This window comes from Pan paniscus, chromosome 10, assembly GCF_029289425.2.
Source record: "Pan paniscus chromosome 10, NHGRI_mPanPan1-v2.0_pri, whole genome shotgun sequence".
In the NCBI taxonomy this organism is placed as follows: Eukaryota; Metazoa; Chordata; class Mammalia; order Primates; family Hominidae; genus Pan; species Pan paniscus.
This window is the reverse complement of record NC_073259.2, coordinates 136864857-136935269: the sequence shown is the minus strand read 5'-3', so window position 1 is coordinate 136935269 and position 70413 is coordinate 136864857. Positions and strand designations below refer to the sequence as shown.

Here is a 70413-nt window from a genome sequence, read left to right as displayed (position 1 = left end):
TAAAGAAATTATCCCAGGCCAGGTGCGGTGGCTCACGCCTGTAATCCCAGCACTTTGGAAGGCCGAGGCGAGTGAATCGCCTGAGGTCAGGAGTTCAAGACCAGCCTGACCAACATGGTGAAACCCCGTCTCTATTTACTAAAAAAATACCAAATTAGCTGGGTGCGGTGGCACATGCCTGTAATCCCAGCTACTTGGGAGGCTGAGGCAGGAGAATCACTTGAATCCAGGAGGCAGAGGTTGCAGTGAGCCGAGATCACGCCACTGCACTCCAGCCTGGGCAACAAGAGCAAAACTCCATTTCAAAAAATAAATAAATAAATTATCCAAACTACCTTGTTTGATTGTAAGTCACAAAGCCCCCATTCCAGAGCGGGTCTGCCTTGTACCAGAAGGAAAGAAGGCTGCACAGAGGGGCCAAGATGAATCCAGACAGACTCGCCTTGCTGGGCCTCCCTAAGCAGTCTATCGGTGTTCGATCAGACCCTTTTCATCCCATCCTATTCCCATGTGGCTGTCCGTACCTTGTTGAACCTAAGCATAAACTGGCCAGTCTCTCGTGTCTCTGGGTCTTCATTCTGAAGGCTCCCATGTCATGTAAAACTATGACCAACACAGGTGTGTGCCGTGTCTCCTATGAGTCTGTCTTTGCTCAGCTGGTTTTCAGTGAACCCTCAGAGGGGGAAAGGGAAGCTCTTCCTTGGACCCTACGCCCTCTGGAACTAGGTCGGCTCTATTCAGAGTCCTCTCTCTGTCATCACCCTACACTTCTCTGTCATAGCACTGATCGTATCACAATCAGACAAATGTTTGGGTAATTACGTGCTTGTGTCTGTCTTCCATGCTAGAATGCTAGACTTGTCTTCCAAGTGACAATGCTTAGCATCGAGCTGATGTGCGCAAGCTCTCTATGGTTGAGCGGCTGCCTCCTGAGGACAGGGACTGCTGACGCCGGCTCTGTGTGTAGCGCCTACACAGCACTGTGCCCATGGGAGACGCTCAAAAAATATCTGCTGAATGAAGATATTAACAACTTTCTTTTTTGTGTGATACAGGGTCTCATTCTGTTGCCGCCCAGGCTGGAGTGCAGTGGTGCCATCATGGCTCATCGCAGCCTCAACTTCCCTGGGCTCAAGTGATCCTCCTGCCTCAGCCTTCTGAGTAGCTGGGACCACTATGCTCAGCTAATTTGTGTATGTTTTGTAGAGATGGGGTTTCACCATGTAGCCCAGGCTGGTCTCAAACTTCGGAACTCAAGCAATCTGCCTGCCTCAGCCTCCCAAAGTGTTGGGATTACAAGAGTGAGCCACAGCGCCCAGCAACAACTTTCAATGGCTATCTTTGTGGGTTTTTTTTGTGTGTGTGTGACACAGAGTCTCACTCTGTCACCCAGGCTGGACTGCAGTGGCGCAATCTTGGCTCATTGCAGCCTCCACCTCCCAGGCTCAAGCAGTTCTCCTGTGTCAGCCTCCTGAGTAGCTGAGATTACAGGCATGCACCATTATGCCCAGCTAATTTTTGTATTTTTAGTAGAGACAGGGTTTCACCATGTTAGCCAGGCTGGTCTCAAACTCCTGACCTCAAGTGACCTGCCTGCCTCAGCCTCCCAAAATGCTGGGATCAAAGGCGTGAGCCACCGCGGCTGGCCTCAATGGCTATCTTTGAACGTGGAAAAATTAGTAACAAGATCTTCAAAAAACAAACAAAACAAAGGAAGGTAGAAAAAATAAAATAGCCTCCTTGTCTGAACTTCATCTGCATTCACACTTTCCTTTGACTCCTCAAAAGAAAATCTAGAAAACCTGAAAACTTTTCCTCATACTTTTTTTTTTCTTCCCAAATGCTTGACACAGAGAATTCAGAATGATGCGGCCAGAAAGTAGCCGGGCCTGGAAGGGAAAGTACTGCCTTGGATGCAAAGGATGTTTGCATTTCTTCCTTCGCTTTCTCTCCTTTCTGGTCCGCGTCCTGTAGTGCTCCAATCTGCCCCCATTATCTAAAATGCTTCCCATTCCGACAAACACACCTTTGCACTCTCCGTTCCAGATGGAAAAACACAACAAACACACAGTCACCACCCCGCTGCACCAAGTCCAGCTATGAGTGTGACAACATTTGCCATCATTCTGATGTCAACACACTCCTGGCTGGACTGAACTGCCCCTTGGGCTTCCCTGCTCTGGGCCGAGGAAGATCAAATGCTCTATTTTGTTCTCTTTCCAAGACCATCTTCACGCATTTCCCCAGTACCCTTGGCAGCTCTGCAGACAATACCCTAGGCATGCAACTCAGTTATCTAGTGGATATCTGATATCAAGATGTAGAGCACGGGTCAGAAGGCCTTTCCTGGAAGCAGACAGAGAGGAAATACCTTTGGGTTTGTGGGTCAGAGGGCCTCTGTTCTAACTACTCCATTCTGCCCCTGAGAAGCAAAAGCAGAAATGTGAACAACACGTAAGCGTATAATAGTATAGCTGGGGCCACTACAACTTTATTTACAAAACTGGCAGGGAGGCTGCGTTTCACCCCGGGCAGGCAGCAGTTTGTCGCCCTGGTTTTAGAAGATGATGTCAGTGTTTCCAAGGACTAGCCTCCTGTTTTAGCATAACAGGGGGCACCCTTTGAAACAACTCCACAACTTACTCTCGGCGTGAATATTTCTTACATCCACTCCTTGTGCAGTTTATCCCCCTCCACAGGTGACATGAACTTGGTTCTCTAGGTGTCAGACTCTATTTTTTCACTTACCAGAGCTGCTTTTAATTTTGAACTTCACCGTTAGAAACTGACCTAGACCAATTTCCCCGGTTCCGTGAGGACGGCCTGGCTCTCCTGGCAAATGTTCATTCTCAGGGGATCAGAGGGGGGTGGGGACCCTTCTGACCTCTTCCTTCCAACCTCACCACTGGGTGTGCCCTACAATGAGAGGAACTCTCACTCCAGATTCAGCCACGCACACACAAAACGGTCTATTCTGCTGGGCTGCAGAACTCTCTGTGTTCTCCAAGCACCCTGCCCGAAGGATCGAGTCCACACTGGACCATACTGGCAGCCACACTAGCCAATCTAGTTAAGCCAGATGACAGAGGGTTATGGCAGGGATGCAAGACCAAATAGAGCTGGCAACCCCTCAAGGGCTGCCCAGCAGGTGAGGGCTCCCTGACTTCTTGGTCAAAAGCCTGTGTCGTCTTCCCAGTGAACCACATATCTTAGACACCACTAATTTCTTTTTGTTGAGACGGAGTCTCACTCTGTCACCCAGGCTGGAGTGCAGTGGTACAATCTCGGCTCACTGCAACCTCTGCCACCTGGGTTCAAGCGATTCTCCTGCCTCAGCCTCCCGAGTAGCTGGGACTACAGGTGCCAGCCAACACGCCTGGCTAATTTTTGTATTTTCAGTAGAGATGGGGTTTTACCATGTTGGCCAGGCTGGTCTTGAACTCCTGACCTCAGGTGATCTGCCCACCTCGGCCTCCCAAAGTGTTGGGATTACAGGCGTGAGCCACCGCGCCCAGCCTAATTTCTGAAATGCTTTATGCTAATGAACAAATCTTCTGATGTGGGTTGCTAATGTTACATTGCTTAGGAGACATCTCTAGAGTGTAGGTGCCACATTAGGGTATTCAGAATACTCGCTAGCAGCTCACAGGTTATACTTAAAGGAAACTTACACACCCTGAACACTTTATACTGAAGAATATTTAACGTGACACACAGACAATACAACATCAATTCTCAAGTTATTGATCCCCCAGATTTTTTGCCCAAGAAACACATTATTCCATTCTATCACCTACATCTTCTAAAAAACTACTAGACAGCAGAAGCTTTAGATTTTCCTGTCTTTTTTTCCCAGTATTTTCCCTCTATCATGAAGGAAATCACGGGTTTTTCTCTCCTTCATTCCCCACACTCAACTGCCAAGGCCTGTTCATTTTACTTCTTAAATATGCCAAACCCAAATGCATACATGATTTTCAACTACACACAAATCTCATGGCCTTTCATGGTGCAATCCTGTTTTTTGGCACAAAACTGAAGGTGTCGCGTGGCCCCGTCTCCCTCTCCAGCCACATCTCCTGACCCCACCCTGTTTTTGGCACAAAACTGAAGGTGTCGCGTGGCCCCGTCTCCCTCTCCAGCCACATCTCCTGACCCCACCTAGAGAAGGGTTCATCAGCAAAGCCCTGTTCACAGGTGTCGCGTGGCCCCGTCTCCCTCTCCAGCCACATCTCCTGACCCCACCCTGTTTTTGGCACAAAACTGAAGGTGTCGCGTGGCCCCGTCTCCCTCTCCAGCCACACCTCCTGACCCCACCTAGAGAAGGGTTCATCAGCAAAGCCCTGTTCACAGGTGGGGCGGGGTCACTCTTGGGGAGGGGCTGTCCTGTGCACTACAGGGTGTGGAGCGGCGTCCCACTCAATGCCAGTAGCCCCCAACACTAGTGGTGACAGCGAAGTATGTCTCCAGACCTTGCCCAACGACCCTGGGGGCAAAATGGCTCCCCCTCCTCGGCACATCCTCTGTGCCCCATGCTCCTCCGGAGGGAGAGTCGCTGATCTACAGGATTCTGTGCTGTGAAGGCTGCGTGACTCTCAGTTCTGGAAGAGATGGTCTCTTCCCATCCCATTGGTTGACGCTCTGCCTAAGACGCCTCCCCCTCCGTTCTCCCACCTTGCTAACTAAGGCCCATTATGCTGATTAATAGCTCACAACTGTTGTTGATGAAAAGAGTCAAACTCTGTAAAATATTAAGAGATTTATTCTGAGCCAAATATGAGTGACCATGGCCTGTGACCAGCCCTCAGGAGGTCCTGAGAACATATGCCCAAGGAGGTCGAGGTACAGCTTGGTTTTACACATTTTAGGGAGGCATGAGACATCAATCAAATACATTTAAGAAATACATTGGTTTGGTTCAGAAAGGCAGGACAACTCAAAGCATGGGGGTTGTGGGGAGGAAGGGCGGTTCCAAGCTATAGGTCAATTTAAACATTTTCTGGCTGACAATTGGTTGAGGCTTGTCTTAAGACCTGGGATCCATAGAAAGGAAATGTTCAAGTTAAGATAAAAGACTGTGGAGACCAACGTTCCTTTGAAGTCTTACGGTGGCTGCCCTTAGAAACAACAAATGACAAATTTTTCCTCTTCAGATCTTTAAAAGGTGCTAGACTTTTAGTTAATCTCTTCAGGATTGGGAGGGCATGGAAGAAAAAGATCTAGCTATGTTAATGGAGATTTTTTTTTTTTTTTTTTTTTTGAGACTGAGTCCCCCTCTGTTGCCCAGGCTGGAGTGCAATGGTGTGATCTCAGCTCACTGCAACCTCTGCTTCCTGGGTTCAAGCAATTCTCCTTCCTCAGCCACCCAAGTAGCTGGGATTACAGGTGTGTGCCACCACATCCAGCTAATTTTTGTATTTTTAGTAGAGACGGGGTTTCACCATGTTGGCCAGGATGGTCTCCAATGCCTGACCTCAAGTGATCCACCTGCCTTGGCCTCCCAAAGTGTTGTGATTACAGACGTGAGCCACCAGGCCCAGCAGAGATTCTTTACAGATGCAGATTTTCCTCCCACAAAGGATGGCTCTGCAGGGCCATTTCAAGATATGGCACAGAAGCATGTTTTGGGGTTAAATATTTGGTTTTTTTTCTTGTCTCATAATGTTATGCCAGAGTCAGACTGGAAGGTAAGTCATGATATACAGTGTCAAATAAAACCCATCTGATGGGATTTTATGGTTTGTAGGGCATGATTCCCAGACCCCTTAGACAGGAATTTGGGCAAGATAAAAAAATCAGAGCTTAGTCCTCACTATGTTCCAGACACTGCTTTAAAAACGCTGAAAGTGTATTAACTCTTTTAATTCCATTCACAACCCATATTGGCATCCTCATTATGAAAAAGAACACTGAGCCACAAAGCAAACTTGGTCTGGACCTTGCCATTTTTCAGCAGGGAATGGGCTTGGAAGGCACGAGAAGGCTTTCCCTGACCTCTGATCTGGGATCGGTCCCCACCTATATGTCCCCAGAGGATTCTGTGCTTCCCAGGCCAATACATTCATGAGGATTTAGCACCATTACTTATAGATGGGGTGTTGATTTACAATGACCAACTTGTGTAAGAATAGAACCCCTTCTTTTTTTCTTTAAATTCGGTCTTACCTAATTCTGACCTCCTATTCTGCCAGGCTGATGGGAACTCCAGATTTACGTATTTGGGGAACTCCTTCACCAAGTGTCCAGGGTCAGTTGAGGGTGGTCTCCGGGGTCTTTGGCAGAGATTTTGGAGGAGAACATCCAGTCCTCACTGCTCACTGCTGATTAGCCCACAGGGACTCTCAGTCACCAAGGGAACCTCCCTCCCCGCCCGTCCAGGACACCAGCATCATTTCCTCAAGGAGCCTAAGCTTTCACAAGGCAGAAGATGTCTTCAAGCAACTTCTGCTTTTTTCTTTTTCTTCCCCCAGCAATCCTTCCTGAGGTGAAGGACAACAAACGCCTGGTCTGAATAAACATCAAAGCATGAATTGCAGCCTTTATTCTGCTTCTGCACAGCCGGGAAAAGAAAGAACAAAGTGACTAAATGGCCCTCCACTCCAGTTTAGCTGAAGTCAACCTTCTGTATAAACCCTGCCTGCCTCCTTCCCCTTTGTAGCCCCAAGGCCTAGCAAGACAGGCAATTTCAAAAGTGCACCACCAACAGAATGATGGGGGAGTGAATCTCAGGACGGCAGCTAACACAGTTACTTTTTCTATTAATTCACCTCTGAGTTGGGACAAAAGTAACGTGAGCTTGTGGGTGGGTGTGAGTTTGGGCCCTTGGAAGATGTGGGTTTACAGCTCGTTAGGAGCAAAATATTAAATAACAGGTAGTATTTCCTTTTTGCCTGAAGCTTCTAACTCTGTGCCCGTTCAGGTTCTTCGGTCACTCAACATTGTTTTTGATTTTCTTTTCTTTTTTTGAAACGGAGTCTTGCTCTGTCTCCCAGGCTGTTGTGCAGTGGCGCCATCTTGGCTCATGCAACCTCCGCCTTGCAGGTTCAAGCGATTCTTGAGCCTCTGCCTCCCGAGAAGCTGGGATTACAGGTCTGTGCCACCACAGCTGGCTAATTTTTTTATTTTTAGCAGAGATGGGGTTTCACCATCTTTTTTTGTTTTCTTGTTTTTTTTAGTGGTAATTACTTCTTAAGCACAAAGTGTTTTCCCCACCACATGTACAAGCCAGATTTGGCCTCTCTCTCTGACTCATTTGCTAGGACTGGCCCCAAACTCTCTATAGTCCAGTGACCCTGGCTGCCTTTCTGCTTCTCACACAGCTCAGGACCTGTGTTCTCACCATTATTCCTTCCTGGGACCATCCCTCCAGATCTCAGTGACAGCCTCTTTTCGGTCTTAGCTTCAGTGTCATCTCCTGAGACAGCCTCCCGGACCACATTCTCTAAAGCATCTCAGCCATCATCATGCCTCTCAATCACTTTATCTAGTTTTGTCAGAGGCGTTTGAACCAGAGTAACTCAGTCTTGAATAAGGGCTGGGTAAATGAGGTTAAGACCTACTGGGCTGCAATCGCAGATGGTTAAGGCATTCTAAGTCACAGAATGAGATAGGAGGTCGGCACAAGATACAAGGTGATAAAGACCTTGCTGATAAAACAGGGTGCAGTAAAGAAGCCAGCCAAGACCGACCAAAACCAAGATGGCAACGAGAGCGACCTCTGGCTGTCCTCACTGCTACACTCCCATCGGCACCATGACAGTTTACAAATGCATGGAAATGCCAGGAAGTTACCCTATATGGTCTGGAAAAGGGAGGAGTGAATAATCCACTCCTTGTTTAGCATATCATCAAGAAATAACCATAAAAATGGGCAACCAAGGCCAGGCGAAGTTGCTCATGCCTGTAATCCTAGCACTTTGGGAGGCCAAGACCAAAGGATCACCTGAGGTCAGGAGTTCGAGACCAGCCTGGCCAACATGCGGAAACCCTGTCTCTACTAAAAATACAAAAATCAGCTGGGTGTGGTGGCAGGCGCCTGTAATCCCAGCTACTCCAGAAGCTAAGGCAGGAGAATCGCTGGAACCCGGGGGGCGGAGGTTGCAGTGAGCTGAGACCCCGCCATTGCACTCCAGCCTGGGCGAAAGAATGAAGCTCTGTCTCAAAAAAAAAAAAAAAAAAAAAAAGGCAACCAGCAGCCCTAGGGGCTTCTCTGTCTATGGAGTAGCCATTCTTTTATTTTTTTACTTTCTTAATAAACTTGCTTTCACTTTAAGGACTCGCCCTGAATTCTTTCTTGTGCAAGATCCAAGAACCCTTTATCGGGTTCTGGATCAGGACCTCTTTCCGTTAACAGTTTTGTTTTATTTTTTAGAGTTTTGATCTGCCACCCAGGCTGGAATTCAGTGGTGCAATGTCACTTTGCTGCAGCCTCAACCTCCTGGGCTCAAGTGATCCTCCCGCCTCAGCCTCCTGAGTAGCTGGGACCACAGGCATGCACACACCACACCAGCTAATTTTTAAATTATTTTTTTGTAGAGATGAGGGTTTCACCATGTTGCCCATGCTGGTCTTTAACCCCTGGGCTCAAGCAATCCTCCCATCTCAGCCTCCCAAAGTGCTGGGATTACAGGCTTGAGCCGCCATGACTGCCTGCCCTAGGTTTTTTGTTTTTTTGTTGTTGTTGTTTTGTTTTGTTTTTTGTTTGTTTGTTTTTAGATGGAGTCTGGCTCTGTCGCCCAGGCTAGAGTACAGTGGAGTGATCCCGGATCAATTGGCTCACTGCAACCGCTGCCTCCCAGGTTCAAGCGATTCTCCTGCCTCAGCCTCCTAGTTTTGCTTTCTTAATAGCACTAATCCCTATGTGAAATCACCTCCTTCATTCCTCTCCCATACTGGGATGCTGGTTCATCCAACAGAGCCAGGAACACAAAGGGCTCCTCACTGCTAAACCCAAGCGGAGCATCACTGACCTATTTAATAGAAACCTGCGCCATGAAACCTGAGTGTAAATTTTCCAGCAAATTTCAGAAAACTGATGGATCCTCTCTGGGTCATTTCTGCTTATGATCTTTAGGAGAAATTAGCTGAAAGGGACATGAAAGTGTTGGTGGAGTCTCAATTGCTCATTTTAATGATGAGGAGGCCGGGCACAGTGGCTCATACCTGTAAACCCAGCACTGTGGGAGGCCGAGGCAGGCGGATCACCTGAGGGCAGGAGTTCGAGACCAACCTGGCCAACATGGTGAAACCCTGTCTCTATTAAAAATACAAAAATCAGCCGGGCGTGGTGGTGCACACCTGTAATCCCAACTACTTGGGAGGCTGAGGCAGGAGAATGCTTGAATCCGGGAGGCGGAGGTTGCAGTGAGCCCAGATCGCGCCACTGCACTCCAGCCTGGGTGACACAGCGAGACTCTATTTCAAAAAAATAAATTGATGAGGAAACAGGCCCACAGAAGGGAAGTAAATCGGGAAATTTCATGAAGCAAGTCCGCTTTTACACACACACACACACACACACACACACACACACACACACACACACACGGCTTCTGTTAAGCTGCAGGCTCTAATCCTGGCACTTCCCAGGCTTCGCCTCAAGGAATATGTTTATCCGGCTAATACAGGCCGAGCGCCCGCTGTGCGGCTGGGAGGCGGCGGGATTAACGCGGCAGCCCCTCCCCGGGCCCCCGCCGGGCTTGCGTTCCAGCGACCAGAACACAGACCAACAAGTAAACAAATAAGACAAAGGCAGAAAAAGATGAGTGTGAAGGAGCTAACCAGCCAGGAAGACGAGAATAGAGAGGGCAGAGGGGAGGTGGGAAAGGGACTTCGGGGACAGGACCCCGGACGCCGGCACACAGCCGAGACCCGATCCGCGAGGGCAGGGCTGGCACCGCGGTCCCCGGCCTGGAAACGCGCCCCCGCCGGGAGCTCCGCGGACCCCGCTGCGCATCCCTGCGGATCCCGCTCCCATCCTGCTTCTGCAGCGAGGCCTTCCCGGGCCCCTCCACGAGAGGCTCCGGGCCTGTTCACCTGCTCAGTCCCCTCCGGAGAGCGCGAGGCCAATGCGCCGGCCGCACGGAGACCCGGGGACACGCGCGCCACGCAGAAGGCACCGACCCCCGCGCGCCCGGCAGGCGGCACCGGCCCATCCGTTTGTGCGCGCGGCTCGGGACGGCCCCGGCGCGGCTGGAGGGGGCCTGGCTGAGCGCCCCGCGTCCCCGAGTCCCGCGTCCCCGCCCCCCGGCCCCCGGCCCCCGGCCCCCGGCCCCGGCTTCGTAGGCCCCGGCGCCCTGCACCTACCGAACGCGCTGGGCCGTGACCGCGTTGCCGGTGTGTGGCCGCAGCACCGCCAGGAACAGGAGCCGCATGCCGCCGCCGCCGCCCGGGCCATCGACCGGCCCCGCCGCCGCCGACCAGGCCCCGGGGCCGGCGCAGACGCGGACGGCGGGGGGAGCCGGGGCGGCTGGGTCTGTCCCGCCCGCCCCTCCGGGAGGCCGCGCCCGCCCCTCCCCGAGGCCGCGCCCGAGCTCGCAGGTTCCGGCGCCAGGCGGGGAGGGGGACGGGAACCGGGGGTCTCGGGCGACGCGAGCCCTGGGTGCGGGGTGGCGCGGGTGTGCCCCGTGGGGTCCATCACCAGGGTAGCCGCGGTCCGTTCCCACCTGGACCAGGACCAGCGGCGACCACAGTCCCTCCCAAGAGGACTAGGACCAGCAGTGACCACGTTCCCTTCCACAGGGAACAGGCAGCGGTGACCACAGACCATTCTCACGGGGACCAGGACCAGCGGTGACCACGGTACCTCCCACGGGGACCAGGACCAGCGGTGACCACAGTCCCTTCCCACAGTGACCAGGACCAGGGGTGGCCTTGGTCCTTTCCCACAGGGAACAGGAGCAGGGGTGGCCATGGTCCGCTCCCATGGAAACCAGTGATGGCTTCCATGGGCTTCACTGGGAAATCAGGGCTTCACGGAGCACCGGGTTGGCTGCAGGTCTGTGCCCACCGAGACCAGCAGAGACCTCGGGTTCCGTCCCACAGGGTGCTGCAGAGAGGGGCTCTCAGCCTCATTTTCCATGACAACCTGAGTGGGGCCTTGGTCCGCACGAAGCCCAGGATTCCTTTCTAGTCCCATTCCAGGGAACGTGGCATGATCAGTCCCAAATTCCTTCCCAGGCTAGACTACCCTAAAACTAACCCGAGGACGGGAACATGGGGACTGTGTGAGGAGACAGTAGAAACCCATTTCAGGGCCGCACCTGTCGGCTGAGAAAGATGTTGGAGAGGGGAACCTGGGCTTCATCAGGGTGCATGGGCTGCACCTGGTCTGGATCTCCAAAATAGGATACCTTGAGTGAGAGAAATAGGGAACTGAAGGAGGCCTCTGGCAAAATGCCATCTGTGGATTTAAACAAGCACCCCCCAAAACAGCTGTTAAGTGTTTACAAAGATGCACATGTATTTACAGATGTGCAACATTCTAGTGGGTGCCCAATATTTTCATTTACCTTCAAACTGGATTTTCTGTCATCCCCTAAATACCTTCCAGCCTCAAAAAGGGAAAGTGGGAATGAAGAAAGCCATGACATGGGATAACCACCGTCAGTGGCAGGTCTCCGGCCTCCCTATGCAGCATGGTGACCCCCAGGCTTATCAAGATATAAAAGTCCATCCTGGAGGGCACATTCGGCTCCGCAGGCTTCTCCCAGGTAGACCCACCACTCTGTCTCTCAGTGTGGCATGGAGTAGGGAAGAGTTTTATATTATTGTAGAACAATCAAAATCCTGTCCTCCTCTCACTCTCAAAAAAACACCCAGGATTTTGCTCTTCTTCCTGGTATTTCAGCTTCCCAGGCACCAGGCAGGCAGGCCACATCCTTTTTAAAGGACCAAAGTGATCTGAAAATATTATCATTCTGCTAAACAACTTAATACTTTCCAACAGAATTACACAAGGAAACAGGAAAGGGGACAAGTTGCACAGAGCTGTCACAACCCCCTTCTAATGACATTTTAGAAAAAGGGTTTTGACCCCGGGCACGGCGGCTGACTCCTATAATTCCAGCACTTTGGGAGGCCGAGGTGGGTGGATCACTTGAGGCCAGGAGTTCAAGACCAGTCTGGCCAACATGGCAAAACCCCGTCTCTACCAAAAATAGAAAAATAGATGGGCATGGTGGTACAAGCCTGTAGTCCTAGGTACTTGGGAGGCTGAGGCATGAGAATCATTTGAACCCAGGTGGCGGAGGTTGCAGTGAGCCACGATCATGCCACTGCGCTCCAGCCTAGGCAGTAAAGCAAGACTCAGTGTTAAATAAATAAATAAGTTTTGAGTGGACTCCTGATATATTTGCTATACACCAAGAAGAGGCAATAAAACGCAGTGTCTGGTGTGGTGTACAGAAGTAGAGGGGGGCACTTGCCCATGATCTTCCCCTATTTCACCTTGCCCATGGGATATTAAAAGCTAAATGTGAACAGATACATTTCTGATTTTACAAAGGCGACTTCAGCATGAGCCCAGAAAGGAACCTCCCTAAGGAGAGTTGAACTGGCAGCCCTGTGGGCTCAATATCATCCTTAGATGTATTTAGGCTACACTGTGTTTTTCATAAAAGCTGAGCTATTATTTTTTGTTTGTTTTGAGACAGTGTCACTCTGTCATCCAGGCTGGGGGTGCCATGGTGTGATTATGGATCACTGCAGCTTCCGCCTCCTGGGCTCAGGTGATCCTCCCATCTCAGCCTCCCAAAAAAGTAGCTGGAACCATAGATGTGCACCACCATGCTGGGCTAATTTTTTGTAGAAGTGGGGTCTCACTGTGTTGTCCAGGCTGGTCTTGAGCTCGTGGGCTCAAGCAGTCAACTCACCTCGGCCTCCCAGAGTACTGGAATTACAGGCGTGAGCCACTATACCTGGCCAAGCCACCATTTTTTAATTGGGAGCTTTCATATAGAAGTTGGAATTTCTGATATCTGTTGAAAAATGAGAGCTCTGATTAAATGAAGCCACCATCCTGTGGCTGACTGAAGCTGGGAAGCGGCTGCCTGCTTTAGATGAAATCTGAATGTGCCATTTCACACAGTGCTTGAAGGCTCACTTCAATTCCTTGACAACCTCGATCTGTATTCTTGTGTTTAGAAAAAATTTGAAGTTTATTTTTACGTAAATTAAGTTCAGAAGAAGGTGGCCCAAGCCTAATATAGTGGCTGTACCATCACCAGGAACCCAGACTTTCCTCTGTCTACTCCATCATGCTAGTGTTTAGCTTCTAGTCTCAAGATCACCTTATCAAGGAATTGATAAGGAAGTAGGACTGCTACAGCTCCACCCATCACATCAACATTCCAGGCAGCAGGAAGGAAGGAAAGGCAAAAGTGGTGCACTCCAGATGGTGTATTTTTTTTTTTAAGTGTCTTCCTAAAAATGCAAACAGCCCTATGCCTTTATTGTGTTGGCCGTGTGGCCATTTCTTGCATCCAAGGAGGCTAAGACATGCAGTCTATTAACTGGGTACACTGCCACCTAAATACAATCATGTTACTAAAGAAAAGTGGCAGAATAGGTTTGCAGTAAGTCACCTCTGCCATAGCAATCTAAATTAATAGATTAAAAGAGGAAATGGCAGAGGCATTTGAATCAGAGCAACTCCCTCTTGAATAGGGGCTGGGTAAAATGAGGCTGAGACCCACTGGGCTGCCTCCCAGGAGGTTAAGGCATTCTAAGTGACAGGATGAGATAGGAGGTCGGTACAAGATACAGGCCACAAAGACCTTGCTGATAAAACAGTTTGCAGTAAAGAAGCGGGCCAAAACCCACCAAAACCAAGATGGCAATGAAAGTGACCTCTGGTTGTCCTCAACTGCTACACTCTCACTAGAGCCATGACAGTTTAGGAATGCCATGGCAACGTCAGGAAGTTACCCTATATGGTCTAAACAGGGGAGGCATGAATAATCCACCCCTTGTTTAGCATATCATCAAGAAATCACCATAAAAATGGGCAACCAGCAGCCCTCGGGCTGCTCTGTCTATGGAATAGCCATTCTTTATTCCTTTACTTTCTTAATAAACTTGCTTTCCCTTTACTCTATGGACTCGCCCTGAATTCTTTCTTGTGTAAGATCCAAGAACCTTCTCTTGGGGTCTGCAATAGGACCCCTTTCCGGTAACAGAAATACATATGACCCTCTCAATGGGTGGAATAAGAACATTCAGTAGGATTCAACACTCATTCTTGATGATACAAAAGAAGTAATAAAAGTAAGAAGAAAGAAAGGAACAAGGGAAGGAAGGAGGGACTGGGAGGGAGGCAGGGATGAAGGAAGGAAGGAAGGAAGGAAGGAAGGAATTCAGTAATATAAGAAACTATGAAGAACTTTAAAAACTCTGTTTTTTAAAATCTTGCAGGTAAAAATTGCCTGACTCTGTGATTATCTCTTTTCTAGTCTCTCTACAGCTTATGAGTGGTTGAACCAGATTCAGAACTGCTCTCCAGAGGACTTTTGGAAATTTGGGGATGGAGAAGGAAATTTGTTGTCAGAATGATTAAGGAATGTCATCAATATTTCACAACTAGGCCCAGAAGTTTTAACACCTTGCAACGTATGGGACATCCCTGCCTAAAGAAAAAATGCTTTTCCCCAAATGCCAGTAGATACCTGTATTAGTCAGGGTTCTCCAAGGAAACAGAACTAAAGGGAAATTCATATTCGTAAATGGAGATTTATTATGAGGCATCGGCTCATGTAATCATGAAGGCTGAGAAGTACCCTGATCTGCTGTCTGCCATACGGAGAACCAGGAAAGCTGGTGGTGTAATTCAGTTCCAGTCTGAAGGCCTGAGCAATGGTGTAAATCCCAGTTTGAGGGAGGAGAGGGAATGGTGGGGGTGGTTGCTGAGAAGATGACATGAAATGTGCCAGCTCAAGCAGTGAGGCAGTGGGGAAAATGGAGGGGGGGTGGGGAAGGGGGGGGCAAATTCCTCTTTCCTCCTCCTTTTTTTTTTGAGACAGGGTCTTACTCTGTCCCCCAGGTTGGAGTGCAGTGGTGGGATCTCGGCTCACTGCAAACTCCGCCTCCTGGGTTCAAGCAATTCTCTTGCCTCAGCCTCCTGAGTAGCTGGGATAACAGGCACACACCACTATACCCAGATAATTTTTGCATTTTTAGTAGACACAGGGCTTCGCCATTTTGGCCAGGGCAGTCTCGAACTCCTGACCTCAAGTGATCCGCAGGCCCTCCTCGCCTCCCAAGTGCTGGGATTACAGGCGTGAGCCACCGCGCCCAGCCTCCACCTTTTTCGCTCTACTTAGACCTTCAACGGATTGGATGAAGCCCAGCCACACCGGGGAGGGCACTTGCTCAACTCAGTTCACTGACGCAAATCTCATCTGGAAACACCCACCCAGGTCCACCTTGAAACTACGTCCAATGTGGGCCCCTGATATGGGTTTGGATCTGTGTCCTCACCCAAATCTCATGTGAAATCGTAGCCCCCAGTGTTGGAGGTGGGGCCTGGTGGGAGGTGGCTGGACCATGGGGGTGGATTTCTCATGAATGGTTTAGTGCCATCCCCTTCGTTCTGTCTTCATGAGAGTAAGCAAGTTCTCACCAGCTCTGGTAGTTTACAAGTGTGGACTCGCCGCACTCGCTTGCTCCTGCTCCCACCATGTGAGACGCCTCACTGCCCGTCTTCCTTCTGTCATGATTGGAAGCTTCCTGAGGCCTCCCCAGAAGCAGAAGCTGCAGTGCTTCCTGTAAAGCCTGCAGAATCGCAAGCCAATTCAACCTCTTTTCTTTAAAAACTACCCAGTCTTAGGTATTTTTTTTCTTTTCTATTTTTTTTTCCCTTTTGAGACAAGATCTCACTCAGATGCCCAGGCTGGAATGCAGTGGTACAATCTCAGCTCACTGCAACCTCCACCTGCTGGGTTCAAGCGATTCTCCTGCCTCAGCGTCCTGAGTAGTTGTGCCACCAGGCCCTGCTAATTTTTGTATTTTTAGTAGAGATCACAGTTCACTGTGTTGGCCAGGCTGGTCTCGAACCCCTGACCTCAGGTGATCTGCCCGCCTCAGCCTCCCAAAGTGCTGAGATTACAGGCGTGAGCCACGGCACACGGCTTTCAGGTATTTCTGGTTTTTTTGTTTGTTTGTTTGTTTGTTTTTGAGACGAGGTCTCGTTTTGTCACACAGTCTGGAATGCAGTGGTGTGATCTCGGCTCACTGCAGCCTCCGCCTCCCAGGTACAAGTGATTCTCCTGCCTCAGCCTCCCAAGTAGCTGGGATTACAGGCATGCACCACCACACCCAGCTAATTTAGTATTTTTAGTAGAGACGGGATTTTTTTTTTTTTTTTTTTTTTTTTTTTGAGACGGAGTCTCACTCTGTCGCCCAGGCTGGACTGCAGTGGCGCGATCTCGGCTCACTGCAAGCTCTGCCTCCCAGGTTCACACCATTCTCCTGCCTCAGCCTCCGGAGCAGCTGGGACTACAGGCGCCCGCCACCACGCCCGGCTCATTTTTTGTATTTTTAGTAGAGACGGGGTTTCGCCGTGTTAGCCAGGATGCTCTCGATCTCCTGACCTCGTGATCCGCCCATCTCAGCCTCCCAAAGTGCTGGGACTACAGGCACCCGCCACCACGTCTGGCTATTTTTTAAATATTTTCAGTACAGACGGGGTTTCACCATGTTAGCCAGGATGTCTCAATCTCCTGACCTCGTGATCCATCCACCTCGGCCTTCCAGAGTGCTTGGATTACAGGCGTGAGCCACTGTGTCCGGCCACTTTTTTGTTTTCTAAAATGGAAGTAGTTCTCCACCGCTGGGCATGGCCTCCTTCTTCTCCACACTGACCTTTCCCTTGCTCAAGGCTTCCTGGGGCTGCAAAGCAAAGAACCACGAACTTCTCCGTGGCCTAAGCCACGGAAGCTCTGGAGGACAGATGTCTGGGCTCACAGTGTCACAGAGTGGCCCTTCCTCCGGCTCCGGAGGACAGACGTCCGGGCTCACGGTGTCACAGTGTGGCCCTTCCTCCGGCTCCGGAGGACAGACGTCCGGGCTCACGGTGTCACAGAGTGGCCCTTCCTCCGGCTCCGGAGGACAGACGTCCGGGCTCACGGTGTCAGCAGAGTGGCCCTTCCTCCGGCTCCGGAGGACAGACGTCCGGGCTCGCGGTGTCACAGTGTGGCCCTTCCTCCGGCTCCGGAGGACAGACGTCCGGGCTCGCGGTGTCACAGTGTGGCCCTTCCTCCGGCTCCGGAGGACAGACGTCCGGGCTCGCGGTGTCACAGTGTGGCCCTTCCTCCGGCTCCGGAGGACAGACGTCCGGGCTCGCGGTGTCACAGAGTGGCCCTTCCTCCGGCTCCGGAGGACAGACGTCCGGGCTCGCGGTGTCACAGAGTGGCCCTTCCTCCGGCTCCGGAGGACAGACGTCCGGGCTCGCGGTGTCACAGAGTGGCCCTTCCTCCGAGGACAGACGTCCGGGCTCGCGGTGTCACAGTGTGGCCCTTCCTCCGGCTCCGGAGGACAGATGTCTGGGATCACGGTGTCAGCAGAGTGGCCCTTCCTCCGGCTCCGGAGGACAGACGTCCGGGCTCGCAGTGTCACAGAGTGGCCCTTCCTCCGGCTCTGGAGGACAAATGTCTGGGATCACGGTGTCAGCAGAGTGGCCCTTCCTCCGGCTCTGGAGGACAGACGTCTGGGATCACGGTGTCAGCAGAGTGGCCCTTCTCCGGCTCTGGAGGACAGATGTCCGGGATCACGGTGTCAGCAGAGTGGCCCTTCTCCGGCTCTGGAGGACAGACGTCTGGGATCGCGGTGTCACAGAGTGGCCCTTCCTCCCGCTCTGGAAGACAGACATCTGGGATCACGGTGTCAGCAGAGTGGCCCTTCCTCTGGCTCTGGAGGACAGACGTCTGGGATCACGGTGTCAGTAGAGGGGCCCTTCCTCTGGAGCCTCTAGTGGGGAACCTGTTAGTTGCATCTTTCGGCTTCTGGTGGCTGGTGTTTCTTTTTTCATCTTTTTTTTTTTTTAATTTAATTAGAGACAGGGTCTGCCTGTGTAGCCCAGGCTGGTCTCAAACTCCTGGCCTCAAGCAGTCCTCCTGCTCTGTCCTCACAAAGTGCTGTGGTTACAAGCGTGAGTCATGGGGCCCAGCCTGTTGGTGTTTCCTGACTTGTGGCCCCATCACTGCAGTCTCTGCCTTCGGGGTCACATGGCCTCCTCCTCTGCTGGAGCATCCCCTCCCGTAATTTTCTTTTTTTTTTTTTTGTTTTTTGTTTTTGAGATGGAGCCTCGCTCTGTCACCCAGGCTGGAATGCTGTGGTGGGATCTTGGCTCACTGCAACCTCCACCTCCAGGGTTCAAGCAATTCTCGTGCCTCAGCCCCCCAAGTAGCTGGGACTACCAGTGAGCACCACTACACCTGGCTAATTTTTGTATCTTTAGTAGAGATGAGGTTTCACCATGTTGGCCAGGCTGGTCTCAAACTCCTAACCTTAGGTGATCTGCTTGCTTCAGCCTCTCAAAATGCTGGGATTACAGGCGTGGGCCACCACGCCCAGCCTCCTGTAAGTTTATTGTAAAGGCACTCATCATGTGATTTCGGGCATGCTGGGCAATCTAGGATGATTTCCTCATCTTAAGATCCCTATTTTAGTTACAACAAAAATCACTTTTTCTCATAATGTCACTGTTGTGGTTTGAATGATGGTGTCCTCTCTAAAACTGATGCTGAAACTGAATCCTCAATGCAACAGCATTAAGAGGTGGGGCCTTTAGGAGGTGATTAGGCTATTAGAGCTCTGCCCTCATGGATATGGTTAGTGTCTTATCAAACGTCTTCGGGGGTGAGTTCATTCCTTCTACCTCCTCTGCTATGGAGGACGCAGCGTTCATCCCCTCAAAGGTCTTCGGGGGTAAGTTCATTCCTTTTACCTCCTCTGCTATGGAGGACACAGTGTTCCTCCCCTCTGGAAGATGCTGCAACAAGGCAACATTGTGGAAGCAGAGAGCAGCCTCACCTGCCCCCAGGTCTGCTGCTGCCTTGATCTTGAACTTCCCAGCCTCTAGAACTGTGAGAAATAAATTCCCATTGTTTGAAAATCACCCAGTCTACGGTATTTTGTTACAGCAGCACACATGGACTGAGCACATCCGATTTACAGGTTCTGGGGATTACAGTATGTACATTTCTTTCTTGGGGTCACCCTTCAGACCACCACAAAAGCCCTCTTCAAAGACGACTGCATTTTGTTGTTGTTGTTGTTGTTTTGTTTGTTTGTTTGTTTTTTGAGATGACATCTCGCTCAGTCACCCAGGCTGGAGTGCAGTGGTGCAATCTTGGCTCACTGCAACCTGTGCCTCCTAGTTTCAAGCAATTCTCCTGCCTCAGCCCCCCAGGTAGCTGGGACTACAGGTGCACACCACCAGACCCAGCTAATTTTTGTATTTTTAGTAGAGATGAGGTGTCGCTATATTGGCCAGGCTAGTCTCGAACTCCTGGCCTCAAGTGATCCACCCACCTTCCTTGGCCTCCCAAGGTGCTGGGATTACAGGGATGAATTGCCACGCCCAGCCACATGACTGCATTGATGAAGGCCCCCAATCGCCTCATCTGGGACTATTCTTCACCTTCCCTAACTCTGAGGCTCTTTGGCCCTGTCTGCTGTCCTGATCCCGTTCTGCATTTAGCCATGGAGCAGTCAGCCCCTTCCCCTCAACTGGATAGTGACCTCCTCGACAGCCAAGTCATTTGTGCCTATAACCTCGGCTTGCCTGGGACAGTGACATGCCTGGGTAAAGGCAGTCAATCAATGTTTGTTGAGTTTCATCAAATCTTTAAATGTGCACTGTTACAAGATTTTATTCCTATAAGAATGTATTTCTGACTTTTTTGAGATAGCGTCTCACTCTCTCACCCAGGCTGCAGTGCAATGGCTCGATCTCGGCTCTCTGCAACCTCCCCCTCCCAGGTTCAAGCGATTCTCCTGCCTCAGCCTCCCAAGTAGTTGGGATTACAGGCACATGCCACCGTGCACAGCTAATTTTTTGTATTTTTAGTAGAGATGAGGTGTTACCATGTTGGCCAGGCTGGTCTCAAAGTCCTGACCTCAAGTGATCCACCTGCCTCAGCCTCTCAAAGTGCTGGGATTACAGGTGTGAGCCACTGCACCTGGCCCATTTCTGACTTTTTAATGGGAGTCAGTGTTACAAGGGGATTTGCTGAACTGAAATTCACTTATATTTGATTGTTCTGAAATACACCTGTTCCACAAGGTAAGATATTCTCACATCTCCTTTGGGACCCATTACTTTACACATTCATGGCTTCAGTTTACCCATTTGTAAAACAAGAAAAAACGATAAACAATATCATAGTTAATTAGTTCTTTTGATGGAGTCTTTTATGATTCTCTCAAGTAGGTAACATAAAAGGGTACAAACGCAATGTGTTATTATGGGATAATGTAGAAATAATTACCGAGGAGGAGAGCAGTAGAACAGAAAAAGTTGTAGACATCTCTCATAAGATTTCTCCAGATGCTTCTAACATAAGGGTCTTACAATAAATGTAAAGCAAAACCTGTTTTTTTCTTTGATCATAGTGTTTGCTCAGACTATTTTTCCAGTTCCTAGCACCAGGGAAAATAAAACTTTATTATCTAGCCTGTACAAAAATGATAGCATTTTCAAGAGAAAGCATGGTGGGCATACTGACTTTAGAAGTGGCTCTGTGACAAAAATCAACACGACTTCCCTCCTTTTTTCCTTTAGAGCATTAACAGGAAAGGCACTCTGTTTCTTTGTTTCTATCAGAGTTTCTAGTTTTTGTACCATCATTTCTCCCCATGGTACAGCAAACTATGAATGCTGTGTGTGTGTGTGTGTGTGTGTGTGTGTGTGTGTGTGTGTGTATGTGAGAGAGAGAGAGAGAGACAGAGAGACAGAGACAGGGACAAGAGACAGAGGGGTAAGAAGAGAGGGAGAGAGAGAGAGAGAGGGAGAGAGAGATACAGGAGACAGACAATGACAGAGAGACAGAGAGGGGGAAAGAGAGGGAGGGTGAGAGATGGAGAGAGAGATAGAGATAGAGAGAGAGAAGAGGAAAAAGAGAGGGAGGAAAGAGAAATCCGCATTTGAATAAAGCAGGTGCATGTGGAATTGTGGTTTCTTTGCCCTAGTTATGTTTCCTTTTCCTGACTTTTATTAATAGCACTTGAAAGTGACCAACTGCAAAAAAAAAAAAAAAAAAATTCTGTTATTCTGGAAGTATCTAGTTCCTGCGAGGGTTGTTTAATGAACATGACGAAGTCAACCAAGCAGAATAAGTGATTTCTTCCCTTTGAGCTTTTGGCAAGAAGTCGGGGTTTCAATTCCCACTGCTGTTCTGATGACAGTGCAGACCCAGTTCTTAACTTTGCAGCACAAAGCCGCTCATCCCAAAGATGGTCGTGCCTGCAAAGGAGACAGTGAGCTTAACAGTGCATGGCACGGCCGTAAGGATCAGAGGTTTACTCAAGGGATGATGGGCTGCATTTGAACAGCTTTCAGTAGCAACCTGTTGTGGGCAGAGAGTCATATTTATTCTTTTAACATTTTAACTTATTTTTATTAAATAATAAGATATGTTTAAGAAATTCAGATAAGCAAAAAACAATTGTAAAAATCACACGGTTGGGTGCAGTGGCTGATGCCTGTATTCCCAGCAATTTGGGAGGCTGAGGTGGGCGGATCACCTGAGGTTAGGAGTTTAAGACCAGCCTGAACAACATGGGGAAACCCCATGTCTACTAAAAATACAAAATTACCTGGATGTGGTGGTGCATGCCTGTAATCCCAGCTACTTGGGAAGCTGAGGCAGGAGAATCATTTGAACCCAGGAGGCGGAGGCTGCAGTGAGCCGAGATCATGCCATTGCACTGCACTCTAGCCTGGGCGACAAGAGCAAACCTCCATTAAAAAAAAAAAAACTCACAAAATTTCGTTTCCCTGAGATAACTACTATGAATATTTTGGCATCAAGTTTTTCCTGACTTGACATACAATCACCGTAATAGTCCACTTTACTGGGTGTGCACCAGGAGCCTCACATTTTTCTAAGCACTGTTCAGTGTCCTTCAATGAATCCTCCCGAATCCTAAACTGTGGGGACTGTTCTCACCATTTCACAGTCGAAGAGCTGGAGACACAGGAGGGTGCGATGCCTCCCAGAGGTAATACAAGCAGTGGAAACGCTACAGTGCTTCTTCAGCGGTGCTGTATGGACACAGTAGGTAATACAGGCAGTGGAAACGCTACGGTGTTTCCTTGGCTCTGCTGTACAGACACAGCAGGTAATACAGGCAGTGGAAACGCTACAGTGCTTCTTCAGCGGTGCTGTATGGACACAGCAGGTAATACAGGCAGTGGAAACGCTACGGTGTTTCCTTGGCTCTGCTGTATGGACACAGCAGGTAATACAGGCAGTGGAAATGCTACGGTGTTTCCTTGGCTCTGCTGTATGGACACAGTATTCTTGTCAGCTCTTGTTCTGTTTTGTTTGTGTTTTTCATTTTTGCTACAAGAAATAGAAACACCCTGTACATTTTGGTATTATGCTCTTTATTACTTAATAATTGTGGTAGGCAAAATTCTAACAGAGCCCGCTACAGTTCCCAACAATGGTGTACACACACACCTCCTCCCGAATCCATCACACGTCAGTCCAGGGGCTGGCAGGGAGAGAACTTGCAGATGAGACTTGAATCCCCAAATGGGTTGACCTTAAAATAGGAAGGTTATGCAGGATGAGCCTCACTTAATAATTGTCTCCTTGAAAGGACTGAGCATTTCCTCAGGTCAGAAAGATTCAAAGGGTGACTTGATGTCAGGGAGATTCTCTACTGCTCCTCCAAAGATGAAGAGGACAGCGTGATGAGGGAGGCAGGCCAACTCCAGGAACTGAGAGCGGCCCCCAGCCGTCAGGCAGCAAGGAAATGGCCCTTCAACCCATCTCCTCGAGGAACTACCTTCTGCCACAACCACATGAGCACGAAAGAGAGCCCTGACCTCCCGATGAGATCTCAGCCTGGCCAACACTTTGATTGCAGCTTTGTGAGACCCTGGACAGAGAGGCCAGCCACACCAACGCCTAGATTTCCAGCCTCCTGAAGCCTGTGAACTCATCAGTGGGCGTTGCTTTAAGCTGCTAAAGTAGTGGTTATTTGCTACGCAGCAATAGAAAATGAATACAATAATATGTCTTGAACACTTTTCCAACTCATAATCCTACCTCTGCAGTATCATTTGAACAACGACGTAGCATTCCAGTATATGCATACACTAGAACTGATTTGATCTCTGCCTTGTTGTTGTACGTCTTTGCCATTTCCAATCATTTTGTGATTTTTATGCAACACTGTAATGAACATTTTATTGGTAAGTCTGGGCACACATTCTTTAATTTCTAGAAGTGGAATTGCACATTCAAAGTGTAAGCCAGTAAGTTTTTGATACAAGTGACTAATTGCCCTCCAGAAGAGCTGCGCCGATTTACTTTCCGTTGGTGATTTATGAGCATACTTATTTCCCAGAACATAGCCAACACGGGCTATTTTTCAGGTCAAGTGACAAACCATGTCTCCTCTTTTTGCATTTTAAAATTATTGGTGTAATTTGCCTTTTTTTTTTTTTCATGAAAGGCATCTGTATTTTTTTCTGTGAGTGTGTATGCTTGTATTGGTTCAAACTGTTTTTAAAATTTTTAAATTTTTTATTTTTAACTTGTATGGTACATAGTAGGTATACATATTTAAGGGGCACGTGAAATATTTTGATACAGGCAAGCAATGTGTAGTAATTACATGAGGGTAAATGGGGTCTCCATCACCTTAGGCATTTATCATTTCTTTGTGTTATTAACAATCCAATTACACTCTTTTAATTATTTTAAAATGTAAAATAAATTGTTGTTTATTGCTGTGCTATCAAATACTAGATTTGTTCATGAGTTATTTTCTTTTCTTTTCATTTCTTTTCTTTTTTGAGACGGAGTCTCACTCTGTCTCCCAGACTGGAGTATAGTGGCTCGATCTCGGCTCACTGCAACTTCTGCCTCCTGGGTTTAAGTGATTCTCCTGCCACAGCCTCCTGAGTAGCCGGGATTGCAGGCCCCTGCCACCATGCCCAGATAATTTTTCTATTTTTAGTAGAGACGGGGTTTCACCATGTTGGCCAGGCTGGTCTCAAACTCCTGACCTCAGGTGACCCACCTGCCTCGGCCTCCCACAGTGCTGGGATTACAGGTGTGAGCCATCGTGCCCAGCCAGATTCCTTTATTATCATACACTGAGATTTTTCTTTTTTGCTTTTATTTTTCCTTATTTTATTTTTTTTTGAGACTGAGTCTCGCTCTGTCACCCAGGCTAGAGTGCAGTGGCATGATCTCGGCTCACTGCCAGCTCCACTTCTTGAGTTCAAGCCATTCTCCTGCCTCAGCCTCTCCAGTAGCTGGGACTACAGGTGCCCGCCACCACGCCCAGCTAATTTTTTTTTGTATTTTTAGTAGAGACGGGGGTTTCACCGTGTTAGCCGGGATAGTCTCATCTCCTGACCTCGTGATCCACCCGCCTCGGCCTCCCAAAGTGCTGGGATTACAGGCGTGAGCCACCGCACCCGGCCTATTTCTTTATTTTTTAATTAATTATTATTTTTCTTGTGAGATGGAGTCTCACTCTATTTCCCAGACTGGAGTACAGTGGCACAATCTTGGCTCACTACTACCTCTATCTCCCAGGCTCAAGCAATTCTCCTGCCTCAGCCTCCTAAGTAGCTGGGACTACAGATGCCTGCCACCCTGCTGTGCAATCAAATACTAGATCATATTCATTCTATCTAACTATATTTTTGTACCCATTAACCATCTCCATTCCTTCCTTTCCCCCTACTACCCTTCCCAGCCTTTGGTAACCATCTTTCTACTGTCTATCTCCATGAGTTCAATTGTTTTAATTTTTAGCCCCCACGAATGAGTGAGAACATGCAAAGTTTATCTTTCTGTGTCTGTCTTATTTCACTTAATATAATGTCCTCCAGTTCTATCCATGTTGTTGCAAATGACAAGATATCATTCTTTTTATGGCTGAACAGTACTCCAGTGTGTATATGTACCACATTATCTTTATACATTCATTTGTTGATGGACACTTAGGTTGATTCCAAATCTTGGCTATTGTGAGCAGTGCTGCAATAGATATGGGAGTGCAAATATCTCTTCGATATACTGATTGTCTTTCATTTGGCTATATATCTAGCAGTGGGATTGCTGGATTATATGATAGCTCTATTTTTAGTTTTTGGAGGAACCTCCAAACTGTTCTCCACACTGGCTGTACTAATCTACATTCCCACCAATGACGTACAAGGGTTTCTTTTCCTCCACATTCTCACCAGCATTTGTTATTGCCTGACTTTTGGATAAAAGAAATTTTTTTTTTTTCAAGAAGGAGTCTCACTCTGTCACCCAGGCTGGAATACAGTGGCATGATCTCAGCTCACTGCAACCTCCACCTCCCAGGTTCAAGCGATTCTCCTGCCTCAGCCTCCTGAGTAGCTGGGACTACAGGTGTGCTCCACCACACCCAGCTAATTTTTTTTTTTTTTTTTTTAGTAGAGACGGAGTTTCACCTTATTGGCTGCCGAGACCAGCTTGGTTGGGGAGACCCTAACCCAGCGGCACTAGAGGAATTAAAGACACACACACAGACATGTAGAGGTGTAAGTGGGAAATCAGGAGTCTCACAGGCTTCAGAGCTGAGAGCCTCGAACAGAGATTTACCCTTGTATTTATTAACAGCAAGCCAGTCATTAGCATTGTTTCTATAGATATTAAATTCACTAAAAGTATCCCTTATGGGAAACGAAGGGATGGGCCAAATTAAAGGAATAGGTTAGGCTAGTTGACTGCAGCAGGAGCACGTTCTTAAGGCACAGATCGCTCATGCTATTGTTTGTGGCTTAAGAATGCCTTTAAGCGGTTTTCTGCCCTGGGCGGGCCAGGTGTTCCTTGCCTTCACTCCCATAAACCCACAACCTTCCAGCGTGGGCGTTAGGGCCATTGTGAACATGTTACAGTGCTGCAGAGATTTTGTTTATGGCCAGTTTTGGGGCCAGTTTATGGCCAGATTTTGGGGGGCTTCTTCCCAACAACTGGCCAGGCTGCTCTCGAACTCCTGACCTCGTGATCTACCCACCTCGGCCTCCCAAAGTGCTGTGATTACAGGTGTGAGCCACTGCGCTGGCCAAGATGAAAGCCATTTTAACTAGGGTGAGATGATATCTCATTGTAGTTTTGTTTTGTTTGAGACAGGGTCTCACTGTGTTGCCCAGGCTGGAGTGCAGTGGCACGATCTCAACTCACTACAACCTCTGTCTCCTAGGTTCAATCAATCCTCCCACCTCAGCCACCCGAGTAGCTAAAATTACAGGCGCCTGCCACCATGGCCAGCTAATTTTTGTATTTTTAGTAGAGACGGGGTTTTGCCATGTTGGCCAGGCTGGTCTCAAACTCCTGACCTCAAGTGATCTGGCTGCATCCGCCTCCCAAAGTGCCAGGATTACAGGCATGAGCTACCACACCTGGCCTCATTGTAGTTTTGATTTGCAGTTCTCTGATGATCGATGATGTTGGGCACCTTTTTGTAACCTGTTCACCATTTGTGTGTCTTCTCTTGAGAAGTGTCTATTCAGATCTTTTGCCCATTTTAAAAATGAGATTATTAGAATTTTTCCTATTGAGTCATTTGCGTTGTTTATATATTCTGGTTATTAATCTCTTGTCAGATGGGTGGTTTGTAAATATTTTCTCCCATTCTGTGGGTTGTCTCTTCACTTTGTCGATTGTTTCCTTTTCTGGGAAGAAGGCTTTTAATTTGATGTCATCCCATGTGTCTATTTTTGCTTTGGTTGCCTTTGCCTGTGGTGGAGTTTTACTCACGAAATCGTTGCCCTGACCAATGTCCTGGAGCGTCCCCCCACTTTTGGTATTTGTTCTGTTTTGTTTTTGAGACAGAGTCTCCGTCCCCTAGATTGGAGTGCAGTGGTGTGATCTTGGTTCACTGCAGTCTCTGCCTCCAGGGTTCAAGAGATTCTCCTGCCTAAACCTCCAGAGTAGCTGGGATTACAGGCACCCGCCACCATGGCCAGCTAATTTTTGTATTATTAGTAGAGACGGGGTTTCACCATGTTGGCCAGGCTGGTCTCGAACTTCTGACCTCAAGTGATTCGCCCGCCTCAGCCTCCCAAAGTGCTGGGATTATAGGCATGAGCCACCACACCTGGCCTCTCCTGTCTTTTCTTTTCTTTTTTTTTGAGATGGAGTTTCGCTCTTGTTGCCCAGGCTGGAGTGCAATGGTGTGATCTCGGTTCACCGCAACCTCTGCCTCCCGGGTTCAAGCGATTCTCTTGCCTCAGCCTCCAAAGCAGCTGGGATTACAGGCATGCGCCACCACGCCCGGCTAATTTTGTATTTTTAGTAGAGACGAGGTTACTCCATGTTGGTCAGGCTGGTCTTGAACTCCTGAACTTAGGTGATGTGCTGCCTCAGCCTCCCAATGTGCTGGGATTACAGGCGTAAGCCACCGCGCCTGGCCCTCCCCAGTGTTTTCGTGTCGTAGCTTCAGAGTTTTAGGTCTTAGATTTAAGTCTTTAATCCATTTTGATTCGATTTTTGTACAAAGCTGGTTGGGACTTTTTCTATTGCAATTGACAGAATGTCACATTTGCTTAACCAAAACGAGAATTTATGGACTCACAATTAAAATGTCTAATTTTAAAGAAAAAGCTACTTTTAGCTATGATCAGAACCAAGATCTATAAACAGTCCTTTTTTCTTTTTTTTTTTTTCCTTTTGCTCTGTTGTCCAGGTTGGAGCACACTGGCACCATCTCAGCTCACTGCAACCTTTACCTCCCAGGTTGAAGAGATTCTCCTGCTTCAGCCTCTCAAGTGGTTGAGACTACAGGCAGACCCCACAATTAGCCTGGCTAATTTTTGTATTTTAGTAGACACGGGGTTTCACCATGTTGGCTAGGTTGGTCTTGAATTCCTGACCTCAGGTGATCCACCTGCCTCAGCCTCCAAAATTCTGGGATTTAAACTGTCTTTTAAAAACAAGTGTCTCTCTCATCTCTATCTCCTTCTGGGATGCTTAGTTCTCTGGTTTCACAAGATGGCCTCTGGCAACTCCAAGCTTATATTTCCATGATCTCAAACTCAACAGAAAAGAGAATCACTTCTTCCTGCTCATTCAAGAGTAAATTCTGGGATTAGCTTTGACCAACTAGGATCACATGTCCATCTGTGAATCAATACTTTATTTTTGTTTATTCATTTATTTTTTGAGACAGAATCTCACTCTGTTGCCCAGGCTGGAGTGCGGTGGCATGAACTCGGCTCACTGCAACCTCCACCTCCAGCGTTCAAGCGATTCTCCTGCCTCAGTCTCAGGTAGCTGGGATTACAGGCGCGTGCCACCGTGGCCGGCTAATTTTTATATTTTTAGTAGAGACGGGGTTTTACCATGTTGGCCATGCTGGTCTCGAACTCCCGACCTCAGGTGATCTTCCTGCCTCGGCCTCCGAAAGTGCTGGGATTACAAGCGTGAGCCACCGTGCCCAGCCTGAACCAAGTACTTTAGCTCAATAGATGGGATACTGCTGATTGGATAGGCGTAGGTCAACTGCCCACTCTTGGACTGGAGGGTCAAGCCACCAGACCTAAATCACAGCCGCCAGACCTAAACCACAGTGAGCATTGATTAGTTAAGGAAAATCAAGGTGCAGTCACCAGAAGGGAGAATGGATGCCGAATAGGACCCAACAATAGCTATCCTCTAAAGAGCCTGGCCACTCACTGTGCCAATTTTATGTGTTGGGTGTTTATCCTTTGATAATATTCTTTATTTATTTATTTATTTTGAGAAGGAGTCTTGCTCTGTCACCCAGGCTGGAGTGCAGTGGCACAATCTCAGCTCACGGCAAGCTCCACCTCCCGGGTTCACGCCATTCTCCTGCCTCAGCCTCCCGAGTTGTTGGGACTACAGGCACCCGCCACCATGCCCGGCTAATTTTTTGTATTTTTAGTAGAGGCGGGGTTTCACCATGTTAGTCAGGATGGTCTCGATCTCCTGACCTCATGATCCGCCCGCCTCAGCCTCCCAAAGGTGTGAGCCACCGCGCCCGGCCCATAATATTTTTTATAACTCTTTATAAAATAAGAACATTAACTTTTGGGAGGCTGAGGCAGGAGAATCACTTGAACCCGGGAGGTAGAGGTTGCAGCGAGCCGAGATTGTGCCACTGCACTCCAGCCTGGGTGGCAGAGCAAGACTCCATCTCAAAAATAAAATTAAATAAATAAAATAAAATAAAGGCATATTATAGAAAGATTGTCATTCTGTACATACTTATAATAGGATAAATAGGACTCAGGAATATGGAGATATAAAAAGTTCTGCTGAAAACAGAGTTTATAGAATGGGTGGCAAGACTCTGTCTCAAAAAAAAAAAAGAACATTGTCTTATGTACTTCAATTTTTTTCTTAGTTTGTGTGCTCTCAACAGCAATTATTATTTTTTATACACATAAGTTTTAAATCTTCATGTCGTCAAACTAATTTTTTACTGCATGCCTTCTGCCTTTAGTGTTAGGCTTAGGAAGGCATTTTCTCTCGATTATCTATTTGCCAATATTTTCTCCTAGTGCTTTTATAGTTTTGGTTTCTTAATTTTAATATTTAATCCATCTGAAATTTATGTTGGTACAAAATATGAAGACTGTTTTCCCCTATGTTTCAACACTCATTCCAACATAATTTGTTTAACAATCCATCCTTTCCCCATGAATTGATGAATTACTGATTCTTTTTTTTGAGATGGAATCTCGCTCTGTCGCCCAGGCTGGAGTGCAGTGGCACAATTTTGGCTCACTGCAAGTTCGGCCTCCCGGGTTCATGCCATTCTCCTGCCTCAGCCTCCCCAGTAGCTGGGACTACAGGCGCCCACCACCACACCCGGCTAATTTTTAGTATTTTTAGTAGATACGGGGTTTCACCGTGTTAGCCAGGATGGCCTCGATCTCCTGGCCTCGTGATCTGCCCGTCTCGGCCTCCCAAAGTGCTGGGATTACAGGCGTGAGCCACAGTGCCCGGCCCCACCTTTTTTTTTTTTTTTGGAGATGGAGTCTTGCTCTGTTGCCCAGGCTAGAGTGCAGTGGCGTGATCTTGGCTCACTGCAACCTCTGCCTCCCGAGTTCAAATGATTCTCTCACCTCAGCCTCCTGAATAGTAGCTGGGATTACAGGCTTGCGTTACCATGCCAGGCTAATTTTTGTATTTTTAGCAGAGATGGAGTCTTGCTCTGTTGCCCAGGCTAGAGTGCAGTGGCGTGATCTTGGCTCACTGCAACCTCTGCCTCCCGAGTTCAAATGATTCTCTCACCTCAGCCTCCTGAATAGTAGCTGGGATTACAGGCTTGCGTTACCATGCCAGGCTAATTTTTGTATTTTTAGCAGAGGTTGGGTTTCACCATGTTGGCCAAGCTGGTCTCAAATTCCTGACCTCAGGTGATCTGCCTGCCTCGGCCTCCCAAAGTGTTGGGATTACAGGCATGAGCCACTGCACCCGACCAGATCCCTTTATTATCATACACTGAGATTTTTCTTTTTTGCTTTTATTATTATTATTTATTTATTTATTTATTTGAGATGGAGTCTTGCTCTCTTGCCCAGGCTGTAGTGCAGTGGCACAATCTCAGCTCACTGCAACCTCCACAGGTTCAAGCATTTCTCCGGCCTCAGCCTACTCAGTAGCTGGGATTACAAGCACCTGCCACCATGCCCGGCTGAGTTTTGTATTTTTCGTAGAGGCAGGCTTTCACCACTTTGGTCAGGCTGGTCTGGAACTCCTGACCTCAAGTGATCTGCCCAGCTTGGCCTTCCAAAGTGCTGGGATTATAGGCATGAGCCACCGTACCAGGCAGCCTTTCATTATTATTATTATTATTATTATTTTTGAGACTGAGTTGCACTCTTGTTGCCCAGACTGGGGTGCAATAGTGCAATCACGGCTTACTGCAACCTTGGCCTCCCGGGTTCAAGAGATTCTCCTGCCTCAGCCTCCAGAGTAGCTGGGATTACAGGCACCCGCCACCACACCTGGCTAATTTTTTATATTTTTAGTAGAGACAGGGTTTCACCACGTTGTCCAGGCTGGTCGTGAACTCCTGACCTCAGGTGATCTACTGGCCTTGGCCTCCCAAAGTGCTGGGATTACAGACGTGAGCCACCACACCTGGCCTCATTATTTTTAATTGACATAATAATTGTTCATAATTATGGGGCATAAGGTAGGATTTTGAAACATGTACTTCTATGAGATCAACTTTTTTAGCTTCTATATATGAGTGAGAGCACATGGTATGTATCTCTCTGTGCCTGGCTGATTTCACTTCATACAATCAGTTATTTTGTATTAGTGCTTCTGTTCTTGTTCTTTGTATTCATCTTCCTTGATCTTTCCTGTAAGGCCTAATCTAGAAAACAAATACACTTATAATTACCAACAAACTATTATATGATTACAGTTTAGGCTAAGGTTGCTTACAAGGAATTGTGAAAGTGGTGGTTAAAATAGGATCTTAGGTGTGGTCACACCATCTTGCGCTTCTTGCAATAGAAGGAAGCAGAAGTTCATTTTCTTTCACTTACTCTCTCTCTCTCTCTTCACCTCCCTGCTTCTATTGGCGAAGCCCAACTTTCGCACATGTCTTGGGGGTTTTTTAAACACAGGTGGAAAAGTACGCAAGAAACAGATGTTGCTACTCGCAAGGGTCAAATAAAATGAGTGCCTGAAACAAGTCAAATCAAAACCAGCTTCCTGACCGTACACTCTCACATCCTCTGTTAAAATAAACGCAAGTCATTTTGGGAGCTGAATTAGTTCATACTAAAAGTAGATTAGTGTGGCTTTGGTTTAGGATCAAGGATTTAACACCTGATTCTATTCCATTGGTTGCCTGTGTTTTTATTGATTTCACTTTTTATACCTTCTGCTTCTATCAAGAGTATTTGTAGCCAGAAAGAGTGGTTGCAACAGTGACTCCTTGAAGTAAACAGAATTTATGGCAACTCTCTGTACTCAAGGAGATTCAAAAGATGTATGGCATGGCCTGTGGCTGTACTATGGCTAATGACTTATGCTATGGCCTGATGCACAAAGATGAGGGGGCGCCTATCCGAGTCCCTCCCTAGGGATCTGGGAAATTGGAGAAGCTGAAGCACTGGCCGTGAGTGCTGAGGCTGAGCTGAGCTGAGGCTGAGCTGTCATGACTCAGGGGGCAGGTGTTCAACAGTTGTTTGTTGAGTGAATTAGTGATGTACAGATGGCACAGAAAGGCTATGACGGCTGCTTCTAACCCGAAGTTTTGAGGAAGCTGAAACTGTCAGTAAGGAGAGGCAACTGTCTGGCGGTGAGGAGTGAGCAACTCAACAGAGATGTGAAACTACGGCAGAAATGTCATGAAACAGCCAGAGGAGTCAGGCAGTCCCCTGAATGTCCTGTCTGTGACGGTTTCTCAGTTCACTGCCTTAAATCACACCCACTCGAGCTCTGCACTGGGTGAGGCTCAGGAGACAAAGTGGCACCAGAGAAGGGAGAACCCTGTGTTTCCAAGTCTAGTCCACACCACAGGCACCTTTGCAAAGAGTGTCCTTGCCCCTTTTCTAGAGGGCCCTTGAGGTGAAGAGCCAATAGACAAAAATGTTATTTTGGAAGACACAGTTACCTATCCGTTAGATGCCTACTGTATGGGTTAGGTCATTTATTAATTTTAGCTGCAAAGGAGAGACTCATAGGATCACTTTTTGGGGCAGAAGTATATTGCGAGCATATCCAATAAAGTGGTAGGAATCACCTTACATCAATTCTTTAGCTATACCATCACTGGGGGCTCAGTACAGGGGCTGCAAACCCAATCATTACAGAAGCCCAGCAGAAAACTCATGGGTCAGGCATGAGAAAAAAATCAGGCTGGCCTCTCTTGTTCCTTAATTTTTTTATTTTTTATTTTTTGAGACGGAGTCTCACCCTGTCGCCCATGCTGAATGCAGTGGTGCGATCTCGGCTCACTGCAACCTCTGCCTCCTGGGTTCAAGCAATTCTCCTGCCCTAGCCTCCCAGTTCTTTTATTTTTTCCGTTTTTGATAGAATTATGATAGGTGGCTTGGGGCCACAAGTAATACAAATAACAGAAAACCCAACACAGTGGCTTAAACAATGTTAAGACTTATTATCTCACTTCTCCCTGAGTCTCCTGTGCCATCCCCCAAGTCAGTCTCATCCTAAGCTGGTTCATCTCATGGTTGTCAATAGCCATCAGGCGCTATTAGAGCTGCAGGTTTCCTAACTCACATCCAGTTTGGGAGCATGTGCCTCGCCCACAGTTAGCCAATAAGTGGCCTTGCCTCTAGTCTGACTGGGTCAACTTACCTCATTTGTCCACTGCTGGGTCAGTAACCGCAGGCACCAGGGAAATTTCGTGTCCTGAAAGGTTAGAGTCTGCGTTCCTGAACTGGCCACCATGAAGAGGCATGAGACTAGTACTGGTGTGGGCTAGTTCTATCTGGGAACAAGGATGAAGTCAGGTTCTCCTGAGCTACATGGGAAGCTGGTGGGGACGGGTGGGTTGAGGAAGACAAATATGTGAAGAGAATCAGGATTGTTTGGAAAAAGAAAGAGTATGGATGTTGGCTAATTAGTCAATCATATCCATTACATTTTAGTATGGAATGGTGTTGCTGGCCGCGCGTGGTGGCTCTAGCCTGTAATCCCAGCACTTTGGGAAGCCAAGGCAGGCAGATCACCTGACTTCAGGAGTTCAACACCAGCCTGGCCAACATGGTAAAACCCCATCTCTATAAAAAATATAAAAATTAGCTGGGTATGATGGCAGATGCCTGTAATCCCAGCTACTCGGGGGGCTGAGGCGGGAGAAGCACTTGAACCTGGGAAGTGGAGGTAATGGTGAGCCGAGATGGCACTATCGCACTTTAGCCTGGGCAACAGAGCAAGACTCCATCTCAAAAAAAAAAAAAAAAAAAAAGAATGGGGTTGCTGATAGAAGTTACTGCAATGATGGTGTGAAATAGACTATGCTGTCCAATATGGTAGCCACTAGTCACAAACCACTTGCAATATGGCTAGTGTAAGTGAGCAACAGAATTTTTCATTTTATTTAATTTTAACTAGTTTCAATAGCCACACATAGCCAGTGGCTCCTGCGCTGGACTATGCAGATATGGAGAATTTTCTCTATGATAACAAAAATAAGACAATAGTGAGTGGGGAGGGTTTAGGAAAGCTAGAAAGTGTCTGCCATCTAAAAACAGTGGCTGCTGCTGAGTGTCAGCAGATTGTGGCTACAGGGGGAAGCAAATGTGTTTCCATTACCTGTTGCTACATAATAAACTGCCCCAGAATTTAGTGGCTTAAAAGAACAACCATGTTATTTGTTTACAATTCTGCTATCTGGGCTGAGGCTCAGCTGTGTGGTTCTTCTGCTGGTCTTCACGTGGCTGCATTCAGTAGGCAGGTCATCTGGAATGCTGAGAATCCCCTCTCCACATAGTGGCAGACTCCTCCTCAACATATGATGGAAGGCAGGTGGACGTCTAATATGATGGCTCCGGACACCCCAGTCATGAAAGTGGAAGGTGTCAGACTTTAAGCCTGTGCCCAGACCAGGCCCAGAGACACTTTTGATGTATTCTCTTGGTCAAAACAGGTCACAGGACAGGCCCTGTGGCGTGATCTCTGAGGAATACATAAAGGCTTGAATACTATGGGGCATGGTTCAAAGTGATGGGATCATACTAATGTAACAGGTAATCATAAGTCCAGCATTGCCAGAGCTCACATTTATTTTCCCCAAATAGCAAGGCATCCAAATTTATATGTGAAACCTTTCAAATTGTAACTATTAGTTCACTTTCTTTTGGTACCAGCTTTATGGAGACATATTCGCATACCATATAATTCACTAATATAAACTGTAGAATTCAGTGGTTTTTTAGTACATTCACAGAGATGTGCACCAATCTTCCCCTCCTCTCCCCCAGTACCAGGAAACTGTACTAATCTGCATTGTCTGTATGGATTTGCCTATTGCCTATTCTGGCCATTGCATATAAATGTGATCTTGCCAGATGTGGTCTTGGCTCACTTTTTTGTTTTTTTAAACTTAGCTTTAGTTTCTCAAATGAGGCAATGCAATCGGATTAGTTTACTATCATTCAAAAATGGCAGAGTGTATTGAGCACTGTTTGGACACTGGGTTATCACATGATTCAAATCATTTGCTTTGCTTTCATTCCATGTTTAATGTTAATTTTACTCTAGACTTTGCCTGAGCGTCAAACCTATCAGTCTTAGAACAAATACTCAAAGATTCTGTCTCCTCTACCAACTGCAAAGTGGAAGCAGCACTGGACTCATAATTAGATATAAGCCTTTCATTGAAGTCTGAGTTCTATTGCTTTCTATTTTTTTATTTTGAGACAGTTTCGCTCTATCACCCAGGCTGGAGTGCAGTGGCGTGATCTCGGCTCACTGCAACTCCACCTCCCAGGCTCAAGCGATTCTCCTGCCTGAGCCTCTTGAGTAGCTGGGATTACAGGTGCGCAACACTACCGCCTGGCTAATTTTTGTAATTTTAGTAGAGATGGGGTTTCACCATGTTGGCCCGGCTGGTCTTTAACTCCTGACTTCAAGTGATCTGCCTGCCTTGGCCTCCCAAAGTGCTGAGATTACAGGCATGAGCCACTGTGCCACTGCACTCCAGCCTGGGTTACAAGAGCGAAACTCCATCTCAAAAAGAAAAAAAAAAATTGGCACATATGTGTGTGTGTGTGTCTATATGTACATGTTCAAGGACATATATTACTATCCAATAATAAGTTAAAATACTAATATATGCCCTTGAACATGTATAGACACACATATATATACACATGTATACATGCACACATATACACACACTTATATACACACATATATACATATATACACACAGATATACATATGTGTATACACACACATATATGAGAACATAAGGTGACTTGCATCATTTACATTCAACAAATGGTCAGTCATTCACTCATTCAGTTCAATCTATACCTATTTATCATTGGCAAGTGCTGTGCCAACCTCTAGAACTACAATCGTGGTTAAAACAAAGATCCCGGCCATCCCAGCTTTGAAGACAGGCATTCAATAGCTGCACAAAATAAGTATAAATTATAACCGGTGCTGTGGGAAAAAAGTATAGGGAGTTCCAAGGCCATAAAAACGGGGAGCTAACCTAGTGTGGCAGGGTTAGGAAAGTGATATTTGAGCTGACAGCTGGAAATGACAAGCATCAACAGACAGGTGGCAAAGGTCCAATTCGGGCATTCAATTATTCTCTCATTAGACATTCATTAAATATATATTGCCTGCTGTGTGGCAGCACTGTGCTGACCATCAGTCTATCTGTCGGACATTTTAAAAAGTTTTTTAAAAAGAGAATGCATGCAACTTCAAGACTTACTGGCAGGATTACTTCTCCAGATGACCTACTGGCAAGCCAACTTCCCAGCTACTGGCTCCACCCTCATCTTAGCTGGAGGGAATGATGAAGGAAGACGAGGTGGTCTTACACTAATTGAATCATTGCAGCAGCTGTGGATCCCGATTCCTTTCTTTTTTTTTTTGAGACAGGGTCTCACTATGTCACCCAGGCTGGAGTGCAGTGATGCCCTCACTGCTGAATGCAGCCTCTACCTCCCGGGCTCAAGCAATCCTCTTGCCTCAGCCTCCCAAAGTGCTGAGATTATAGGCGTGAGCCATCATCCCAGGCCGGGGTCTCAATTTCTTTTTTTTTTTTTTTGTCTTTTTTTTTTTTTTTTTTGAGACGAAGTCTCACTCTGTCACCAGGCCGGAGTGCAGTGGCACAATCTCGGCTCACTGCAACCTCTGCCTCCCTGGTCCAAGCGATTCTCCTGCCTCAGCCTCCTGAGTAGCTGGGACTACAGGCGCCTGCCACCACGCCCAGCTAATTTTTGTATTTTTAGTAGAGACGGGGTTTCACCATGTTGGCCAGGATGGTATCGATCTCTTGACCTCGTGATCCGTCCGCCTCAGCCTCCCAAAGTGCTGGGATTGTAGACGTGAGCCACCATCCCAGGCCGGGGTCTCAATTTCTGAAGCCATGCTGAGGGCCATTTTTGGGCGGCACTCTTTCACTCCACTATGTGCCAGGCGCTTCCCAGAGGCAGGGGGCATAGTGAGGAACAAAACACAAGAGAATCCTGCCATCAGGAAGCTTACACCTGTTAACACATGCAGGTTGGGGAGATAAACGAATAAATTAAAAAATGTAACAGGTAATAAGGAGAAAAGAGTAACATGATGGAATGGGATACACGGGCCTTGGACGGGCTGGTGAAAAAAAGGTTTCTCTGAAGTCAACACTTGGTGGAAGGTTGAAGGATAAGAAGCCAGCCATGCAACCATAGATGGTGTAGGGGCAGTCTCTGGGAAAGCCTGAAACAGGCTGGAGCTTGCCTTGTTCTAAGCCCGTGAGTCTCAATGGGGGCGTATTTGCCCCCAGGGGTCCTTCGGCAAAGTCTAGAAGACATTTTCGGTTGTTAACCTGAGGTGCTAGGGGGTGGAACTGGCCCCTAGTGGATAGCAGAGGCCAAAGCTGCTGCCGAACATCGTGCAACGCACAGGACAGTCCCGTCGCTCAAAGTGCCAACGATGCACGGGTTGAGAAACCGGGTCCTCTCCAGGACTGAAGCCCAGGGCAGGGAGCACGGGGGCAGCCTGAGCAAACCCGCCTGGAGAGCAGCCGCCGTCTCAGTGTGAGTCTTGGCTGCCTACTGGGCCCCACTGAAGCCCGAAGAGGGCCAGGCTCCGGCTTCTTTGTTTAAACTCCCTCAGTCCGACCGCCTGCAGTGGCTCATGCACGTAATTCCAACACTTGGGGGGGCTGAGACATGAGGAACGCTTGATGCCAGGAGTTCGAGACCAACCTGAGCAACAAAGCGAGACCCCCCCATTTCAAAAAACTGTTTAAAAATTAGCCACAGGCAGTGGCGAGCGCCTGCGGTCCCAGCTACCCGGGAGGCTGAGGTGGGAGGGCCGCTTGATCCTGGGAAGCTGAGGCTGCAGTGAGGCGTAACCGCATGACTGCGCTCCAGCCTGGGCGAGAGAGGGAAACCCTGTCTCAAAAAGGCAAACAAAGGCTCTCGGCCGCCAAGCTGCGGAATCCCAAGCTCCCCAAGACACGCAGTGACCCAGAGCACCGGCCACCTCCTCGCCTAGTGCCCGGGGCGGGGCCGGAAGTTCCGGCGAGTGGGGCGTTGAGCAGCGGCGAGCCCGCCCAATAGGGACATCTCAGGCCCGGCAGTCTCGCGAGAAGCGCGGCGGCCCTGGGTTCTGGGACAGGTGACCCGGCGACGGGGCGAGGCAGCTGGCGGCGTCGCATGGAGGGCTCTGGGGGCGGTGCGGGCGAGCGGGCGCCGCTGCTAGGCGCGCGGCGGGCGGCGGCGGCCGCGGCGGCGGCTGGGGCGTTCGCGGGCCGGCGCGCGGCGTGCGGGGCCGTGCTGCTGACGGAGCTGCTGGAGCGCGCCGCTTTCTACGGCATCACGTCCAACCTGGTGCTATTCCTGAACGGGGCGCCGTTCTGCTGGGAGGGCGCGCAGGCCAGCGAGGCGCTGCTGCTCTTCATGGGCCTCACCTACCTGGGCTCGCCGTTCGGAGGCTGGCTGGCCGACGCGCGGCTGGGCCGGGCGCGCGCCATCCTGCTGAGCCTGGCGCTCTACCTGCTGGGCATGCTGGCCTTCCCGCTCCTGGCCGCGCCCGCCACGCGAGCCGCGCTCTGCGGTTCCGCGCGCCTGCTCAACTGCACGGCGCCTGGTCCCGACGCCGCCGCCCGCTGCTGCGCACCGGCCACCTTCGCGGGGCTGGTGCTGGTGGGCCTGGGCGTGGCCACCGTCAAGGCCAACATCACGCCCTTCGGGGCCGACCAGGTGAGCCGCGTCCCCGCGCTGTCCCTGTCCGTGTCCAGCCCCTGCCCAGCCCCAGCCTCTTCCCCTGCCCCAGTCCCTGCCTCTGACCGCGGAGGGAGCCCCTTGCCCCGGGGGGCTTCTGTCTAGTGCAGAGGAATCCCGCCAGCAGGTGGGCCAAGACCGGAGGGACCGGTGTGATAGGTGCTGGAAGGGGTTTGCCTGGGGCGGGGTGAGGTCTACACACACAGTGATGGCCACAGTGGCTTTAAAGAAAAGAGAGGCCGGGCGCGGTGGCTCACGCCTGTAATTCCAGCACTTTGGGAGGCCGAGGCGGGAGGATCTCTTGAGCCCAGGACTTTGAGACCAGGTTGGGCAACACAGTGAGACCTCATCTCTACCAAAATTTAAAAATTTGCCCTCCGTGGAGGCGCACACCTGTAGTCCTAGCAGAGAAAGGAGGATTCCTTGAGCCTACGAGTTTCGGAGGCTGCAGTGAGCTAGGGTCACACCAGTGCACTCTAGCTTGGGTAACAGAGTGAGACCCCACCTCAAAAAATAAATAAATAAAATTAAAAAAATACGCTGAGCGCAGTGGCTCACGCCTGTAATCCCAACACTTTGGGAGGCCGAGGTGGGTGGATCACCTAAGGTCAGGAGTTCGAGACCAGCCTGGCCAACAGGAGTTCGAGACCAGCCTGACCAGCCTGGCTAAAAATACAAAAATTAGCCGAGCGTGGTGGCGGGCACCTGTTATCTCAGCTAGTCGGGAGGCTGAGGCAGGAGAATCGCTTGCACCCGGGAGGCAGAGGTGCGATGAGCCGAGATCGTGCCACTCCACTCCTCCAGCCTGAGCGACAGAGCGAGACTCTGTCTCCAAATAAAAGTAAATAAATAAATAAAAAATAAATGAACGGGACCCTCTCTATGTTCAGGCCCTATAAGTTCAGACCAGAAGGCTAGGAAAGAGCAGTTGTTTGAGGAGCTTTCCAGACATGGGGATTCGCAGGTGCAGGGCCCTGGGCCAGGAAGCTGAGGGAAGGGGAAGCCGCCGTTGTTGCCTTAGCTTCCTTTACAAAGAAGTGGGAAAACACTCATATTGCGTCTTCGTGGCTTTAAAGGAGTTATGGTAGGTTGGGTAGGAAAGCTCAGATGAAAATGAGTTTGAATCAAGTTAGCATCAAGCTGCCCCCCTGCAACTGTAACTGCCAAGAAGTGAGGGAGGAACCACTGCAGCTTTTCAGGAGGGGAAAGGATGTGGCCACCAAGTATTATATGCAGAATAGGCCGCCTTTAAGAGCAATAGCAAAGTCAGATCGTTTCAGAAAATATAAAAAAAAGTGGGAAGTGAGGTGGAAGGCTGGGGCCGGATCATGTGAGGAGTGTTAAAGCGTTGGGGATACAGTCGAGAGCTTTACTGGGTTCCAGCAGGGAGTGATTTGTGCGGAGCAGGCACTACAGTTGGGGTAGCAGGTCAGGTCTACTTCTTATTTTCTGAGGATTCACAAGCTAAGAATGGTTCTTAATATTTTCTTTCTTTCTTTTTTTTTTTTTTTTTGAGGCGGAGGCTCACTCTGTTGCCAGGTTGGAGTGCAGTGGCGCGATCTCAGCTCACTGCAACCTTCACCTCCTGGGTTCAAGCGATTCTCCTGCCTTGGCCTCCTGAGTAGTTGAGACTACACGTGCACGCCACCGTGCCCAGCTAATTTTTGTATTTCTAGTAGAGACGGGGTTTCACCGTGTTGGCCAGGATGGTCTTGATCTCTTGACCTTGTGATCTGCCTGCCTCGGCCTCCCAAAGTGCTGGGGTTACAGGCGTCAGCCACGGCGCCCAGCTAGTTCTTACATTTTTAAGTGGTCGGAAACAGGATCATTTGTGACCAGTGAAAATTTTATGAAAATCAAATTTCAGTCTCCATAAATAAAGCGTTATTGGAACATAGCCCCACCTGTTTCTGCAACACAGCCACTACACTGGGGCTGCTTTCACTAAGCAGTGGCAGAATTGAGTAACTGTGATGGAGACGAGATGTCTCATAGAACTCAAAACGTGAACTGCCTGCCCCTTCACAGAAGTGTGCGGATGCTTGTAGAGAATGGGTTGTGTAGGAAGTGGTGACATTAGGGACATGAGGTGGGAGTCTCTCCTAACTAGAGTGGAGGCAGTGAAGGTGGGTGAAGTGGGTGGATGGAGTTCAGCTATGGAAGTAGAATGGGCAGGAAGTACTGGCAGGTTGTCTAGTCCCTGTTTGTGTTGCTATATAGGAATACCTGAGGCCCAGTCATCTATAATGGAAAGATGTTTCTTTGGTTTAGGGTTCTGCAGGCTGTACAAGAAGCAGGGCACCAGCATCTGCACTGCTGAGGGCCTTGTGGACGGGAGCCAGCTGTGTAGAGATCACATGCACTAGAGGAAGTGAGAGAGGGGAGGGAGGTGCCAGGCTTGTAAACGACCTCTCTCATAGGAGAGTTCACTCCTGTGACAGCCCCAAGCCTTTCTTCAGGGATCCGTCCCCATGACCCAAACACTAGGCCCCACGAGAAGCACTGGGGATCACATTTCTTCATGAGATTTGGAGGGTCAGACATTGAAACCATGGCATGTGAGCAGTAGGGAAGGCGACTCTTAGGCTTTTGCCTAAGTATCTGTGAGTGCCTGTTTTTTAGGAACATTTACTGAGAGCTTACTGTGCACCAGGCACAGTGCTTGCTAAGTACCTAAGTACAGTATCTGGTTAGTCCACATGACACGTATGCTACATGTCTACACGACTACTTGGTTAGTCCACATGACACGTATGCTACATGTCTACATGTCTACACGACTACTTGGTTAGTCTACATGACACGTACGGTGTCCATTTTACTGATGAGGAAACTGAGGCTTGAGAGGTTTAATCATTGGCCCAAAGTTACACAGCTTGTATGTGACTGAGCCAGGATTCAAAAGCCTGTCCTTTGAATGTGAGCTTTCACTCTGCCTGTGTAAGGCTATCCATTACAGTCAGGAGACACCTTAGAATGACGTTAGAAATGATAGTTTTCTAATGTACTGAATTGGAACTGGGTTTTTTGTACAGTGGCATATGCTTTACATATGTGACGAAATCTGAACCTCACAGGAGTCTTAGATCCATTTTACTGATGAGGAAACAGGCACAAAAACAGATCACTTTCTTACTGCCTGTAGGTAGTGAGTGGTCAAGCTGGACTTCCATTCCAGCTCTGGTTCTTTTTTAGCTACCGCACTAAGATGGGCCCAGTGTGCGTGCGTTCCGTAATGGTTCTGCAGGGCTGGATCTCAAGGCCCAGGCTCTTGGCCTTGGGGTGCCATTGGCTCGTGAAGGAACGGGGCTGGTAGCACAGTCAGCCTCTAGCTTTTAAAGACTTGGCCACGCCACACAGGTGTACTGGAAAGCTTCTATTATGCCTCTTACTTGTGCCTTTCCCACGTGATCTTATTTAAGCCTCGCCACAGTTGCTGGTGTGTGTGCTGCAGTTAAGCCTGTTGTCCAGGGAACAGAGGCCTAGAGGGTTAGCTCCCAAGGCTGCACAGCAGGTGCCTAGGGGAGCTGGTTTGGGGCCCTGGCAGCCTGACTTAAAAGCTGGTGCTCTCCAGGAGATAACAGGCGAGTAATTGATACTTCTTAAAATGAGGAGGAAATGGTGCTCGGTTATCTCAGATGAATCTGACAGAATATGCACTCTTTCATCCATAATTAAATGTGGATGTTGAAAGGAGATGTGCCTTCTTCCGAAAGATAGCTGGCCTGATCTCTTCCGAGGTAACGCTGTCATGGGAAAAGACGACCTTGTGGATGAAAGGCTACTCGGGAGACCTGGCCGCCCCCTGCAGCGCGTGCTGGGTGATTGGATCCCAGCTGCTTTCATGGCCGTTCTTCTTGGATGCTTGAGATAGTTTGTAGACCACCTATTAGCTAATAATGGACCAATGTTGCCTTTCTTAGGTGTGGTAATTTCACTGCCGTTAAAAGAATGTCCTTATTTCCAGGAGATTCATGATGAAATTTTGGGGGTGAAATTGGTTGCTGGAGCTTATTTGTATATAGATCACCCAGAAGTATTTTTTTTTAAGACCAAGTCTTATTCTCTTGTCCAGGCTGGGGTGCAGCGGTATGATCTCAGCACACTGCAACCTCTGCCTCCTGGTTCAAGCTATTTTCCTGCCTCAGCCTCCTGAGTAGCTGGGACTACAGGTGTGAGCCACCACGCCTGGCTAATTTTTGTATTTTTAATAGAGACGGGGTTTCACCATGTTGGCCAGGTTGGTCTCGAACTCCTGACCTCAGGTGATCCACCTGCCTCGGCCTCCCAAAGTTCTGGGATTACAGGCGTGAGCCACCGCGCTCGGCCAGTATTTTTTATGTATAGAAAAAAGAGTGCTGAGGCTCCAAGTGAAGGGTAGAGAAGTGTGCATTTTGCAATTCAACTTTTCTATACATTTGGAATTTTTTTAAATGAAAGATAAGAAAATGTTCACTGATGAATGTATAAACTAAATATAGTATATCCATACAATGGCGTATTTTTCAGCCATTAAAAAAGAAATGAAGTACTGATGAGCCTTGAAAACATTCGGCTGCATGAAGGAAGCCAGACACATAAGGCCCCAGTTGTGTGATTCCATTGATGTGGAATGCCCGGAAGAGGCGAGTCCACAGAGACTGGAAGTAGATTAAGGGTTGCCAGGGGCCAGGAGAGGGGCGTGGGAGTGACTTAAAGGGAACAGGAGTTCCTGTTGGTGTGATGAGAATGTGGACTTGGATGGCAGTGATGGCTGTACATCTCTGAATATACTAGACACTACTGAATTGTACACTTTTGAAGGGTGAATTTTATGGTATGTGAATCATAGTGAAAAAACATTTGAAGGGAAAAGTACCCTCATGCCAGGGTGCTTGCCCTTGACCAGGTGGCAGGTCCCCCTCCAGGTGCGGCTGCTTCATGGCAGGAGGCCTGGCTGGGGACCCTGAGGTGTGCAGGCCTGAAGTACACTCTGTTGTGCCCCAGGCGAGGGTTAATTTGTCCTGGTTTGGTCCTTTTCATTTAGAGGAAACCTGTTTGTATTTTTAAGGTGCTTTTTATGGTTCTTTGTCACTTACCTCTTCATCTCCCAGGTAGAGCCTCTGGGAAACATTCTGATAGGAGAGACAATGGGGTGAGGCTGCATAGCTTTGAGAAGGAGGCCTAGTTGGCTTCTGAAAGAGGATGTGTGAGCTGTGAGTCCAAGGGAGGCGTATGTTCGTGTAAATCATGTCAGGCCGTATCTCCCCCCAGTGTTTCACCTTTTTCAAAGGTCACAATCGCTCTTGGTGGATGGATTATTTGAAATAGTGACCTGAAAGACGAACATCTTATGTTACAGATGAAAAGAGCAAATGATGCATTTTTTTTTTTTTTTCTAGAGGAAAAACTGACACTCCATTTTAAGGAATTCTTCTGTCAGCCAACTGTTTGGTATGCTGTACACAATTCTCTTCTTTTAGCTTTTCTTCTCCAAATTGATTTTGGTGGTATCTTTTGGCCAGTCATGTGAAAACCTTGTTTACCCTTGGTAGGGCACGTAGCTGCAGCTCACACGGTGATGTCATGCAAACCATGGGCAGGAGGCTGTGGCCTGTTCGCCAGGAGCTGGGAAGCATGTGATGTCCCTTCACAGCAGCCAGGTTCCCTTGGTACAGAAATGCCTGCTGTGTGGTTATTTAGGGCTTAGTGATTTGGGCTTATAAAGTAATTTTGATGGATTACTCTTGGAGTTGGAATAAATTGACCACCACAATTACACAGGAAATGAGGATGAATGGCATTTTAAGGTTAGGATTTTCCCAGAGTAATCAAATGCTGATATTTTCATGCTTCATCTGAAGAGGACATAAGTCTGAGACTGTGGGAAGATATGTGCAGTGTCACTGTGGGTAACGGGAAGGCCCGAGTGAGACCGTGGGAAGGTGTGTGCAGTGTCACTGTGGGTAACGGGAAGGCCCGAGTGAGACCATGGGAAGGTGTGTGCAGTGTCACTGTGGGTAATGGGAAGGTCCGAGTACATTTCAGTTAGGAAATCATTTGTGCCTCTATTAAGTTTATATACTATGTTTACTGGCCTCTTTTATGCTTGTCAAAAAAATTACTTTTTGTTTGTTATTTTTTCGCACTTCTAGTTTTGTTTTCTCAGTAACCATTTCTCTGCTCACATTTTTCATTTTTCTTCCTGGTCCATGTCTAGTATAGCATGAGAATTGGTGTCCACTGTTGAGCAATATTTAAATGCATTGTGTCCTAGTGAAGAAGTGTCTTAGATGTCTGTGAAGTTCTCACCTCAAACTCTTTATTCAGTAGAGATGTCTGCATTTGGTTTAGGACCTCTGTTCAGTATTGTAATAGATGAGAGAAGAGTTTAAACTCTTGAGAATAAGTGATTTTCTTTTAAATTTAGATTTTTCGTTTGAAGTGGTGTTACTATATATAATTAATTACCTGCCACCATAGTAGCCATGCTTAATCATTTGGACTTCAAACAAATCTCTTTTTGAGGAGCACACAATTTTTTTTCTTTTGCTCTATTTCCTTTAGAGAGGAACACACAATTTTAACTATAAATTTTACTCCTCTGATTTAATCTTTAAAAAATAGAGTTTAAAATACCATATCAAATATATGATTGCTAAAAAGATGCATGTGCTTATTACATACCATATCTTTTCTTTTCTTTTGAGACAGGGCCTCTGTCGCTTAGGCAGGAGTGCAGTGGTGCCACCACAGCTCACTGCCACCTCCTCCCCAGTTCAAGGGATCCTCCCACCTCAGTCTTGCAGGTAGCTGGGACTGTAGGCGCACACCACCGCACCTGGCTGATGTTTGTAATTTTTTGTAGAGATGGGGGTCTGTCTGTGTTCCCAGGCTGCTCTCAAACTCCTAGACCCAAGCGGTCTGCCTGCCCTGGCTTCCCAAAGTGCTGGGATTCCAGACCTGAGCCACCATGCCCAACCGTAATTGGTTCTTTTGGCCCCATTGAGAATGTGTTATTCAGTAGAGCAGATTGTTCTGTGGATCCAGAAACTAGATCTATTATTAGAATAAGAATTTTCTAACTCTTTCATAACCTGTGACTTAAGAATGAGACAGTAGAAGTTTTTAAGACAGCAAGAGAGTCTTTTTATGAGATCCAGTATCAGCCTCTCATAAGTTTGTTAAAAATAAATTTATGAAATGAAACTCACTAGAAATGTCTCTGTCTAGTACAGGGTTCATTTGCACAGTATCTTATTTAGAGGTAAAAATCCAGGTAGGCAGAGAAGGCTTCTGGTGTGTCTGCCCCCAAATGACCTGTTCCCACCGCTTGGGCTGCATTGAAGTAGCCTCGTGAACTCCATAAGCCTAGATGTTGCCTTATTACCTCAGTGCTTTTGTTTGAGTCCAGGAAGTCAGTGATTTTTGAGCCTTTTGGAAATCCCACCCTTATCAGAATTTCTCCGATTCCATTGATAGCCTGTCTAATCTAAAAATAGCATGTGGTTTTATCTTTAGTCTATAATTTCCTCTTTGCTTCAAGTTTACTGAGATCTCTGATTCTCAGGAGACCAGATACAATTGGTGTGGGTGGTGACTTGGCCTCACTGAACAAATGTCTCTCTTTGGGGCCTAAGCATATTTGTGGGGTGCCTCATGGTACTTGCATGTAGCTCAGTAAGGCATGGAGCTTTATAACATTGGTTCTAAAACTTACCTGTGAGTAGAAGTCACCTGGGAAGTTGCTTGAAATGCAGATTCCTGGGCCTGGGCCCCAGAGACCGTGATTCAGTAGGTCTGGAGCGTGGGTCCTGTGACTGTGTTTGTTTTTTGTTTGTTTGTTTGTTTGTTTTTTTGAGATGGAGTTTCACTTCTGTCACCCAGGTACAGTGGCACAGTCTCGGTTCACTGCAACCTCCATGTCCTGGATTCACGCGATTCTCCTGCCTCAGCCTCCCAAGTAGCTGGGATTACAGGTGCCCACCACCACGCCTGGCTAATTTTTGTATTTTTAGTAGAGACGGTGTTTCACCATGTTGGCCAGGCTGGTCTCGAACTCCATACCTCAAGTGATCCACCCGCCTCAGCCTCCCAAAGTGCTGGGATTATAGGCGTGAGCCACCATGCCCAGCCGACTCTGTTTTTAAAGAGCATTCCAGGTAATTCCAAGGCAAGTGGTTCAGGTACTTAGAAAATTCTACAGCAGAATATACTTGGAAAAACTCTCTAGCATTTGTTGGAATTTAGTGTAGTTAAGTGAAACCTGCCTAGCACCTGTAGTAATTAAAAGCGTGGGGTGTGCTTTTTGTTGAGATCCGTAATTGTTTCTGTAAACACCATTTTGATTGTGTTGCGCTTCTTAAAGGTTGTGATGACAATGGTAATTTTAACCACTGGACCGTATACGGTTTTCATCCTTGAAGACTGTCATATATTTTCAAGTGTCTTTCCTCCCTGTTATTTTAGGTTAAAGATCGAGGTCCGGAAGCCACTAGGAGATTTTTTAATTGGTTTTATTGGAGCATTAACCTGGGAGCGATCCTGTCGTTAGGTGGCATTGCCTATATTCAGCAGAACGTCAGCTTTGTCACTGGTTATGCGATCCCCACTGTCTGCGTCGGCCTTGCTTTTGTGGTCTTCCTCTGTGGCCAGAGCGTTTTCATCACCAAGCCTCCTGATGGCAGTGCCTTCACCGACATGTTCAAGATACTGACGTATTCCTGCTGTTCCCAGAAGCGAAGTGGAGAGCGCCAGAGTAATGGGTAAGCACTTAGTTCTCATCTTGGGCTGTTTGAAAGGACTTTATCGATCTCTTTATTAACATCCTAGCTTCGGTTTGTTGTGTGCTTATTGTGTGCTGGGCCTGGGCTGAGTGGTTTACATGTCTTCTCTCCTTTAACACTGCATTTCCCCGAGGAGGCGGGTGCGGTCTTATTATCCCATCTTAAAGACAGGCCAGTGGCCTGATTCCAGAGCTCATGCTTTAACCCCACATTGCACTTTCTCTCACTGCTAGTGTAGACGGAAGCTCCTTTGGTGCCCGATTATAAAGGTAGAAATTTGTGGAGGACATCGAGGAGACAGAAGACATGCTTTATACATGTTTCTTTTTATTTTAAAAAGCTTTGAAATACATTTGAATGAAAAACTAAGCAGTTGCTTATGCTGTCAGTACCTGTCTCTGCTCTTTAAAAAGTAAGCCACTGCCTCTTACCTAAAGGTCAGCATGGGCTCCATCATACAGCGGTCAGTTCCGTCATACAGCGGTCAGGTCCATCATACGGCGGTCAGGTCCATCATACGGCGGTCAGGTCCATCATACGGCGGTCAGGTCCATCATACGGCGGTCAGGTCTGTAACTCTTGACAGGAAGGTGCAGTAGCAGAATGGCGAGATGCACTGAGGGTAACCAGATGATCTCATGGGACTTACCCAGTGTTAGCACCAAAGTCCCATGAACTGAGGTGTTAAAACAGAAAGGCCTGTGTCCTCAGAACCCCTCCAAGTCACTGGCCAACTATGACTCATGTTTGGTGACGTTAGATGCCAGTTAATAAAGTCCAGAACTTAAGCCCAAGAAGAGAGCTCAGAAGTGTTTGTGTTACTCTTTATTGAGGAATAATTTACAGATAGTAAAATTTACCCCTTATATCTGTACAGTTTTGTGAATTATGACAAACTTACTCAGGTTGTGTAACCGCCAGTGCAGTCAAGGCATAGATTATTTCCATCATTCCAGAGAAGTCTCTGGGACCTTTTGTAGTCAGTCCCCTCATGGAATGTTTTGATCAACGTAGAAATGCCTGGAGGCTGCTGGGTGGGAGGCTGATCACTCAGCCATCAGAGCGTCCTGTGTCTCTGAGCCGTGCACCCCATTGTGGCATGGCACTGGTTGCTGGACATTCTTCTGCAGGCCCACTCACACATCTGCCTGCCTGCGGCTTGTCTGTGTTTGTCTTACTCATGCTCTTGGAGCCGTAGCGAATGTGTCTAATATTCCTTCCACGTGGTAGATTGAAACTTCACCAAAATAGCCCTGTGCGCCTACTTCTTTGCTCCTGAACATCTCTGATTTCTCCAGCTGTCCCTGTGTGGAGTTCTGGCAGATCTCACCAGTCTACATGACCTATTGGAAATGCCAGTGGGTCATTGTGGCATTCAGACACATAATTCAAAACTGCAAATGGTGGGACCGCACTAAAGAATTTTTAGTAATTAAAGTACAGGAGGCTGAGGTGGGAGGATCACTTCAGCCCAGGAGGTCAGGTCAAGGCTGCAGTGAGCCATGGTTGCACCACTACACTGTAGCCTGGGTGACAAAGTGAGACCCTGTCTCAAAAAAAAAAAAAAAATATATAGCCCCATCTTAGCTGACACTAGTCTTTTGCCAGGGCCTTATTTGATCAGACAAAAGCAGTGTTTCGGATCCTAGAAGTCTTTTTCAGGAACAACCCTTAAAGTTTTAGTATCCATGTGGGTGGTAGCCCATAGACATTTCTGCAAGAGAACAGCATTGTTCTGTGGACATATTTGGGTTTTAAAGCACAAATGGCAGTGTGGAGAGGGTTTGGAGTTACTTTTACTTAGGAAGCTGATTTCCTCTTAGGATAGTCTTTGAAAGTCTTCTTGGGCAAAAATAAGGGAAAAAAAGCAGGGGCTAGCTTGCAGAAAAGTTGATGGTCTGAGGAATTCTCAGATTCTGCTGTTTGTATGAACTGGCTCTGTAACCTTGGGCAGGTTACTGATCTTGCGAAGCCCAGCTTTCCTTTTTGTACAGCGGAGATGGATTCATCTCATGGGCTCACGGTGGGGCCTGAGCACAGTGATGTGTGCAAGGCCCTCAGCAGGATGCCAGGTACATGATAAGGGCCCTGTCAGTGGTGACCACTGTGACGAGGGTGCCTTAAAAAAGGTGGGCCTCCAGGCCGGGTGCGGTGGCTCACGCCCGTAATCCCAGCACTTTGGGAGGCCGAGGCGGGCGGATCACGAGGTCAGGAGATCGAGACCATCCCGGCGAATACGTGAAACCCCGTCTACTAAAAATACAAAAAATTAGCCGGGCGTGGTGGCGGGCGCCTGTAGTCCCAGTTACATGGGGGGCTGAGGCAGGAGAATGGCGTGAACCCGGGAGGCGGAGCTTGCAGTGAGCCGCGATCACACCACTGCGCTCCAGCCTGGGAGGTAGCGAGACTCCGTCTCAAAAACGAAAAAATAAAATAAAATAGAAAAGTTGGGCCTCCAAAGCCTGAGGAAGCATGACATATCCAGCATTTTTTACAGTCGTGACACTTAATTTCATCTGGCCCAATCTCAGTTTCAATCCAGGTTGATCTGTGTTTTGAAGATAATATAGTGCTTGATATTAAATGAGAAATGAAGGCGAATTTGTTCAACTCATCAGACCAGAGTAGAAATGGTTCTACAGCTTTTTGAGATACATACTTCTTTGGGAATCCGTGAGAACCAGTGGACTCTTTTCCTGGAGAATACACACACGTACATGCGGCCTTCACAGAGACTCAGGCACAGGCGTCCTGAAACTGGAGCTCGTCAACTTGTGTGGGAGGAGCAGAGGGCTCTTGTGGGTGTTCGGGTGTCACTTGTGACCGTGGCTTCGTGTTGGACCCTTGTATGTTGCAAAATAGTGCACCTAACAATATGTGTAACCCAGTAAAGCTTCAGATGCATGTTGATTTCACAGCTTTTAAATGTTTTAATTACGTAAAGCGAAAGCAATATAACCAGTAACCTGTGTGAATGATTCTTTGTGTGAAAATGGGTTTATTTGTTATTTAAATGTTTTTAGTGAAAGGTATTTAATATGATGTGGTAAACCACTGATAGTATCTGCATTAGGTACAAAAGGACTTTAATTTCCTTTTTGAAAAAAAGTAGTACTTGAAGAAGTTAATGTTTTCGAGTGAAAGTATTTATAATGTCTTTGGAATTTATTTTCACTTTGGGGTGTTTTTGTTTTTGATTATTTTCCCCCACTAGACTAAGTCCGTAAGGACAGGAGCCCTCCCCTTCAGCCCCAGGTAGAGCAATGCAGGGCCTACAGCAGGTACTCGATCAGTATTTGTTGAATCGAACTTAGTTTTCTTGTCCAAAATTTGGCTAAAATATTCAGTTATAGTTTTCAGCGCTTCTATTTTTCCCCACTCTGAATGTCCAGACTTAAAATGTTGACTTTATAAGATAAAGAATTTAAAATACGGGCACCATAGTAAAATGGGACATGAGTTAATAAACTAGAAGGCTGGCAGGTGCCATTTCTGTTGGCTTCCCACAGTTAAACACAATCTTATTGGGAATTAACTCTCTCCTGGTACTTCTGGCTTTAGAGAATAGTGTGCACTTTGTTTTCCCATTTTACCCCTGAGATCCTTGGAGCCCGTTCCCCATTAGAGTGTTCTGGAGCTGGGAGAGAGTGCGGAGCTGTCTAGTGGGGCCTGTTCATTTTCTAAATAATGAAGCAGGCCCAGAGCGAGGAAGTGAAACTCGTTAGTACAAGAGCTGGGAATGCCAGGTCCATGTTCCTGCTGTGACCGGCAGATGTGAGGGCAGTGGCAGGGAGTGGAGGGGCAGTGGTGTCCTGCAGGGGTCAGGGCCTCAGGCTGTAAAGCCGAGACTGCCTGGGTCCAAGTCCTGGCCATACCTCAGGCACCCTTCTCACTCTCTGTGCCCAGGCATCTTCCTCTGTGCAAGAGGGCCCTGAAGAGTTTTAACACCACATGGTTAATGAGGGAGCACATGGGACGCGGTGCACTGGGCACTCCCTGTTTCCTACTGTCAGGGGACAGAGCCAGGGGCATCCTCCTCTCATCGCCACCAGCACCGCCCTCCCCCAACAGCTCCTCCTTAATCCAAGAGCTGACAGCTTTCCTCCGAGAATAGAAGCCTGCCTCAGTCCTGCCAGTGACTCAGTTTAAACCAGCAGGGTTTTATTAACAGCATTGGTATTGGCTGTCAGGTCTTGATGTTTGATAAATTAGCTGATTAAAAATTCACACAATCCAGTGCATTTTTTCATATGCTATCCAGTGGCGTAGCTGGTGTCCCTCCCAGTGTCACGTAGAGCTGCAGACTCTCCCCACGCGGAGATTGCCGAGCTGGCAGCTGCGCTGGGGCTCAGCTCAGCCGTGGTTCACACTGTCATCACAGATCTTCCAGCCACGCCAAAATTACAGTAGCCCAGTTGCACTTTGACTAGAAAGTCCCTTTGTCAGCTGTTTCAGTACATTCTGTGACATTTAGAAATAATTTAGGTGGCTGTGTTGGGTGTGTACAATTAGTAAGTGATGGAATGAGTTGAAGCAGATTCAATACAGTGAGCTGGTTTCTTACCTCCAAACTTAATTTGTGACCAAATAATTGATTGCTGGGAGGGGAAGAAAACTAATTCCTTCATTTTATTTCCCAAAGTGAAGGCATTGGAGTCTTTCAGCAATCTTCTAAACAAAGTCTGTTTGATTCATGTAAGATGTCTCATGGTGGGCCATTTACAGAAGAGAAAGTGGAAGATGTGAAAGCTCTGGTCAAGATTGTCCCTGTTTTCTTGGCTTTGATACCTTACTGGACAGTGTATTTCCAAGTGAGTGGTGACAAACAGGTTTAATTTCCTTTATCTTCCTATGAAGTCTTACCCTAGCACTTGTTTTGGCCATTTCTAAAGTAGTTAGGACTAGGTGATTTTTTTTCCCATGAGTCTACAGAATCTTGGAATTTTTGGTTTTAGTTATGGAGTCATTTTGGCTGCTTTAACTATGTTTAAAGCCTCTCTGAAAAAGAAGCTGAGAACAGGTACGCTTCAGGCCCCTCTTGTTAATGTAATTTCTCCTTTGGATAACTGGCCATTCTTTTTCAAAATTGATCTCCAGAGGACTTTACGATGACCAAATCATTGACCTGTCTGTTTTCAAACTTGAGCCATTGTCTGTTTCTGGGAGTCACTGTGTGTCGCATCTGAGTCTAGCTTAGGGGAGGGGCAGGATGCTTAGAGTGTTTGAGAGCACAGTTGGTCCACATATAATGATACTGTTTTTTATACCTAGATGCAGACAACATATGTTTTACAGAGTCTTCATTTGAGGATTCCAGAAATTTCAAATATTACAACCACTCCTCACACGGTAAGAACAATTGTAATGATCTGAACATTGTTATTTTGGGCTTATGTAATAAATGGATTCCTTCTACCAACTGTAAATCTTTTATAAATGTTAACAGCACCAACACAAAAGCATTGTTATTGAAATAGAGTTTTTACTTATTTTAGAGAATATTTTTTCAATGGTTGTATCATTTGCTAGATTAGGTTAACTAACATCAATTCAACATTACTTAGTATTTTTCACCTGATTATTTTCCCCTCAAAACACAGAAAAGCAAATGCAGATTCATTTGGAAAGAAATCTTTTCCCAGTTCCGTTGTCTCTAAACTGAAGAGGTTGTACCTTGTGGAGAGGAACTGTTCTCTACATGCATTTCTCCCATTGAGACGTTGGTTCTCTAGACAGGTGATGGCCTGTATTGCGGGGAGTAAACGCCTTCTCCTGTGTTTCACCCCAGCTCCCTGCAGCCTGGCTGACCATGTTTGATGCTGTGCTCATCCTCCTGCTCATCCCTCTGAAGGACAAACTGGTCGATCCCATTTTGAGAAGACATGGCCTGCTCCCATCCTCCCTGAAGAGGATCGCCGTGGGCATGTTCTTTGTCATGTGCTCGGCCTTTGCTGCAGGTAAGAGGCATTCTGCTCCGTTCCTCCTCAGGCCCGACTGCAGCAGTTGTGGATTCAGAATATAGTGTTCACACGCAGTCATGCCCCAGGTTGTTCAGGAAGTGCATGTCTGTAAAAGAGGATGTGTATCAGTTATTTTACAGCACTAATCCTTTATTTTAAAGTTTAAGATTATTTTCCTAAGGATACGTCATTTTTCTGCTGGTACTAAAACCATTGGGTTGCTCTGAAAAGTGACATTTGGACTGAGTTAAAGGGAGGTTTTTCTCTACCTACTGATTTAGAATTAGGCTATTGAATGCTGAATAGATGAATTTTTGTAAATTAAAGGTACTATATCATTCTCAAGGATGAGAATTCCACCTTCAGATTACTAACCTTAGGTTTATTAACAAGTGTCAGGGTGCCTGTGAGTCCTTTGAATTTTTTATGTAAAATTCTGTGTGCATTTTTCTGGTGACAAAAATGTTTCTAGATTGTTACAGGCTCATGGGCAGCGTCTCCTCACCCTACAGATAAACCTGATAAGAACGAATGCCTAAGTCTCTAAACTCTGATGAGGAGAGTTATCCTTTTGAGGATTTCCATTCTGTTTTCATAATTTTTATGTGCTGAAATGAGTTGTTTATCTTTTGCTGATAAAGCTGGGTATTGCTGACTTTCTCAATTATTTTGGAGTTCTCCCTTCATTAATATTTGAAAATTATTGACTGATGAAACAGCTTAGTTACATAATAAGAAAAGTTGATATTCTTGAACCAACTATGTATTATCTGCTGTCATGAGGAATTCAGTGTTAAGCATTGCTGAAATGGAATTTAATATTCTCAAACAATGCTGCCTTCATAGCAGCTTTCATCTACTTTTGCCAGACTGAATGTATTGATATAGTACTTAATAGATTTAAAGAAATTAGTCCCTGGGCTTAAGAAATCTCTGTTCTAGAGACTGGGACATTTTAGAAGACTATTGCATTTTCTTTTGTTCAAATAGATAATTAAAGTGAGGTCGTGTCTGAATGAAGTTTTTGCTGTGCCTTCTTTATAATTCAGCTTCTCTTCCAGAGCTGTGGCACATGGGGAAATAAGCATGGGCAGAGAAGAACTGAGTCACCGCAGGGCTCTAGCTGCAGGCTGCGGTTCAGCAGAGTGCGCCTGCAGAAGGGCTGTCTGCAGGAAGTCTTTGCACTGGAGGCTGTGTCTGCCTGTCTGTCCTACCTCCCCAAAGCGCAGGCTCAGCTTTGGCCTCAGACCTCTCTCTCCCCCCGGGGCTGGAGTGCCTTCTCTGTGCCCCGTCACCACACTGGTTGATGCCAAGGAAGGGAGTCCTCGTTCCCTCCCTGTGGGAAAGGAGACGTCCTTGGTTTCCGGAGGCTTTTCCAGTAGATACTTGGTTTGGGCTCCTTTCCTAACATCCTCTCTTTCAGTTTCATAAATGGCTGAATCACTTCTGTGGGCTGCCTTGAGAGCCATGCAGTCCATTCTGGTGGTTTCGATATGTGTTTGTGCAGGATACAAGTGCCAGACCAGTCACTGTTGAGATTTCCCCATTGCACTCCGTCAGTTCTGTCTTTAAAAAGCGCTAGCAGGCCGGGCGCGGTGGCTCACACCTGTCATCCCAGTACTTTGGGAGGCCAAGGCAGGTGGATCACAAGGTCAGGAGTTTGAGACCAGCCTGGCCAATGTGGTGAAACCCTGTCTTTACTAAAAATACAAAAATTAGCTGGCCATGGTGGCGGGCGCCTGTAGTCCCAGCTACTCGGGAGGCTGAGGCAGGAGAGTCGCTTGAACCGGGAGGTGGAGGTTGCAGTGAGCCGAGATCGCGCCACTGCACTCCAGCCTGGTGACAGAGCAAGATACCGTCTCAAAAAAAAAAAAAAAAAAGCGCTAGCAAAATCCACAGCACATCAAGTCCGGTACGTACTGACTGGAGTCAGGCAGCCTCTGCACAGTGCTTGCCTTCTTACTGAGTGTTGGCGCCTATGGGGAGGCATGCGCTCTGACCTAGTGTGACGGCAGCAGCTCCAGAGCCTCTGAATTGGTGACATGGAAAGTTCGCAGCATGTGTGCGCCCTGAAACAGGCGTTCTTTCCCAAGTGACCCAGTGTTGGGAAGAAGCTTTACCCGCCAGTAGTTGGGAAGAGTTACATATATCTTATAACTTGACATGAGTACAGTCTATTAAATTTAATAAAACACCTGCCCATGTTTGATGAGGTTTCATTCCTAGCTCTAGTGAGTATTATTTAGAGACGTTAGGTCTTTGAGTAGAGATTTGAAACCATCATAGCAAACCAAAATTTTAATGGGAAAGAAACTTGATTTTGCCTATAGCTTACCACCTACACCCATAATAAATCTATACCCATAATAAATGATTTTTTTTCTGTTAATCTTTTCTTAGCTGAAGGGTTGAAAAATGGTATATTATTGTTTTAACACATGTTATTAGTGACGTTTAAGATTCTTTCCCAAAATTTATCAAACTCTGTCATCTTAGGTGGGTCATGGTTTACCTGGATCCCCATAGAATATAACTGTACATGGTTATATTCTGTGTACAGTTTGTGTTGTACCCATTTTTGTAAGAGGTTTTTCTTTTTTTTTTTTTTGAGACAGAGTCTCTGTCGCCCAGGCTGGAGTGCAGTGGCGCAATCTCAGCTCACTGCAAGCTCTGCCTACCGGGTTCACGCCATTCTCCTGCCTCGGCCTCTCCGAGTAGCTGGGACTACAGGTGCCCGCCACCATGCCCGGCTAATTTTTTGTATTTTTAGTAGAGACAGGGTTTCATCGTGGTCTCGATCTCCTGACCTCGTGATCTGCCCACCTCAGCCTCCCAAAGTGCTGGGATTATAAGCATGAGCCACCACACCCGGCCAGGTTTTTCTTTTTTTGTGTTGTTACATAATAGATCATGATTATTTAAGGATTTCAAATTTTTATCTCTTAGCTTATGGATTTTTTCCCATTTAAAAGATTTTCCCTTGGGAGACCAAGGCGAGTAGATCACCTGAGGTTGGGAGTTTGAGACCAGCCTGGCCAACATGGTGAAACCCCATCTCTACTAAAAATACTAAAATTAGCCATGCGTGGTGGCGCATGCCTTTAATCCCAGCTACTCGGAGGCTGAGATATGAGAATCACTTGAACTCAGGAGGTGGAGGTTGCAGTGAGCTGAGATCATGCCATTGCACTCCAGCCTGGGCAACAGAGTGAGACTCTGTCTCAAAAAGAAAAAAAATTTCCTATAATTTTATTTATGGAATCTTGGAAAGTTTTATACATTTCTTTAGGTTCTCTACCTTTTATGTTAGGTTTATTCGTAACTACTTTAGGTATTTTCAGTTCCTCATATATGGGATTTTATAAAATTCTGTGAGTTTCAGTGAACTATTTTCAAATGGTCATTCTTTGTCTTCAAATAATATAGTTTCTTTTTCTGTCTTTGTAATAATTATATCTCTTTTTCTTTTTTTCTTTGATTCAACGTTAGTCTCATCCTTGATTTTAATGGGACTGCCACTAGTAGCTCACAGTTAAGTTGAAAGTTTATCATTGCTTGTTAAAGTAGGTATTTGTGATGACATTAAACATCTAGCCAGCATGAATGTTGGATTTTTTTGGGGGGGGTATCCAAGGATAATTGCATCTCCCCCCGGCTGCCTTTGGCTTCTCATGTATTTTATTTATATTATTGTATTAGCTTCCTGATATTTAACTATTCCTGCGTTTTAGAAAACAAACCCTGTTTGTTAAAAGAGGCTGATGTTGATCATCTGACCTGACTCTGCTGCTGTATCATTGAGCACGTGTGCATCTGTATCTAGAATTGGCCTTCGTCTGTGGTTGTTTTTGGCAGGTTTCAGTGGGGTGATATAGCTTCTTAAAAAGAGTTGGTATACTCTCTTTTTCTCTGTAGGCAGGAAAATATTTTAAGGGGACAATAATTATCTTTCTGTTCTCAAGGAGTTCCAAGCATTTGCCTAGCTTGAAGTCATCTGGAGTCCATTACCTCTCTGAGAGGAAATTTGATAACTTTTTCATTTTCAAGACAGGGTCTCCCTCCCATCACCCAGGCTGGAGTGCAGTGGCGTGATCTCAGCTCACTGCAACCTCTGCCTCCCTGGTTCGAGCGATTCTCCTGCCTCAGCCTCCACAGTAGCTGGGATTACAGGCGCCTGCCACCATGCCCGGCTAATTTTTGTATTTTTAGTAGAGACGGGGTTTCACCATATTGGCCAAGCTGGTCTCAAACTCCTGACCTTGTGATCTGCCCACCTTGGCCTCCCAAAGTGCTGGGATTACAGGCGTGAGCCACTGGGCCTGGCTTTCATTCACTTTTACTTATTCTATTCTATTTAATAATGAAAAGATAATTTAATGCTATGAATTTGCTTGTTATTACTACTTTGGTCAGTTCTTGTGTGCTTTGATTTGTTTTAATGTTCTCTTTCTTGTTTTCTGTGAATATTGAAACTGGTTTTGGTTTTCTTTTTGATCTAAGACTAATTTCAGAGAATTTTTAAGTTTTATAATATTGATATTTTTGTTTATACTTTTGTTAATGGTGGCAAATTTTGTTGAGTCAGGAGAGATTATGGCTTTTATAATTCCTGCATTGGGGATTTCAAGGCTTCCTTTATGGCCAAATATCACTCTCTCAAAATGTTGTAGGTGAATAGCATGATTCATGTATTGTAATACTACCAACGGTATTAATTAGGTCTTTTACAGCAGGAGTCTTAAACTCCAGTACTGGCAGTGGGCTTGAGGCCATGGGGATGAGTGTGTGGTCCAAGAATAACACAGTGGGTCTGTGGTGAATGGGAAGGCACAGACAGGTCCTGCCCGAACACTTTCTAAAACACCGTGTGGGCTTAAAACATAAGCCTGTCAGAAGGGAGCTCCACGAGGAGCCGGATCTTTGTGTCTGTCCGATTCATCGTGTCGTCCCGGACATGTTGTAGGCCTCAGGAATTATTTGTTGTCATGAAGTCGGTCTGGGGCCTCACTTTCTATTTGTGTCTGTAGTTTGTAAACTTTATGCCAAATAAAGCTGTATTTTTTTTTTCGTCTACTTGTTCTGACAAGGACAAAAAGAAGTGTATTCCTGTGAGATTCTAGCAGCCGGATGGTATTTTAATTCACAGTAAAGTTCATGATTTGTGTTGTGTCTGGATACTATGGGTCATCCATAGTGAAACAGCCGTTGGGTTGGAAGGTAGCGCATGTGGCATCGTTGAGAGCCGGGTGTGAAGCCTGGCCTCAGCTCTGCCAGTTGTCTCCAAGTCTCATTTTCCTCATCTTCAAATGAGCTTGGGTTATTTCTCCCCCCGGCTTACTGTGAATAATAAATGAGGTGCTGTCTGTGAATCCATCAACAAAAGCGGCTCATCACACAAGGAACAATTCATACGTGGCACCTATTGGTTATTTTGGTTTTTGATTCTTTTTCTCTCTTCTTGGTATTTTTGTTGTCACCTCTTCCCTTTATGATTGTTTGTCTGATACATCCTGGCCTGTCCTCTCCTTGATTTACAATCTTTAGGTTATATTATGCTTTAGTTCTGTGTATTAACCGTAATACTCAGTTTTGTTTATTTTTTGAACTGATACAAGTGGATGACTTTTATCTCAAGGATTTGGCTCATTTATCCTGACTGCTGCGTTGATTATCCAGCGTCGCATCCCATGCTTGTTTTTACTGGGTGCCCGCTTGCCATGTCACTGTCACTCAGCCTGAACCCTGCTGCTTTTCGGCCTGTCCCAGCCTCTCCAGGGCTCTCAGTTGTTCACAGGCAGGGTCATTTTCCCCATTGGCTTTGCCTCTCCGCCTCGCTTGTGACTGGGGGCACCCGTCCCGATCCTGGTTTCCGCAGTGTTGGCTGTGTGTGCGCCTTTGCCGCTGCTCATCTCTCTGCTAACAGCCTCACCAATAATCAGGCCTATTTATTTTCTCATTTTCTCTTCTCCTAATTCTTGATCTCATCATTTGTGTCTCTCTTAAGCCAACGTCCCCTTAATTTCTTTGTTACCTTTTTCATCCTTAGTCTTCAGAGTCTGTGTTTTCTTGAATAATAAGACAAGTTCTCTGGTAGAACTATGCCAGTAGCAATAGTAGTATCTTTCCCATTCAGGTTATAAAATCTACTTATTGTCCTCCGCATGAGTAACCTTCCCTTGTCCCGCCCCCTGCAGACACTTTGGTGTCATCCTTAGGCTCTCCTCCTCTCCTGTGAAGGAGAAAAGTGGTATTCAGCTTTCGTGTTTATTTCCAAAATAGACCTGAATTTCTGCTTGAGTTGCATAGGTTCTGTTCCCATTCAAGGAGTGGGGACCAGTGTAGTCAGCTATGGTCCCAGGGGAGCAGGTGGGAGCTGAAGACCTTGGGTGTCTAGGGGAAGCCATTGTCACACAGTTCATTCTTCGTGTTTGAAGGCGCTGATGCCAGGGCTAGGGGTGCAGTGCTATGGTTGCTGTCAGCTGCCCTGTCGGGAGGAAGGCTGTCATTTGGGGACAGTCCCTATTGTCACTACCAGCCTTGCCTGATTAAGATGCCCTCAGATGCCCTTTCCAGAACAACTAAGGGCTCTAAATAGTTTGCTGTCCTTGCCTGGGTCTGCGTTTATGTTTCTCCGGTGGAGGGCGGAGTGGAAGGATTGGGTTTCCCTTGACACTCTTCCAGGGTGGGGCTGCAGGTTTTCTGATGGAAGTAAGCTGTGGGTTGGCTCGAAGGTCTCTCTCTACTTTGATCCTGGAGAATATTTTCACTTTGCTTGGCATTTCAGTTGAGATTTGAGGTGGAAATTCCAGAGTTTGTGTTCTCATCGCCCTATGAATCATATCCTGGTCCTTTCTCATGCTCAGGTTTTAGAAGGAACATTTTTAATATTTTCATTCCATTGCCCTCTGACCAGACCTTTCTTCATACTCATGTTTTAAAATAAACATATTTTACATACGCTTTAAATATTAGGGCCTGTGACCTAATTTGCAATAAGAATTCTTTATAAAATAAAACTTGGTGGTATCTTTAACCTAAGGACTTGGACCTGCGAATAGATGCTTTTACACTTTATTTCCAGTGGCTGATTTTTGTTTAGGAGCTGCTGCCCTTGCTTGTTTTTCTCATGTCTTTCTGTTAACTTGATAGGTGACCAGTAACTTAGCCTGCACCTGCAGTGAGATCTCAGTGCTGCTGAGAGCACAGGTTGATTTGTGAAGTCAGCTTACTTTGTTGCAAAGATTAAGCCTACCCTATGCAGGGAAACCAACATCATCATCTTCATTATTATCATCATTTGTTGTTATAATAATAAATCAGTAGATCACCTTCGATCCATCACTATGATTGGAAGAACATCTCAGTATTACCTGCTGTTGGGTAAAAAAGCACTACTGTTAATTCTACAGTAGGACTTTTTAACTTTCTCCTACTCCCCTTTGTAAGAGACAAACGAGGTATGGGTGAGCAATCCAGATATTTGAGGATTAAATGAAACATGTTGAACATCTGATTTTATATAAGATGCTGTAAAAAGCCGAAGTGAAATAGGTGTGCTATGCCATGACCTCCACTCAGCCTGCTTAGGAGGCTGAAGGCTGGGGGCCTATTAGTCCTGGGGGAAGCTGTGATTAGACATGGTCCTTTCATGCATCAGAATCACGTTTGCTACGAAGTCTCGTAGCAAACATCAGATTTTTAGATTAACTGTAAATGTTAATAAATGAATATTACACTAACCTACTTTTGAATTCTAGGAATTTTGGAGAGTAAAAGGCTGAACCTTGTTAAAGAGAAAACCATTAATCAGACCATCGGCAACGTTGTCTACCATGCTGCCGATCTGTCGCTGTGGTGGCAGGTGCCGCAGTACTTGCTGATTGGGATCAGCGAGATCTTTGCAAGTATCGCAGGTGAGGACCTTTAGTGCCGGAGGTGTCTGAGTCCAGGCACAAGCATGAGCGCTCGGGCATTCTGACTGTGCTGTTGGAATATGTTGAGACAAGGATAGCACAGCACTTCTGTAGTTTTTGGCAGTGTGTGGTTTAGAATATGAATCACTAGGTGAACACACCAGTGCTGAGGTTCTCCATTCTTTGTGTAAAAACAGTATCCCAAAATATTTTCATGAAAGTTTGTTAACTACCTTGTAAGTGCCACAGGACAGAGAAGAAGAAAGCAATCGTGGTTGGATAGTTCCCAGCGGAGCCCTCGGCCATGCTGCTGTGGTGGCTGGGCTGAGCTCACAGCTCTCAGTGCGCTTCGTTTAGATGTACGTAAAGAAGCAGATCTAATTTTTAGAAACGTGTTCTCACAGGCCTCCCTTTTCCTATTAGTGAGATCCTGCAGTGGTTGAACAAGTGTATTCTGGGCAGATCTGTCCGGCTGCTGAGAGTGAGAGAGAAGAGAAAATGAGTGATATGCAGAGGTGGATGGATGTGTGGGTAGTAGTCAGTGGTGGTTTTCACTGTAGAAAACTCATCCAGAATTGGCTAATGAATTTGTAAAGGGAATAAATCACAATGGAATGGACTTCTATTTAGAATACACTACAAATCTCCATGTCTAGTTATAAAAATCTAAATTTATAGATGGGCCTGCCAAAATAGTTTTGAAGTCTATTGCCCTTGTCACGGTGGCTCATACCTGTAACCCCAGCACTTTAGGAATCCGAGGCGGGTGGATCACCTGAGGTCAGGAGTTCGAGACCAGCCTGGCCAACATGGTGAATCCCTGTCTCTACTAAAAATACAAAAAAATTAGCCAGGCATGGTGGCACGCACCTGTAATCCCAGCTACTCCGGAGGCTGAGGCAGGAGAATCGCTTGAACCAGGGAGGCGGAAGTTGCGGTGAGCCAAGATCGTGCCATTGCACTCCAGCCTGGGCAACAAGAGCAAAACTCCGTCTCAACAAAAAGAAGATAAAGTATATTGCCTCTGAAATAGAATCCTTATGTAGCTTTCCCAGTTTAGTGTGTGTACTTTGTTTTCAAACTCCCATTCCTTGACAATATAGGAAAATTTTTTCTCTAATCTCTTTAAGGAACACAAAAGTCTAAGAGCCAACAAATCACATTACCTTTAAGCTTGAGAGCAAGGAGTTTAACCTTCTGCTCATTGAATTTATTAGGCATTATCCTAATGGCTAGGAGAATGAACAGTTGGCCCATAGCCATTGATTCTTGATCACTAGTAAGCATCGTCCTCCTAGTAGAAAAGAGGTTGTGTCTGTCTGCAGGACTCAGTCCCTAGGAGACCCCACGCTTCCTCTGCTGTATTAGGTGAAAGCTTTGATCCCATGTGTTAAAGTGCCCCTTTCGCAAAAACGACCCTCCCTTTTCTTTCCTCAGGCCTGGAATTTGCATACTCAGCTGCCCCCAAGTCCATGCAGAGTGCCATAATGGGCTTGTTCTTTTTCTTCTCTGGCGTCGGGTCGTTCGTGGGTTCTGGACTGCTGGCACTGGTGTCTATCAAAGCCATCGGATGGATGAGCAGTCACACAGACTTTGGTAAGAGCCAGCATCCTGTCCCTTTTGAAAATAGCCAGTGAGGGGGAGGCGCGGGCACTCAGGAGATGGGTGAGTGAGCAGAGGTGTTTTCACGTGGATGGCCTGTCCCGAGCTGCCTGTCCACCGCTCCTTCCACAGCACTGCTCTGTGCTGCTTGCATCACTTTGTTTCCTTACATCATGAACGGTTTTCAAGAGACAAGCAGGTCTCTCTTCTCATCCCAGGGGCCAAGCCTGCCCTGGCCACAGCCCAGCGAGCAGCTGCTGCAGACACCGCTCCTTATGGGGACGTCCTTGATGGACAAGCACCTTCTCCATGCCCGTCCAGCTCAGTCTTCGTGAGGCAGCTGAATCTGTACCCCAAGCTTCCCTTTCTTTAACTTGGTGGTGTACTTTCGTTTTCTTTTCCTGACAGCACCTTTTCTGATACGAAAAAGACAAGTTAGATAGTAAGTTACTTTTGAAAATAAACATATTACTTGTGATCAATCATAATGGGTTTTTACAATTAATACCAGTAGGTGGCATCTTGGGTGTTGAACAGAACCACTCATAAAAGCTGAGTTTTGCTTTCTCCAGGTTTACGATGCCTTTAAATGGACCCAGCAAGCGAAGGTTTCTTCTTTCTTTTCCTTTGTAAAAATATTTTATCTACAAAAACAACCTTGTTACTTTTTCTTGTATAATCATGTGGCATTTGCTCTGGTCTGGTAGTACTTAGCCACTTTTAGGTTACAAATCCCCTTGAGAATCTGGTGAACGTTTAGGGACTTTTCTGCAGAAATTGCAGAATTCCCAGAGCCCTTCCATGAGTATAGGCCTGTGGAGTCCTAATGTAAGGCCCAGAACTCCAAGCCACCAATGTCCCATGGACACTTGTCACTGATGTTTTCTGGCTGTGGGTGCCACCTCCATGGCCAGCTCAGGGCTGCTTGCTCTGAGGAGGACATGTGGATTTGGGGCTGGTGTTTCATTCCCACCTTCTCCTGAAGATGAACAGCCCGAGGAATAAGATCCTCTTGTGGTACATGGGACAGACTTCCTTCAAAGAAAGACCAAAGTCCATAGCTCTGAAGACGAAGATTCTGGTTCTTGGTTTTTGTTTTATCTTTAAATGTGTCATAAAGGATTGGCTGGTCATTCTCGTTGCTTTCTAGTCATTTAATCCTCATTCTTAATTTAATTTCACATCTCAGAGTTGACCTTTCATTCATCATTTCTGTCTGACAGGTTGTTTGTGGACTTCCCCTGCATTGGTGCTCTCAGGGCGTGTGTGCTGGGGATGGGCCAGGATCTGTCTGTTGTTTTCAAGAATGGGAAATGTTTCATGGAGGAGGCGTGTTTGCCAGCAACCCCCAGGCTGTGCCCCCTGGCTGCATGGCAGCCTCCTTGGTTCACACCAGTAAGGAGAGTTGGAGCTTATCTGTCGAGCAGCCCTTGGCGTCCTGGGTAGAGAAATAAAGGCTGTGACATGGGAAATCCACAGGAAGCCCGCTCCTCAGAGAGAGTTCTCCCTGAATTTGTGTGGCCTTGGAAGGAGCAGCAGCTCTCAGGCCAGGTTCCGGGGGTGTCTGTGCCACCCTTATCCCTGGCCCTACCTCACCATCTCGTGACCGACACAGGAAATAGCTTTCTGTAAAGTCACAGCACTGTGAAGGGAGAGTCCCCAGAGTTTTGTTACATTGTGTTTTTCTTACCGACCTCCCAGCAGGCTCCTTTTATTAGTGTTATTTAAGCTGGGGAGAACGTGCGTACCATAGTAAAGGTCTCTGATCTTGAGCACAGCTTGCTGTGTTTGCAGTCTGGGTCTCAGTGGAGGAACTTTGGGAAGCCCTCCTTGCCTCTCTCCTTAGTTTACTGCCCCCCTCAGAAGGTAAACCTGTTCTATTCCAGCGTTGGCCCCCACAGGTTACCCTCGCCTGTCCTGTGCTGGGCTGTGGCTGTCTCCTTTCACTTAGCACTTCTGTCTGTGAGCATCTCCCCTGTACTTCTGAGTACTGCTCCTTCGTACGAGTCGTCATGAGGCATTTATCCATGCTGTTGTCGGTGGGTGCCCGGATGTTGGCAGTGTGGGGCTGTTGTGAATACCTGCCCTGCCTGTGAGCCTGGGGGGCGGGTGCGCTCATTCCTCGGGGACCCAAGAGTCTGTCTTGTCAAATGTCAAAACCCTAGTGTTTGCCATCTTCCTGTGTAATTATCCTTCTGTCTGTGAAGAGGCCCAGGAATGCACAGGAGGTTTTCTCCCAGGCGACTTAGGCGTTTCCGAATACCCTGTGTAATGCCACCCTGAGACAGACCCTGACGAGGCGTGGTGTGTCTGCCTGCGGGCTTGGACCGCACCTCCACTCCCGCAGGGCCGCGCAGCCTTCAGTTCATGTGGCCTCAGCCTTCAGTTCACGTGGCCTGCCAGCTTTAGCTCGGGAAGTTTTCAGTGACTGGTACATTTGGGGAGACTCGTATTTCAAAATAGGCACATAAAATGATGTCGTTTATATTTTGATGACAACCTCGTCTCAGTAGCGTCAAATGCCAGTGTGGGGACAGCAGTGACAGCTAGTGCCAGGCTCTAGGAAGCTGGGGTTTGCATTTCCACTGAGTGCCCAGGACAGAGCCTGGTAGGTCGTAAGGGTTGAACGAATAGTGTAAAACATCTGTTGAAAAAATAAAGCTTTAGTCTGGTAGAATTCAGGGTATTAGCAGCTGTCTTTCTAAATCAGTAGACATAGGAAATGATCTTCTTTAATTGGTGTGAATGAGCACTCTTTAAAAATGTGTGAGATCTCACCATACAGATGTGTGGGTTTTGTTTTTTTTTTTTTTTTTTTGAGATGGAGTTTCACGTTTGTTGCCCGGGCTGGAGTGCAGTGGTACCATCTTGGCTCACTGCAGCCTTTCACCTCCCGGGTTCAAGCGACAATTCTCTGGCCTCAGCCTCCCAAGCAGCTGAGATTACAGGCGCCAGCCACCACGCCTGGCTAATTTTTTGTATTTTTAGTAGAGACAGGGTTTCATCATGTTGGTCAGGCTGGTTTTGAATTCCTGACCTCAGTTGATCCACCCACCTTGGCCTCCCAAAGTGCTGGGATTATAGTCATAAGCCACTGCGCCTGGCCCAGACGTGTATTATATTTATTTGATAAATGCACTGTTGAACATGCAATATATGTTCAGATAGAAAAAGGAAGTGCCAGAATAACCCAGCTTTAAAAAGGTCTTCAGAAGAAAGGAAGTCTCACTTTTTAAAATAAACAAATGAGAAAGTGTTTTTGAAGAGGAGCAGAAAATGGAGCAACTTGATTCCAGAGCACTCGCTGCCCTCGTGATGTTGCCGGCCACACGCACCTGCGAGCTCGTGCAGAAACGTGCAGCAGTGCTTTCCAGCTGGTGGCAGGTGATGTACATGGTACGGAGACAGAGGGACGCCATGGTGGCAGGAGCAGCCGTGGTGGAGAGCACAGGGCGACACTCGGCTTGGCCTGGATGACCAGTCATGACGAGCTAAAAGTCCTGCCGTTTTCTGCTCACACGTCGTTCCCACGTCTGCACATTGAGTGGTGATGTTAGCCGGTGCTGGCTGAACTCTGTTCTCTGGCGGAGAGACTGCCAGTTTGCAGAGTGGACAGTTCCAGACCTCTGTGAAAGGGGGATCATGACCGTGGCACGTGGTGCTAGCACCCTCACCGCGTCCAGGCTCCCTCTTGAGTGCCTTTCTGAAATGCTGCTCCTCGGCGCTTTCCCCATTTTACAGATGAGGAAACTGAGCACAGAGGTCTCAGAGGCCGGATTCAAGCCTTATAGCTTGAGCTGCACGGCCCATGACCTTAGCCTCTGCGCTGTCCAGCCTGCTTGGGATGCAGACGTTGCATGTAAAGTGCCTCCATAGTGCCCGGGACTCGGTTGGGTATTCAGTGTATGCTAACTCTTTGTATTAAAGTATGCAGAGGTATCTGCTTGTGTCATTTTGAGGATGCTAAAACCTGAACATGTTTAAGACACATTCAGAAACCAGCTCATCTCTTCCTTTGATACATTGCCCAGCTGTCGGCCCTGGTGTGTTGGGTGTGTTGTTTCCCGTCAGTGACCCATGCGGTGAATCCAGAATTCACGATGTTCAGGCTGTGTCATAGTGCAATCTGTGATGCTGAAAAGTGCACAGGTTCCATAGCCAAGTTACAAAGACGCTCACCTCAGGATTCGATAAAGAGATAGTCAGGCGCTCTTTTGTTATCTTTGCGTGTGCCTTCCTCAACAATGCAGTTCCAGGCCAATCATAACTATAAATGGAGGAATTTCCCTGAAGTAGTTGAGGAGAGGAACACTGCCTCAGAAAAGGCAGGAAGGAAATAACACCAGACCGGCTAACACTTGTTTCTGGTGGCAAGAACACAGGAAGGTAATTTTTTACTTTGCCCAGCTGTTCTGGTGTGGGGGGATTAGCAGTCACAGGAGGCTGGGTTGGCAGGTTTCCCCTTGCTCCTGATTTGCAGCCTTGTCGTGCGGCCTTAGGCACACTCTCCGTCGACACTGTCCCCTTCACCACCGCATGTGTGTCTGCAGGCCACGCAGGGATTTTCCTGAGTACTGGGGAGCTACCTTTTCTAGTTTCCTCAGGGAACCTCCTCCTTTTACCTTACAGAAGAGAGGGATGGGCTGCTAGGGGCAGGTGGGGGGCTGCAGACAGCCCACCTCCAGAGCCCCCGGTGGCGATGAATCTGACTTCAGGGAGCTTCTCCAGTGGTTTTGAAAGCAAGATGCTTGTGCATTTTGGACTACAGAGACAACATTTGTTACTTTTTTTATGACTCCAGTTAAACCTTAGTGGGAACCAGATTAAATAGTAAAGTCTTGAAAAAATACCTGTAGCAGCGCAGCTTACCTGCGGCTTTCCTTTTGTTTTCTCCAGGTAATATTAACGGCTGCTATTTGAACTATTACTTTTTTCTTCTGGCTGCTATTCAAGGAGCTACCCTCCTGCTTTTCCTCATTATTTCTGTGAAATATGACCATCATCGAGACCATCAGCGATCAAGAGCCAATGGCGTGCCCACCAGCGGGAGGGCCTGACCTTCCTGAGGCCATGTGCGGTTTCTGAGGCTGACATGTCAGTAACTGACTGGGGTGCACTGAGAACAGGCAAGACTTTAAATTCCCATAAAATGTCTGACTTCACTGAAACTTGCATGTTGCCTGGATTGATTTCTTCTTTCCCTCTATCCAAAGGAGCTTGGTAAGTGCCTTACTGCAGCGTGTCTCCTGGCACGCTGGGCCCTCCGGGAGGAGAGCTGCAGATTTCGAGTATGTTGCTTGTCATTCAAGGTCTCTGTGAATCCTCTAGCTGGGTTCCCTTTTTTACAGAAACTCACAAATGGAGATTGCAAAGTCTTGGGGAACTCCACGTGTTAGTTGGCATCCCAGTTTCTTGAACAAATAGTATCACCTGCTTCCCATAGCCATATCTCACTGTAAAAAAAAATTAATAAACTGTTACTTATATTTAGGAAAGTGAGGATTTTTTTTTTTTTTAAAGATAAAAGCATGGTCAGATGCTGCAAGGATTTTACATAAATGCCGTATTTATGGTTTCCTTCCTGAGAACAATCTTGCTCTTGCGATGTTCTTTGATTTAGGCTGGTAGTAAACACATTTCATCTGCTGCTTCAAAAAGTACTTATTTTTTACACCATCAACATTACTTTTCTTTTTTAAGGCAAGGCATGCATAGGAGTCATTTGAGACCACGTGTCCCATCTCAAGTTGCTCAAGTACAGAGCAACTCACGGAGTACTTCACACCTTACCTAGTCAGAGTGCTTATATATAGCTTTATTTTGGTACGATTGAGACTAAAGACTGATCATGGTTGTATGTAAGGAAAACATTCTTTTGAACAGAAATAGTGTAATTAAAAATAATTGAAAGTGTTAAATGTGAACTTGAGCTGTTTGACCAGTCACATTTTTGTATTGTTACTGTACATGTGTCTGGGGCTTCTCCGTTTGTTAATACTTTTTCTGTATTTGTTGCTGTATTTTTGGCATAACTTTATTATAAAAAGCATCTCAAATGCGAAATCCATGAGCCGGTTCTTTGCGTGGTTTGTCCTCAGTCGCTGCTGGTGTGGCGTGTGGATTCCTCCCCTGTCGTGTAGAAGGCGCAGAGCTTCCCGAGTCAGGAACTGAGGGGAGGGTGGGGAAGTGCGCTCCTGCACAGCCCTCGGATGCTCTGGCGCGTCTCCTGATTCTGCAGCCTCCTCTGCATGGAAGGGTAGTTTCAGCATTTGGAGAAGACAAAAAACAAACCAAAAAACCCTCACGTTGTTGTTCGTTGTGTAATAGAAAGTATAGAAAAACTATAGAAAAATACAAGAAATTTCAACCAGTGGAAGTAGGATAGAGTGAATACAGATGACACTCATGGTATCACTGGATCTCAGAGGGGCCGGAGGTGTGAGCCCAGGTTAAAAAAAACATGGGGCAGGTTTCGAAAAGCCTTGTGCTACGAAGGATACCGCTTTCCGGAGACAGAACTCATGTCTTCAGGATATATCACATGTAAAAATAACCCATGGTGTCAAACAGATTTTCTTCATAAGGCCTTTGCACAAAACGGGAAAGGCAGGTGGCGTCGGGAGAGCTCTCGGATCCTTCCTCCTGTGCGTTGTGCCCTTGATGCCCCGGGCTATGTGAACGGTGAGTGAGTAACCACATCCGTCCGCTCCGTCTGTCCCGCCAGCCCCTGCTCCTAGCTAGGTGCACCCTCCATGTTACGAGGGAAATTCTCTCCAGAAAGTCAGTTGGAGGGTTGACAGAGTCATCAGGGTACCAGCCTGTGATATTGTGATGAGATAAGAAACAGATTTGGTCTGGGCCCTAAATCCCTGGGACAGAACTCCTGCAACCCCTGTAGATAGGGCACTAGGAGAAGCCCACATTTTCATATTTGCTCTTTGACCCCTTGACCCCAGCTCCTGGCCTAGAGCTGCTAAGGTCTTTGTAATTTCCTGGGTGATGGGAGCATCTTTTGTTCTAATGAGGCCATCTGTCGTGGCTCC

The 70413-nt window shown here is 47.2% G+C and overlaps 3 protein-coding genes across 14 annotated transcripts in view; 2 read left to right on the top strand and 1 right to left on the bottom strand.

The window, feature by feature from the left end:
* GLT1D1 (glycosyltransferase 1 domain containing 1) overlaps positions 1-37381 on the bottom strand; it is a 247177-nt gene extending 209796 nt beyond the window's left edge. For 3 of the 12 annotated variants that reach the window (XM_034934840.4, XM_034934841.4, XM_034934838.4), the window contains exon 1: positions 10306-10479. In XM_034934840.4, the coding sequence (XP_034790731.2) occupies positions 10306-10373 (68 nt within the window). In that variant the 5' untranslated portion in view covers positions 10374-10479. Of the gene's footprint in view, positions 1-10305; positions 10491-36624 lie in introns of those variants that run through there. The other 9 variants (XR_008620551.2, XM_034934842.3, XM_063593219.1 and 6 more) reach the window with 9 other exon arrangements.
* LOC117975247 (uncharacterized) lies at positions 10937-20383 on the top strand. Its single transcript, XM_055096503.2, has 2 exons — positions 10937-10996; positions 16816-20383. The coding sequence occupies exons 1-2, from the start codon at positions 10937-10939 to the stop codon at positions 18253-18255; spliced, it is 1500 nt and encodes a 499-aa protein (XP_054952478.1). The 3' UTR covers positions 18256-20383.
* A 1135-nt stretch (positions 37382-38516) lies between the features above and the next one.
* On the top strand, positions 38517-69437 carry SLC15A4 (solute carrier family 15 member 4). The gene is made up of 8 exons (XM_014347365.5): positions 38517-39109; positions 47579-47874; positions 52538-52706; positions 53167-53244; positions 53684-53852; positions 61613-61768; positions 63206-63364; positions 68267-69437. The coding sequence occupies exons 1-8, from the start codon at positions 38564-38566 to the stop codon at positions 68425-68427; spliced, it is 1734 nt and encodes a 577-aa protein (XP_014202851.2). The 5' UTR covers positions 38517-38563; the 3' UTR covers positions 68428-69437.
* Positions 69438-70413: the final 976 nt, after the last annotated feature.

Excerpts from the sequence above, each read along its gene's own strand:
- LOC117975247 (XM_055096503.2), top strand. The coding sequence starts at position 10,937 with ATGGCTTCCATGGGCTTCACTGGGAAATCAGGGCTTCACGGAGCACCG. Across the intron at positions 10,997-16,815 it reads GAGCACCGGGTTGGCTGCAG|TTCTCCACCGCTGGGCATGG; the intron begins GTCTGTGCCCAC and ends AAATGGAAGTAG.
- SLC15A4 (XM_014347365.5), top strand. The coding sequence starts at position 38,564 with ATGGAGGGCTCTGGGGGCGGTGCGGGCGAGCGGGCGCCGCTGCTAGGC. Across the intron at positions 52,707-53,166 it reads ACTGGACAGTGTATTTCCAA|ATGCAGACAACATATGTTTT; the intron begins GTGAGTGGTGAC and ends TTTTATACCTAG. Across the intron at positions 53,853-61,612 it reads GTGCTCGGCCTTTGCTGCAG|GAATTTTGGAGAGTAAAAGG; the intron begins GTAAGAGGCATT and ends TTTGAATTCTAG.